Raw genomic sequence first — 70,608 nt, forward strand, 5'->3', positions numbered from 1 at the left:
GCAGGTTTTACACATAAAAAATAATAGAAAATGAATTTGTTCGCTTTTGTTACGCTTCGAGACTGCACTGCACTGGGAAGAAAATTTTCAACCATCTTAGTGTTCCTTCTTTTTCGGTTTCTTGGGATTACGGGATCGGCTCTTGGCTTTGCACAGCGGACAAATCGGAGCGTTGCGATGAATCTGCTGATGGCACGAAAGACACGACTTCATCGGCGGTGGTTGTTGTCTGCAAATGGTTTTTTTTATAATTTTTTATTCTTAACCGATAGAAAAAGGATTGAGGCGAGGATACTCAACAGAAGGGTGTAAATTGTTAAACGTAAAGCTGTTGGTGTTAATTTAGACAGTAAAAGAAACGAAAACAAAAAAATCACCTCAGATTGACATTGAAATCAGACCTGAACGTCGGATGACCGATTCCGATCGTGGATGGGGCCGGCTGGAGCCGATTGGTGGGCATCTCCGGTGGTTTATTAATGCGCATGGCAACGGGTGGCGGTGCTAGAAAACCCGGCGGAGCCGAAGGCGGTAGTGCCGTGACGGGACCATCCGGAGGCAGAGGATGATGGGCTGAAAGTGGCGGCCTAGAGAATGTAGCTGCTGGGTTCGTGAGCGATTTGTTGGTCGTGTAATAATTCTGGAAGCGACTGAAAATACATAAAATTAAGTAAAATAGAACCTAAGCAAAAAGAAATAGTTTACTACTCTGGAGAGATTATTGATCCCTCTTCTTCGTGCAGTTCAGGCAGACGTTCCAATCCAAGATATTCACGGCGCATCGTGTCAACATCCGTTTTTAGCGGAACATATTCCTCGTGGAACCGGTTTGCCATATTGATCGATCGAATTCTGTTCTCCTCAGCTTGCTTAATTACTGTTTCCATCTGAATGAAATACATTAGATGTTACCATTGGTTCTGTTCAAATTACCACTACTTTACCGAATTTATATCGGCATGGATTTGCCGTAGTTCTTCTACATGACTCATCTTTTCCTGCATAAGAAGTTCCAGCTCCCTGCGATATTCGGCGAGACACTTCTCCTCTGCATCGCCATTCTCTACCTCTCGAATTATTTTCAGCTTGACCTTTTCCAACTGAAGCGTTTTGGAGCTAAACAATCAGAATGAATTAGAAAAAAAAAATTCTAAAAGTTACCCCTAAACAATTTGGTGTTACCGGATATCTTTCATCGCTTCCAGTTTTGCATAAATCGTTCTCTCATCTACGGCAGTCATTTTTTCCAGACAGTCTTCTTGTATTTGGCGGCTCGATATTAGTTTATTTTTTAATTTTGCTGCTTCTCCGAACTGACACAATTTTATGCTATGTTCGAACGACTGAATGCTCGAAATTGTCGAGTTGCACAATTTTCACTAGGCCGAAGAAAAATTTCAGCTCCCTTCTGATGCTGCAATGTTGATGGAAAATGGCCGATTAATCTTTCATCTCTGCCTCTGCTTTTTTGTCTTTTTTCTTGCTCTTGCGCTTGATGAGTGTTTCTTCCTCCTTTTTCACCTTACACCCACCGATCACTTGAATCAATGAAAAAACAGTCACGCACACAAGTGAAGGTATGTTTACAAACAAACGAATTTCCAAAGCAGGAAAAAGGAAAAGAGAAAATCAGCAGTAAATCGAACGTGAGCCAAAAAAAGGGAACTGTCACAAGCGTTTTGGGCGTTGATTCAGGATTACCCGTTAAAAATGAAGTTGAAAATCGACATATTTTGCTCGTTGAACTTCGTCCAACAGATCCCTCTAAGAACGGTTGGTTTCAAAATCGTCCAATGAAGGACGTTTGTTGGACCAATTTGGACAACGTCCAAATAACCGTTCAACAAACGTCCATCGTTGGACCCGTGTTGAACGATTTTGAAACAATTTTTTGGACGTCTCAGTGGGATGGTTCAACAGACGTTCACGCAAAAAAAAGATTTTGTCGGTTCAATAAAAATATGGATTAAATTCAATAAATAAAATTTTTGGTCGGGAGACAATAAATTTATTCATTGTGCCAATAAAAAAAGTTATTGTTCCATTTTTTTCAAATATTTTATTGAAATCAAAACAAAATTACTGACATTAAAAATTATTGTAGCAGAAACGGGCTTCCGCTCATTATCGGCAATGATGCGAATGCTCATCACATCATTTGGGGCAACTCAGACATCAATCTGAGAGGCTCTGAACTGATGGAGTACATAAGTAGTACAAATCTCCATATTCTTAATGTGGGAAACCGTTCAACTTTTGCGAGGTCTGGGAGGGAGGAGGTGTTAGATATAACACTTTGCTCTGATAGAATTTTGCATGAGCTAGGAAATTGGCAGGTTCCAAATGAAACTGAGCCGTCTCTATCTGATCATAAACAACTAGCCCTACATTCAACAAAACGTCGAATAAAGTGAATCAGCGTAGGCTTCTTGCTCTTCTTAATTTTATCTACCAGGCCCTGTCGTAATTCCAGAGACAACAAGCATCCATCGTTGCCAGATTCCATTTGCAAGTTTTTCACAATTGCTGAAAACAATTGTACCTCAAATATCAACCCTCTGTCAAAAATTCAGAATACTAGCTGCATTTAAAAATTGAATTTTATGTTTATTCATGTCTCTCTTAACAATACACGTAGTTATATCGTCATTCAGGGTATTTATTCAATTTGCATGAAATGTTCTTGTGTATGAAATAAATTCAGCAGCACTGTTTTTTATCCCGTTTGAAAATATTATGAACGCTCTTGACTGGCAAAACGACCAATCAGAAGCTGGTTCAATATTGAGGTTAGGACTGGATCAAATTGGCTACGCGATGGTCTTCTCTTTTCTTAACGTTTGTTGAACAAAATTTTCTGCGAGGGAGAGTAAAGTTGATGAAAAAATGGAAATTGTTGCGACGAAATAATTTCAACCTCTTACGCTGGCGATGGCGGTTTAAGGGATGATCATGTGTGCGAGTGTCTATACGGTAGGTGACAGTAAGATCAGATGATAATAATAAGAATAAGAGGAAGAAGCAACAAACTGGAAGTGAAAGAGGTGAACTTAGCATACAATTTATTAACTATATCTCAACTTTTATATTCTATATCTGAACCTAAAGATCCGGCAAAGCCGAAGACATTTTTTGGAGTTCGGGGAGCAGGCAATAGGACTTATCATAACCAAGGACAGATAAATTGTAAGTCATGAAACTATTTTGGAATTAATACAACCTAAAATACAATGATGAATAAATTTATATTTGTAGCTTTAGCTGATTGATAAGAAACAATTCACCTTGTTTAAATAACTGCTGAAAGAACTTCTGTTAAATTCGTCCGATTGCAACCTACTCTCCCGAACAGAAATTAAATGCATTTTTTATTATGTGATGCAAATTTATTTTACATTCCTACACTCAAAAAAAAGTAAACGTTATGCCTATTGATTTTACACATAGATTTTTGCAATTAACGGAGGCATATAGACACTATTTGCTGGCACATAAACCTAATGTGTGTATTTAAAAGAAATATTAATCTTACATTCACATTTCATAACTATTAGGCACATAAAACCCCATTCTATAACAATATGCACATATAACTTATGTGTGTGCATACATAGTTTATACAGTTGACACATGGAAGGTATGTGTGCGCGTGATAACAATAGTATTTCTTCTTCATATGAATTTTAAGCGGTTTGAAGCAAATAGAATTAACGTTTGGATTTTTTTCAGTGTAGAGTGATCTGCCCCTACACTCAAAAAAAAGTAAACGTTATGCCTATTGATTTTACACATAGATTTTTGCAATTAACGGAGGCATATAGACACTATTTGCTGGCACATAAACCTAATGTGTGTATTTACAAGAAATATTAATCTTACATTCACATTTCAACAACAATGTGCACATATAACTTATGTGTGTTCATACATAGTTTATACAGTTGACACATAGAAGATATGTGTGCGCGAGATAACAATAGCATTTCTTCTTCATATGAATTTTAAGCGGTTTGAAGCAAATAGAATTAACGTTTGGATTTTTTTCAGTGTAGGTCTAGGCGCAGTTTTCCTTCAGTTCTTGGAAGATTAGGTTGGTTATGCACGCTAGCAAGTCTCACTGATACTGAGCGGAGATACGTCCAGACTGAGAAGAAAGCATTAGCCCTGGTATGGACAGTCGAGAGATTTCAAATTTATTTGTTGGGTATTCAATTTGAATTGGAGACTGATCATAAGCCATTGGAAGCTAGTTTTGCTCCTAACTCTTCCCCATGCCTTTGAATCGAGCGCTGGGTCCTGCGACTCAAATCGTTTAGCTATGAAGTCATCTATCGGAGAGGAAAATCCAATGTAGCAGATCCGCTATCTCGTCTATCACGACCAACCGATACGAACGCGTTTGATCCTGATTCAGATGTGTACATTAGAAGTGTAGTCGAGTTGACAGCGTTAGATGTGGATGAGTTAGAAAAGGAATCTGCGTGCGTTGAAGAACTAACTAAATTGCGGGAATGTTTGGATCGTGGCACATGGAATTACACTTCTGAATTAATTAAACCATACCATACATTCAGGAATGAGCTTGGAAAAATCGGGGACTTGATAGTAAGAGATTCTAGATTGATTATTTAAAAAAATAAGACAGAGTATGATGAATTTTGTGTTTGAAGGACATCCGGGAAGAACTAAGATGCAACAGCTTCTACAATTTTTTTGTTGTTGGTCTGGAATGGACGAATCCACTGCGCGCATCGTGAATAATTGCGAAGACTGTCGTCTGGTGAGTCAGTCAGAAAGACCAGAACCAATGGAAAGAAGAAAATTACCGGATGCTCCTTGGGTTGACGTCGCCATCGACTTTCTTGGTCCATTACCGTCGGGTGACTATTTGCTTGTGATAATCGACTACTTTAGTCGATACAAAGAAGTTAAAATCATGCATAAAATAACGGCTCTCGAACCCGGTCAGCGTGGCAAGCAGAAAGTTAGCAAAAGTTGAGCAAAGCGAAATTAATGCTGGCAGAGTTTCTGCGAGCATTTTGCGCGATTTGCGCGCGAATTCTGGCAACGAATTCGCTCAAATGCAACAACCGTTTCTGACAGAAGCGGTTGAACCAACCGATGCTGCTCACTTTTATCCAGAATCGAGCCAGAAATGTACGGTCAAGATCTCTGCACGCTTTCTGCCACATCTTTGTCAGATGTTTTGCTCAGTTCGTGCTAAATTCCACCAGGTAGGAATTGCCAGGATCTTTGCACAGTTTATGTCCGAGTTATGCCAGGGTTTTGGCAGAAAACGCGAACGAAACCGAGTTCGCCCTAGCTCAACTAACCCGACAGGATACGCGCAGAAATCTGACAGGGCTGCCAAACCAAGACTTACAGAAATTTAGCAGAGTGGTCTCTGCCAGAAAATTTGCTCACAGGGAAACAGCAAACCGATTGGACAAGATTTTTGTTCGACTTGGGTACTCACGGACTATTACCCTGGACAACGGTCGACAGTTCGTGAGCACGGAGTTCGAAAGTTTCTGCAAAACAAGAGGCATCATATTAAATAAAACAACACCTTACTGACCCCAAGAAAACGGGCGTAAAACGTTGGTGTGAACGTCAAAATCGATCCTTGGTTAAAAGATTAGCGCTGTACATCGAAAATATTTGTAGATGCTGCAACATGTTTTGATGATTTTTTTTGTGAAAATTTGTTGTCCAGTCTCTTATCATTACTTAAAATTTATATCCTTCTACTGTTTTATGGTTCGTTGGTACACTGGTCATGTAGCATGACATCTGGGAGAACTCCATCAGCATCAGCTGGCGTATCCGTCTCGATTGGTATTGGAGAACTGGGTAGATCCAATCCTCAGGTTGTAGTTGCATTAGCCGTCGATCAATCGCTACGAAGACGTTCCGTTGCCAACGGAACCGTTGGTATACCCGAATGGTTTTGTTTTCGCTACATTGAAGAAGGTGATGCTCGATGATATCCGTTTGATTAGGACAAATACCGCAGTCGGCGTCGGCTCGTCTATTCATTTTGTAGAGTAGCTCGTTGGTAATTGGCTTGCGATAAACAACTGAATACCACGCAGATCGTTGAACCGATTTTGGCAGCTCGAAGTGGATTTTTTAAATACTTTCTTCCAGTCGCGTAGTGGATTGTCCCTCACTATTTTTGGTTCCTTCAGTTTAGGAAGCTGCAGTATATTATGCTGGAGCTAAGCATTCTTGCGATTTCATCAGTTAGAAAAGCAGATTCTTTCACTACGGTTCGTATTTCCGGGGCATGGTCAATAGATTTGGGGGATAGGCGTTGTGTTCCAGAAACTCCAAAGAAAAGGGAGATCTGAAGCGATTTGTATCATTCGATTTGTCAGCAAAGCCTTGGCTTTGATCGGTAGTGAATGTAAATTTAAACATTTCGAAAGCTATCCTGGTCCATCTTTTCCCATACCCTAGAAACGATCCAATTCTCGAGATAAACTTTCCATTATGCTTGTTGGGAAGTGGAATTACAGATGCTGTGTACTATAGCTTCGATATTATGTAGGTTTTAATCAAAATGACTTTTTGTACGAGATTCAGATTTCGGACGTTGTTCATACACATACACGTTTGGAACACTCGTAAAACCGCAGCCCAATTGCGGTCAACTGTGTCGGAGAAGTCTTCAGCAAAATGTATTCCGAGGATTTTCACTGTGTTTTGTATCTGCAACCACTCATTTTGTGGTGTCAAGTTTATCAAACCGATTCTTATGGCTTTAGTTTTCTGGGTGTGTATTCTTGCCACAGATACAACTCCGAATGCTTCAAAGGTGTTTAGAACAGCTCGCACGTGATAGTCACTGTCGAGAAACATAGAAATGTCATCAGCGTAGGCGTTCAAAACAGCATGTGGAAATTCTCTGTGCAGTTTATCAAGCAGTGGTTGCAAATAGATTACAAACAAAAGCATTGATAGTGGATCCCCTTGTCGTACCGATCTCTCTTTTTATTTCATTTCCCAGTTTGCCATTGATAAGCGCCCTTGAAAAGCTGTTGTTTGTACAGTACATTAGAAGGTTAACCAGCTCAGGATTAAAATTCATTTTTGCCATGGTGCTTGCCAGGAAGTTGTACTCTACCCTATCAAAAGCATGGTCGAAATCAAAAGGAAACGGCAGTGCATTCCCACGTCTCGCTTTCAGATCACAACAGCGGTCAAGTATTCGAGCAGTGACTTCAAATGATCGAATTCGTGCTATTATAGATGTTTTACGGCGTAAACTGTTTGTCATCCATCAAAATGACGAAAACATCACTTTTCTTCCATGTGATGTCCAATGTTTTAGCTCGATGTCAAACATCTATAAAGATCCAATCATGCCGTATCGTTTCTATCTAGTGTGGATCGAGCTTGCAGAATAACGACCAGAACTGTCATTGGGGCCCATAATTTGTGTGCCCGCAGAGATGTTGGCTCATGTCAGTTCAATACAACCGGGATAGGGGTGCCATATACGTGATCTGTTCGAACGAATGTTGGATACGTCCGTAAACAAGAATGAAGGTGATAGCCTCCGATCGGTTGCACTTTTTAAATAAGGACTTTCGAAGAAAGGTCAAGTTCTAAGCGCTTTATCTGAGTTTCACAATTCATTCACATTGAGGATACTTATGTACACTAGATAATTACCCGACGCTAACCTCATCCTCTCTGACGGGTATAGCCCTGAAATCACTCTGAACCTCTAGTAAAGCCGTATCATCTACTGATTTTTTGCTGGGACTTTCCTTATCCTTCTCCCCGTCAGCATCTTTCTCCAGTATCGTCCCCCGCTGATCCTTGTGGAACCGGGCCTCGTGTGTTCTTCTCGTCTTGGGCATCGAGAATGTCAACGGACAAAACTGGCACGGTAATCGTACGCCAGTGTGCAGTCGCATATGACGATCGAATTGTTTCTTTTCCTTGATGCAGGCAAAGCACGTGGGACATTCAAACATGTGCGGATTCTCGTGAATCCGAACGTGGCTCTTCATTTTCTTCTCCGTGGGAAAAAGCTTATCACATATTGGACAGGTTGCTTCCGATTCGTGCATACGCTTCACGTGAAGCCGGTAGTGCCGATCGGTAGCAAAATAACGCTGACATGGAATGCAGCAGAATTCCGTCTCACCGGTGTGGGATTTGAGGTGTAGCTCGAGTTTATTTGGGTCGCGGAAGGCGCGGTTACAGATATGGCATCGTTGTTCGTTTGCTTCGCGGGAATGACGAATCATATGCTCACGCAGCCGGTACGGCTGGGAGAAACCTTTTCCGCAAAGTTCGCACATCACCTACAAAGAAATAGGGTTCTTTCATTATTTATTAAAGGTTATTAAAATTTTCAATGATGCCAAGAATGATTTGACAATTTACCAATTGATCCTCGGAGTGGCTTCGCATATGCAACTTCAATCCCTCCGCTGACACTAGCGTTTTCTCGCAAACCTCGCACTGGAACTTTCTGTCGTGATCATGGAAATTGTAGACATGCCTCTTCAGCGTAATTCGGAAATTAAATTCCTTCCCGCAGATATCGCACATGTAGTTACCGGGCATGTTGGAATTTGTTTTCCTCTGAGGATTTCGATGCCTGCCCAGATGAGAAACCAGCTGCTTCCGGGTCGGGTATCCACTACCGCACATATAGCACACGTGATTTTTACAGTCCGCGTGTACTTCCTTCATGTGTGTTTCCAGCAGCAGCTGTGAGTTGTACGTTTCCGAACAGTTTGGACAGTTATAAAGGATAACGCGCTGATGTTCGCGCTGGTGGGCTCGTAGTGCCACCGTCGAGGCAAATGTAGCCTTGCAAATATCACACTCCAATGGAACTTCCATCGGATGTTCCTCGGCTCGATGTGCTAGCAATGCATCGTGATCAGCGCAGCGTTTATGACATGTTCGACAACTGATACCTGCTTCTTTTCCTGTTATTTTGTGATCCTCTCGGCGATGCTGCATCAGGTCGCTTTGAGATTCGAACGTGCGAGAGCACAACCGGCAGCACACTCTTCCATGAGCGGAACGGTGGGTAGCAAGAGCCGATTTCGTTATAAACTCTTGGTTGCAATCTTCCTCCTGACATTTGAACTTGACAACTGGCTTATCAACCAGATGAATCTTTCTGTGGTTTATCAAATTGTGATTTCGTTTAAATTTCATACCACACACCTTGCACTCCCATCTCCGTTCGTCGGTGTGAGAAATACGGTGTTCCCGCAGAGCAGCATTTGTATCGTAGGTATTACCGCAATCCACGCAAATAAAATTGTTGGCGGCCTTCTCGTGAACGCGTCGTTTGTGTTTGGCCAACACCGAATGAGAAGAAAACTTTTCCGCGCAGATGGCGCAACTGAACCCTTCATCCGTGTGACCCTTCATGTGACGCTTCCAGGAACTCTTGGTGGACAGTTTAATGCCACAGTCCTTGCAGGGGAACTTGACACCCGCGTGGACCATTCGTATGTGCTCCTGTAGGTTCCCGTTGGTCATGTAGGTTTTCGCACAGTGCGAGCATCTGTACGGCCGATCGCGATCGTCATGTTTCTGAACCATATGACGATCGAGAAGATCTTGCAGTAGAAATCCTTCGTCACATATATTGCAAGCTAGAATAATGGAACCGTCGTTGGCACCGGGAATCGCGCGACACGAAGCTTTAATGTGTCGCAATTTACGGGCTTTTCGATTGGGTTTGTATTTTCTAGTCTTTTCGACATACGGCACGTCAGATTCCGATCCCGCGCTCGAGTCGGAAGATGCACTGGAACTGAAAGAAATCGTAATTCAGTTAGAGAATAAATTAATTACATGAAAACTTACCTATTTGAAACGGAAGACTCTTCACCATCCCTCCTGTCTTCCTCTAACGGATTTTGTTCTTCGTCCGGTTCGACCTTGATGTGAACCTCAGGTAATGGCATCTCATCTAGCTGCAATTCCACAGGATCTTTCGCGTAAAATGCATCATCGGAATCCGAATCTGAGCTCTTTTTTATTTTGACACCGCTTGACGTAGATGGTTCAGCACCTATTTTAAAGAAATTGAAAATCCGTCAACATCCACTAAAACGTAGTCAGATTTTACCCATCCACGCTACATCCATCAGTTCGAGGTGTCGCTTCATATGCTTCTCCAACTTCCCAGCCTCGCTGAATCGTTTTCCGCAATCGTCACACCTGAACGCCGGCGTCTTCCAGTGCTCCTTGCCGACGTGCATCTTAAACTTCTCCTTGTTCCACCGGGTGGGTGCTCCGAATTCGGCTTCACACACCGAACACGTCAAACAACCATTCTTGATGATGTAGTTCACTGGAGCATCGCTAACACAATGCTTTTCATCATCCATATCATCACTGTCGATTACCCGACCGTACTCTTTGTTCAGTGCCTCCAGCAGATGCTTCCGGAGGTTATCCACTCGGTCGAACGTTTGATTGCAATGGTTGCATCGTATTTCCGAGTGCCGTCCCGACGTACGACCACCGTTGACGTGTTTCACCATGTGCCGCCGGAGTTCGGGCATATCGGGGAAGCTTCGGCGCTTCTCCTGCGGGCAGGCCGCACACTGGTAACCATCGTGGACGATCAGATAGTCGATCGTTTCGAACATGGACTGCAAACCGTGGACTGGCAACATCGGCGGTGGCGAGGGCTGTAAAGAAACGGGACAGGGCGTCTCTTTGTTAGTCTGGTCTCTTTAGTTTTTATGTAATCGTCACTACAGACGCTGAATCCCGCTGGATAAAGACTCGCCATCTCTATCGTTTGTTTGTCATTTATCTGTCAGTGTCATTCCAATCAAGTACTGCGCATGCAATTGAACACAACATACCCAAAGTCAAAAACGTCGAGTCGAGTAAGTAGGACCACCCATTACAAGAATGGACTAAGCCAGAGAAAAGCTACAGATCCAGCACTAACCCGTTGCCTCTCAACAAAAAAAATATAATTGCATATGTCCCTAACTCTTTGGAAACCCCGCTTAATCAGAGATCACCTACTGATTGATAACAATAAAAATCCACCATTATTCTGCTCAGTCCAAACAATACGTATTTCTCTGGCATATTATCCTCAAATATCGATAATCAAACTGAATGAAGCCAAAATAAACTTTGTGTACTAGCTTATCAGTTTAGCACTACTCATGGGCAACTTGGGCTCATACCCATTGCTCTATCACCGACGTAATGTGATAACCGAAGCGTAATATTGTTGGATGTTATCTAAAGGGCACACAATCCGTTTTCGTAGCGCGATTAAAAATTTCCTACGGAAGGATTATATCGTTTTGAATTGCACGAAATGCTACATTTTAATCACTACTTACGTTTACTACCTTTACTACCTATAAATTTCCTTGTCCTCTGTCCTATTACTCTTCTTATTCTCTCCTAAAACAAGCATTGTAACATTATATATTTATTTATTCGTATTAGTTTTAGGAATCGTTACCTTGAAACACTGTCACATTTTCAAATCGAAAATCACAGTCTTCTAGTATAGACTTTAAGGTTAGGTAAGTAGCGAATAATTAGCTTTGAGTAAGTTTTATATTTCATAGTAGTTCTTTAATTTCTTACCCCGTAACGAGATGTAAGTAAGTTTTAGGTACCAATTAGTAAAAGAGTTTTGCATGTGACAATTTAAGCATCAAATAACTCCCCCAGGTACGAATGATCCCTGTCTTACTGTTCATCGGGTCGAACGTCTAGAACTGCGAGCCTTGTCGTCGGTCGCTCGTAGATCCCGGCCTGTGTCTGTACAGCAGCTGACCTTACCTGTCCGTTTTTCCCGATGAAATGATCCGTCCCTTGGGCCAACAGTTCCGTGGAAGCCCCGGATCGACGACGACTACGATATAGTTCGCCTCAATCGGCTTGACCTCGTTGAACTACTTCGAGCGCTTGGTCAACTTCGGCAGATAGTCTCGCACCCATCGTCGCCAGAAGATGTTCGCTTCGTCTTGCAACGTACATCATGCTCGCCGCAGAACTATCGTATCATTGTTGAGGACACTGTAGGGTTCCGTCCGCTTTAGAAACCCAGGAGAAAGTGGTTCAATGTCAGGACTGGAGCTTCCGGGTCTTCTACTGGAACGTACGTTAGCGGACGTGAGTTGGCGGTACGTCTAGAATGTCTCAAACGCACAATGGATCGAGATCCGGGACTAAAAGAGAACCTCCGTCGACAGATGTGCTAGTACGAAGCAAAGGATTACGCGCACAGGTCTACAAAAGCGGAGATCGATGCAGCAGATCCAAGAAGGGTATGGTACCTCTCGGTGGGAGCAGTAATATATGGGAGAAGTCCCATCTGACGGAAACCGACAACCCGAGAAGCAGCGAAAAAGGGAAACTTCGATCGAAGGAAACTTGAACACGCGCGAAATAGATTTCAACGAGTAAACTTTATTACGTCTAATACGAAAGAGTATAAGATCAGTTGTGTGGAAAAATGCTTTCGTGTTATTCTGATTCCTAAAGGTTGTTATACATAAGGTATAACGACTACCAATAATATATATAAAGGTGCTCATTGTTCTACTCTTCCACACTCCTCCTCAATGAACACTAATGCTTAACGAGTTAGACTAACACGCTCCAGCTGTTGTGTAAATTTAATCGCTCCTAGTGGCTTCGTCAAAACGTCCGCCGCCATGAGTTCCGTTGGACAATAAACAAGCTTTACTTCATTCTTTTCACTCAGGTTTCTGATGAAATGTTTTGTTACGATATGTTTCGACCATTTACTGACACGTTCTGCTCGGACGAAACTGAGACAACTTTGGTTATCCTCATACACTTGGGTAGCTCCTTGAGGGAGTTCCCCAAGGTCAGCCATCAGTTGCCGAATTCAGATAAGCTCCTGACATGTATCACTCAAAGCGACATACTCCACCTCCATTGATGACAGTGTAACGCATGACTGTCGGCGGCTTACCCAACTAATCGGTCCCATCCTCGCGATGAATTTCTTGTCCGAGAAAATGTTTTACCACACCGAGATTCGTAATGTCAAAACTTTTCTGCAACGCATCGAATACCTCCGTAAGCTTCGATTCACTCTTACATTCGACTAACAAGTCATCGACATATACGAGGATTATCATCAAATTTTCACCGTCACGTCGGATATACAGACAAGCATCTGACTGGCACTGTTGGAATCCCATTTTGACCAAAACAGTATGTAGAGCTCGATTCCAACAACGTGCGGACTGTTTTAGCCCGTAAATGGATTTGCGTAGTTTACATACATAGTCTTTCTTTCCTTCTGTCTCGTATCCTGGTGGTTGACGCATATACACTTCTTCTTCAACTGTTCCGTGTAAGTAAGCCGTTTTAACATCGAAATGATGTAACAACATTCCTGTCTTACCCGCCACTGCAAGCACTGTACGAAAGGTTGTCTGCCTTGTCACTGGTGCAAACACGTCAAAATAATCTATGCCGTAACGCTGGTTAAAGCCTTGCGCTACCAGGCGCGCCTTATGCTTCACCACTTCACCTTTTTCATTTCGCTTCAGTTTATAGACCCACTTGGAGCCTACAATCTTTTTGCCTTTTGGTAACGGTACAAGGTCCCACGTGCCATTCACTTTATGCGATGTCATTTCTTCTTCCATTGCTTTCTTCCAAACAACACTTTTCAAAGCACTTTGATAGTTATTCGGTTCTTCGGCAGAACGCTGTGCGATCCCTACCACATAATCACTGTAACGACCCGGCAATGTACCTCGGGTTTGCCGATCTTGTCGTTGCAACACTTGTTCTTCGTCCTTAAGCTCCTCCTCACTGTTAGCCCCATTTTGATCCACGCCTTCAAACAATTCTTCTTCTGCACTATCGAATCCTTCGAACTCCTGAGAATCGTCGTCATTTACATCCTCCTGAGCGACACCTCCATCGCCGCTCGGCGATCCAATAGGTATTGTAACATCATCTTCTGCTATTGGAGCGGCAGCCTGCTGACAATCTTCCTCCGAGTCATCATTAAGTTCAATGAACTTAGCATCTCTGCTGATCGTTACCCGCTTAGTTGAACGATCCAGGAATCGATACCCCTTTTGATCTTCAGAGTACCCGACGAATGTTAGTTTGATAGACTTGTTATCCAACTTTGCTCGCTTCGCGTCCGGAACATGAACATATGCGAAGCAGCCAAAAACTCTCAGATGCGCCAAATCAGGCTTGCGCGCTTCCCATAGCTCGTAAGGGGTTTTGCTAACAACTCGAGATGGCAGCCGGTTCTGAAGATACGCTGCTGTCATAATTGCCTCACCCCAATACAATTTCTCCATTTCTGCATCGGCTAACATACATAGCGCCATTTCCTGTAGAGAGCGATTTTTGCGTTCGGCCACTCCAATCTGCTGTGGGGAGTAAGGTGTTGTATATTGTGCCTTCATTCCCTCCGCTTCGTAGAACTCCCGCAGATCTCGGTTGACGTATTCTCCCCCACCATCCGACCTTATGATGCGAGGTTTTCGTCCGAATTGATTATGCGCCCACCGGACATAGTGCTTTATTCGCCCCGCAGCATCGCTTTTGTTTTTCAACAAGTAGACAATGGTATACCGAGAAAAGTCATCAATCATTGTGATGATATATCGATTTCCTGACGGAGTGACATTCTCCATCGGCCCACATAAATCTGTATGTATTAAATGGAGGGGTCGTGTTGCTTTCCGCTCCGCGACCGCTGGGAATGGTTTGCGGGCGAGTTTTCCCTTCAAGCAGCTCTCACATGTTATACGAACACCACAGTCAACATAATCGAAGCCACTTACCAGATCATCCTTCTTCATCAAGGGCAACACATTCGGGTCACGGTGTCCCACACGACGATGCCAAGTGTGTTGACAATGCAGCTTGTGAGCGCTCTGAGCCTTCAACGATCTTCCTTGCACACGTAGCTGATACAGATTAGCAACTCTGTCACCAACCACTACAACCTCACCTGCCACATTCCGTATCTTGCAACCTGCCTCATTAAACTTGACCGCGAATCCCTTCGAAACCAACTGACTAACCGAAATCAGTCCACCATCAAGATCCGGCACAAAAAGCAAATTCTTCAGTGTGATTTTCACTCTTTCGCCAGTTTGGTTCTCGCCAAAAATGATTCCTTCACCAATGCCACTTGTTTTTGTCTTCTTCCCATCAGCAAGGGTGACGCTCGAACGGAGAGTTTCGTCTAACGACGAGAAAAATGAACGGTCGCTTGTCATATGGCAAGTCGCTCCACTATCAATGACCCAACATGCCGGGGTCGTCGAACCAGCCAGAAAACACACTGCATTGCTCGATCCCTGAGCCTGCTTTGCTTCCGGATCATTATATTTCTTCTTGTCATCCTTTTTATTCAACCCACTAGATTTCTTTTGTGCCAACCATTTTCTGCAGCTGCTTCGGAAGTGCCCGGGCTGCCTACAAAAGTAACATATTTTTTCATTTTTATCACTTCCAGCATCCAACTTCATCGCCTTCAACTCCTGCGATGGCACATCATTTCGATCGCGACGTTGGGAATATTCTTCAAATAAACGGGCCTTCACTAACGCTACTGTCCAATCTGCGTCTGCGCGACACTGCAAACTTTGCACAAGCGAACGGTACGACGACGGTACGCTTCGAAAAATCATCGCTATTTTTAATGATTCATCAAGGTTTTGTCCGGCAGCAGCAAGTTTATCGAAGGTATCTTCCATACCATTTAGGTGGTCTTCCATATTGCCACCCTCCGACATGTTCACAGCGCACAATTGACTCAAATAGTGAACCACGGTCGACATTGTCGCTTTCTCGTGATGTTGCTTTAAAGCATTCCACATATCACTAGCACTTTGAGCATCTTTCACTAGCTTGAACTGGTTTTCCTCGATAAACAAACCAATATTCGCACGAGCTTTGCGATCACGCTTTTTCCAATCATCCGTTTCAGAATCTGGTTTTATATCACTAATCACTTCCCATAAATCTTCTTTTTCCAGCAGCCACATCATCCGCTGCTTTCATGAACCCCAATTGCTTGGATTCAGTTTCGGGAAAGATATTTTTGCACTATCCGCCATTTTGTTTTCCGCACTATTACGGCGTCAAAAAAAAACGTCTTCCTACTCGCACCTTCGGAATTTGTCCGGAAAAAGTTTCTTCGCTATACCACACTTTTCACCTGCTCTGTACTGGGCCCATAACTTATGGGAGAAGTCCCATCTGAAGGAAACCGACAACCCGAGAAGCAGCGAAAAAGGGAAACTCCGATCGAAGGAAACTTGAACACGCGCGAAATAGATTTCAACGAGTTAACTTTATTACGTCTAATACGAAAGAGTATAAGATCAGTTGTGTGGAAAATGCTTTCGTGTTATTTTGACAGCGGCGCAAGGTTGTTATACATAAGGTATAACGACTACCAATAGTATATATAAAGGTGCTCATTGTTCTACTCTTCCACATAATAAGCCCTAAGAAACCAGGAAAGGTCCTTGTCATTTGTAATGCAGCCGCCAAGATCGATGGAATTTCACTCAACAGCGCTCTTCTCAAAGGTCCGGATCAACTCTCGTCACTTCCAGCCGTGCTATTCCACTTTCAACAGTATGGGGTGGCGGTTAGCTCGGATATTCAGGAAATGTTCTCCGTATCCGTATCCGAGAGGAAGATAAGAATTCCCAGCGCTTCTTGTGGCGTGCTTTTCAATCGGAGATACCTACGATCCACTTGATAGATGCTTCGGCACTATTTGTCAAAAACCGGAACGCAGTACAGCACGCTGAGCTATTTTCTGAGGCATGGATACGCGATTGTCCACGATCATTACGTTAACGATTACCTGTCGAGTTTCGGATCCGCAGGGGAGGCGACAAAGGTAGCAAGCGACTTGCGATACATTCACGGCCAAAGAGGCTTCAAATTGCATAACTGGCGGTTAAATAGAACCACGCTCTTCGAGCAATTGGTGAAGTACCAAAGGGAACTGACAAGCAGCTGAACCTGATCGACGGGGCGAAAACCGAGGGAGTGCTCGGTATGCTTTGGAGCCCATCATCCGATGAACTGAGTTTCTCTACCCAAATGAGCGACGAGGTACAAACGTTGATTCGCATGGCAACCCGACCGACGAAGATGTAGCTTCTACGTTACGTCATGACTCTGTTTGGTCCACCGGGGTTACTCTTGCCGTTTATCGTCCACGGAAAGGTCTTGATCCAGGACCTGTGGTGCACCGATTGGGATGAACAAGGTAAGCGATTTTGTCTATGCGAAAGGGCAGTGGTGGATCGAGATGATCAACCATATCGCGGAGATCCGAATATCCAGATGTTACTTCCCCAACGCCACGAGAAGGACCTACCTCGGGGCTGAAATGCATGTGTTTGTCGACGCAAGCGAAGTAGCCTATTCGTGCGGTATCTACTTACGCACCTTCAACGAATACGGTAAACCACAGTGCAGCTTAGTAGCGGCAAAATCAAAGGTCGCTCCCCTGAAACTGTGGTCTATTCCCAGACTGGAATGCAGGCGTGTGTACTGGGCGTACAGTGACAAGAAGACATCGCGTCGCGGAACTTCTGGTGCATCGATTTTACCGCAATTTACGACATGGCAATGCCAAAACGGTCGTCAACGAAGTAACCTCCTGCAAAATATTGGGAAACTAAACCGATGATCCCTCCAATGGCACAACTGCAACCTGCTCGCTTAGCCCGTCACGAGCGAGCTTTCATCTACACAGGGCTGGATTATTTCGGACCATTGCTGGTGTTGTTGGGGCGATCCAATGTAAGGCGATGGGCCGCACTGTTTACATACCTAACTATTCGTGCCGTGCCCCTAGAAATCGCATACACACTATCAACAGAGTCCTGCATTTCGTGCGTCCGGTGATTCGTCGGCCGGCGCGGGCCACCTGCCGAGTTTTTCAGCGACAACGGAACGAATTTCTATCATTCGAGTGCCAGTGTAGGACTCTAAGCTCAACTGTGCACTATGGTCCTCCGGAAAGTTAGGGGGTTGGTGTCAGGCCCTGCGAGCCAGACGTAAACAACCAATTGCAGCGAAAAGTCAACAAGATAAGAATGCGAACTGATACCAATGGCGACGACCACTGCGACGAAAAGGGACTAGCGATTGGAAGCTCGGAACGTGGAACTGCAGACCTCTCAACTCCATCGGGAGCACCCGCGTACTCACCGATGTTCTCAAGGACCGCGGGTTCGGAATCGTAGCGCTGCAGGAGGTGTGTTGGACAGGATCCATGGTGCGAAAGTTTAGACGTAATCATACCATTTACCAGAGCTGCGGCAACACACATGAGCTAGGGACAGCTTTTATTGTGATGGCGCGTGATCGGTTGGTGGCCGATCGACGAAAGAATGTGCAGGTTGAGGTTCAAGGGCCGTTTCTTCAACATCAGCATAATAAACGTGCACAGTCCTCACTCCGGGAGCACCGATGATGACAAAAACGGTTTCTACGCGCAGCTCAAACGAGAATACGACCGCTGCCCAAGCCACGACGTCAAGATCATCATTGGGGACTTAAACGCTCAGGTAGGCCAGGGGGAGGAATTCAGACCGACGATTGGAAAGTTCAGCGCTCACCAGCTGACGAATGAGAACGGCCTTCGACTCATTGATTTCGCCGCCTCCAAGAACATGGCCATTCGTAGCACCTTCTTCCAGTACAGCCTCCCTTATCGTTACACCTGGAGATCACCGCTACAGACGGAATCGCAAATCGACCACGTCCTGATCAATGGACGGAACTTCTCCGACATTATCGACGTCAGGACCTATCGTGACGCTAACATCGACTCTGACCACTACCTGATGATGGTTAAATTGCGCCAAAAACTATCCGTCATTAATCATGTACAGTACCGACGGCCGCCTCGGTACGATCTGGAGCGACTGAAACAACCAGATGTCGCCACTGCATACGCGCAGTACCTCGAGACAGCGTTGCCGGACGAGGGAGAGCTCAACGTGGCCCCTCTAGAGGACTGCTGGAGAACAGTAAAAGCAGCCATCAACAACGTAGCTGAGGACATTGACGGGTACGAGGAACGGAGACGACGGAACGATTGGTTCAACGAGGACTGCAGAGCGGTTTTGGAGGAGAAGAATGTGGAACGATACAAACAGAAGCGGAGGCAGCAGACACGCCTCTTCCGAGAGAAAAAACGTCGCCGCGTGCTGTGTCGTTCTCAAGATACACGGAAGTTCTACCGGAAGCTCAACGCATCCCGCAAAGGCTTCGTGCCGCAAGCCAAAATATGTAGGGATAAGGACAGGAGCCTACTGACGGACAACCGTGAGGTGATCGAAAGGTGGAAGCAGCACTTCGACGAGCACCTGAACGGCGAGGAGAATGTAGGTACAGATGACCAAGGCAACGGAGGATTTGACTACGTCAGTGCAGTTGAAGACGGGAATGAACCAACTCCCACGTTGAGGGAAGTTAAGGATACCATCCAACAGCTCAAGAACAACAAAGCAGCTGGCAAAGATGGTATCGCAGCAGAACTCATCAAGTTGGGCCCGGAAAAGTTGGCCACTTGTCTGCACTGGTTAGTAGTCAGGACCTGGAAAACCGAACAGCTACCGGAGGAGTGGAAAGAAGGGGTGATCTGTCCCATTTACTAGATAGACGACCATTTGGAGTGTGAGCACTTTCGAGCGATCACCATTGTGAATGCCGCCTACAAAGTGCTATCCCAGATCATCTTCCGTCGTCTATCACCTAAAGTAAATGAGTTCCTGGGAAGTTATCAAGCCGGCTTCACCGATGGCCGGTCGACAATGGACCAGATCTTCACTATACGCAAATCCTCCAAAAATGCCGTGAATACCAGGTCCCAACGCATCACCTGTCCATTGACTTCAAGGCGGCATACGACAGTATCGACCGCGTAGAGCTATGGAAAATCATGGATGAAAACAGCTTTCCCGGGAAGCTGACTCCACTGATCAAAGCAACGATGGACGGTGTACAAAACAGCGTAAGGATTTCGGGTGAACTTTCCAGTCCACTCGAATCTCGACGGGGACTGAGACAAGGTGATGGACTCTCGTGTCTCGGGCTCAACAGCCGCGGCACGATGTTCACGAAATCCGGCCAATTTGTATGCTTCGCGGACGACTTGGACATTATCGCCCGAACATTTGGAACGGTGGCAGACCTGTACATCCGCCTGAAACGCGAAGCAGCGAAGGTTGGACTGGTGGTAAATGCGTCCAAAACAAAGTAACAAAACAAAGTGCTGGTAGGCGGAACTGGAAACGACAGGATCCTGTTAGGAAACAGCGTTACGATCGACGGGGATACCTTTGAGGTAGTGGAGGATTTTGTCTACCTAGGATCCTTATTAACGGCTGACAATCACGTGAGCCGAAGACGCATCATCAGTGGAAGTCGGGCTTACTACGGGCTCCAGAGGAAACTGCGGTCAAGAAAGATTCACCCCCGCACCAAATGCACCATGTACAAAACGCTTATAGGACCGGTGGTTCTCTACGGGCACGAGACTTGGACCATGCTCCAGGAGGACCTGCAAGCGCTACGAGTTTTCGAGCGACGAGTGATAAGGACGATCTTCGGCGGTGTGCAGGAGAGCGGTGTGTGGCGGCGAAGGATGAACCACGAGCTCGCTGCACTCTATGGCGAACCCAGTATCCAAAAGGTGACCAAAGCTGGAAGGATACGGTGGGCAGGGCATGTTGCAAGAATGCCGGACAACAATCCTACAAATATGGTGTTCGCTAATGATCCGGTTGGTACAAGAAGGCGAGGAGCGCAGAGAGCACGATGGGCGAACCAGGTGGAACGTGATTTGGCGAGTGTTGGGCGTAACCGACGTTGGAGAGCTGTAGCAACAAATCGAGTATTGTGGAGGCAAATTGTTGATTCAGTGTTATTATGAAATTGATGTTCAACTAAATAAATGAATGAAATGAATGAATGAACGAATTTCCAAGGAGCCGATCGAGCAATGCAGCACTAGATAAGCCAGGGACTGTCCACAACGTTCACCAGTGCCAACACGAAATGGAACTTCATACCACCAGTAGCGCCATACATGGGTGGAGTGTGGGAACTTTTTTGGCATGCAGATTTAAAGAACTGCTCATGTTTGAAAGAAGGAGTCAACCCCTTAGTTTTCGTAAATCAGGCAAACGAGTGGATCACCAGTTATACATATATTTGTCAGAAACATAAAGGTTGATTCCTTTTTTCAGACATGAGCAATTCTTTGAATTTGTATACCAAATCGCTTGCCCGGTTTACTCATGTTTTTGGGTTGATTCTTTCTTTCAAACATGAGTAGTTCTTTGAATCTATATACTAAATAGCCTTTGGCTTTGTCGCCTAACCGAGACCAATTATCCAAGGTGGTGCAAAGTCGCAGACGAAGAGGCTGCCGACCCGCCGTCGGAAGCGGCGACCCTTACAAGCAAACCTATGATCCACTCGTTTGCCCGGGTTACTCAAATATAGGGGCTACAAACTAGTCTAAGTTCAGTACCATACTTAAAGCGATGTGGCGTAACCACTTTAAGCGTCAACACCTAATATAAGAGCTTTCAAATTATGCCAAACGACCATTAAGCCAAATGACCATTATGCCAAACGAAAGCATGTGTCACCTGCTGATATGCCAAATGAACTTATGCCAAACTACGTGCCATATAGGATGCCATGGGGAACCTCCACATTTTGGCAACATATGTGATGTAAACCCTCTACAAGTGCTATATATTGTATCCATCACAAAAAACGAGTATCAAGACAAAATGAAATCTAGACATTTAAGGGTTAAATTATTATTTAGATAAACTAAGGGCAATGTGTAACAAAACTGATTTAGCTTCTTGAACATTAATTTAAAACTATAAAATTGCTATATCCTAAATTCACATATGAGGCTCCTTCCAAAAACATCCAACGAATGGATGGATAGGTGACAATTTTCACAATATAACTTTATTTCGAACTCCACTCACCTGATCGTCCAAATCCACTGTCTCAATGGTAGTCTCATCTGGAACCGATGATTTTTCATATCTGGCACCGTCTTCGGCGTCATTTTCCATCGTTTTTCGTACTCCAAAAACCACCTAACACAATTTTGTGATAATTTTCCTTGATAATTTTTGTTTACAAACGTGGGTGAAGTGCAATGTAAAAATCTGAGTGCATATAAGGAGAGTGACGACGCTGTCAAAATTGGAACAATTATTATTTGTCAGTGTCATTCCAAACGAGTCAAATTCATATATTTTGATAGGTCGTTTGTTCGTTTGGAATATCACTGACGGATAATCATGACAGTTGTCTTCACTCTCCTTACATACACTCTGGTAAAAATAATGTCAATCACATGACAGCTGGCGAAGAAGAAGCCCTTCAGGAACAATTTTGTTTATTTTTTTCAGCATTCCCTTTTATATTCATTCATATATTTAGTATTCCGTGTCTTTATCAATAATGTCTTTTCTGAAGTATTCCATGCACTTTATCACTGAATGTAAATAAACAGGATTTAAATTGAAACATCAGTGATAAGAAACAATGACCAGTTATATCTCGAATCTCGATACGTGCAAAATGATTGCACACGACAATATTGGAGTAATCGAGGAAGTTCAACCCTTTCGGTCGGGGTTGGACGGCAATGAGGTGATTGTTTTCAATTTTTTAGCAGTAAGCCTGTGTACAACGACGTTTTCACTCTTGACAATATTCACAAGCATCTATTGCTGTAAAGTGAGCAGATGTTTTCGGGAAGAATGTGGAAGGCGTACAAGAAACCTATTAGACATACGTTCCCCAGATACTTGCGCAACTTAAGTGAGACTGAGAAACGTTTCGCAAAGATACTTATACTTAAAGCTTATACTAGTAATCGACATAGTAACCGTGAAAATCAGATTAAATTTACTCAATTTACACGCACCGCACACTTTTCACAAAGATTCATAAGCTTATACTAGTAGTCGATGTAGTAAACGTTAAAATTCGAATAAATTGGCTTAATTTGCACATTCCCCACGTTCGGAGATTAGGTGGCACGACTCAAAATCTTATGAGTGTTTTGTGCAATCGAATTGTACAATATGCGTATTTTGGATTAAAATCAGCATATTACAGAATATAGGACACATTCCGGGACGTACAGCCATGCGGGACGTCTGTTCACTTTATATTATAGTTACAACTTATATTGTTCACTGATTAATATTTAATGTAATAATTCTAGCAATCCAGCCCGGTGGAGGTTTTTATCAACGAGCTGTTCGAAAAAACTACCGACCAGGTAATTGAAGTTATCTACCATGGGATTGAATCATGCAAAAACTTTTCCATTTTCTCCTACTAGGTCAAGCCAGCTGAAGAAAACTTCGTCTGTGAAGCATGTTTCAAGCGTTTCGATGATCCAAAGAAGCTAATGCGACACAAGAAAACTCACTGCCAGCAACAGAAGCTAAAGTGTTTACACTGTGGAGTGTACCTGAAGTCTCGATCGAGCTACAGTTCACATCTGCAACGGCACAAAAACGGTCGTCGGTTTGAATGTGAAATGTGCGGGAAGTGTTTCGCTGACAAGCGGGACTTGCGAGCTCATCAAATGGTACATGATCCACAAGCGGAACGCTTTCGGTGTGATACTTGTGGGAAGGATTTCAGCCGAATATACTCCCTACTCGACCATCAGAAACTACACAGTGGACAAGCAGATTTCAGCTGTGTTAAATGTGGTAAAGTGTTTCCAAAAAGACGATCGCTACTACTACACGAGCGGTCACATTTGCTAGAAGAGGGTACGTTCAAATAAAATGATAGGCATTCGAAAAATCATAGATAAATCAATTAAAATTAGTTTTGCATTTCGGATAGACTCCACGGGGACCAACCTGCTTACGAACACAAGTAATGGTTCCTGTCACAAAGCTAGTGTCGGATTCTGATCACACGAAGTCGAAACGCAAATTCCATGACCAATCCTCTATTCAATGCTTAAAGTTTTTATGGTCTTTTATCATAGTAGTAAATCTTCCAAATATTCGTCGAATTCCTCTTCTCTAGTCTTTTCTTCGATATCTGGCCCTGTTGATAACGATTAAGATTTATACCTAAATATGAAAAAATAGGCAGATGTACAAACCGTTAGCCCAACAACTATTCCCTGCCAACGTAGATGTGCTGGGCACTTCATATTCGTTAGAGAGATTAGAGGGTTCCTCCGGATGTGATAAATCATATTCTCCGTCGTCTTTGGATGATACACCGCGAGCATCCTCAAGCCGCTCAAGCAACACTCCATCGTCTGAACTTCTCTGGGCTAGCTTTTGATTGCGCTGACGTTTCTTCAATCGTTTGATCTCGCGCTTTTTGGAGCGATAATTCAACTTATCCGAACATTTAGGACACAACCCTTGAAGTAAATCCGGTCAACGTGTATCGGTTGATATTAAATATTATTCAGTTACTCACGCAACTTGACTAGGGCATTTTTCTTAGCTCCATGTTCCGTGTAAGCGAAATTGACCTCCCAACTACGCAACGCTTCCCGTTCCTCGCACACCCGACTCCCGCAGGCAAACTGACCTTTACCGTCAACTACTTCTTTCTCGATTCTCCATCGCATTGCGACCTGTAATTTAGTTTTTATCGAATTGATCACATCGGCGAGTTTCAAGTACCCACCTTGTTCTCCTTGTACCGGCTCAGATCAGCTATACAGTACTCCTTGAACAGTTTATCGTAATACTTTTTGGCTAGTTGCTTTTCCCATGAATCCACTTCCTCACCTTCCCACAGGAACCGATGGTTCTCTCGAATCACATCGTGATCGGTTTTGTCCCGGGAAGTGTCGCGTTGCAGATGCTTTGTTATTCCCGGCTTTGTTAGGATGTATTCGTTGATCAGATGCTTGTGCAGCTCGTAAGGGTTCAGATTGGCCAACCGGCGGGCCATTGCGGCGTTCTTTATTCAATATTACGTTAGAAATAGCCAATAATAATATTTTAATATAATGCGATGTATGTAAACGATGTAATAAACCAAAGGTAAACAAACTTTGGTTCGACGAGGGACTGCCCTCTGTTTGAGATATCATTCAGCCCTTAAGAATCGTGGCAAAGACAACACACACGCCACCGAAAAACTACCTACAATTAATGGCGATTTCGCTTGAACCCGAAACTGAGTCAGGTTCTAACCCAGCCCCATGAAAACTGTTTGTTCCCTGAAGCTGCCACCAAATGCCAGTAGCGCTAGCTTTGTTTCAAAGGCTTAAGGTCTATTCACATGAACTGTTCAACACTGATTGAAAGTGGGAATCATAATAAGTAAATAATGACAATATATGAAAAAGCACGATTTTTCTTGCATTGCTTATTCTCCATAAAATGCGAACACTTTTATCACCTGAATTTCAGTTAAGCACTTAAAAATGAAGTTTGTTTGCGTTCGACAAGTGTCAGGTCGTATTAACAATATTGGCTCGTAGCAATGTGAACGTTGCTTAAAGCGCGTTCGCTGTCATTTTTGGCAACTATCCGAGCCAGAAAGCCAGCTTATGTTGGCTTCACTCATTTTTCAACTTTTAGCGGACCCTACACGAGACAGAAATATTGTCAATAATTATATTGACAAGACTGCTTCAATCCATCAATCCCATTTAAATTCTACAGAATCAATATTTTCAAAACGACTTTACACCATCAATATATTGATCAATATATGATTTATTGTCAATATTTCTGCTCGTGTAGGGTCCGCAAAAGAAACGTCAAAACATTCACACAGAAAACTTGCATTACCTAGCAGTAGGTAAATTTAAATCTGTGCATCCCACTTCCTCCAACGAAAAACGAAAGAGAGGGAGTCCAAATTTACCCAAAAATAATGAGATATTCCCCAAAGCCGACTAAACTTCATCCCATTAATTTTGAGTAAAAAAATCATTCCCTCTCCCTCGTTTTCCGGCAGTGAAATAAGGACAGCAAATTAAAATTACCTACTGGTAGGTAATGGATTTTAAGTGTGCACCCTCTTGTTCTAACCCCAACCGCTGTCATTGACATTTTGACAGCAGTTGGGGTTAGAAACTGACTCAGTTTCGCTTAAAACAAAAACCACATAAGTACTTTTGACTCAATCTCGTGGTATCGTGTAGGAAGGTAAAATTAGGTAGACCGCAGTTTCCAATTAACTACGTCAAAAATCATAACTCAACCTTGAGTTTATTTTACTTAAATTTAAGTTGAATTTACCTAATTTTGAGTATATCCCAAACAACTCAAAAGTACCTTACTGTACGGAAGACCTCGACTGAGTTGAATCATTTACTTTTGTTTTTGACAACACTAATAAATGCAAAAGCGACGCACACCTCAAAAGTACCTAAATTTACGTTAAAAGAACTTATTCTGTAGGTTGTTTTATTTTTGCGTGCACACACACCTCCAATACTACACATTAATAAAATAAAGTACCCATTAATGCGCAGAAAACTTCCCATTTTCAATGACAGTGAATATACTGGAAGAAGATTGTTTTATGACCGATAAACGGCCCTTAAGCGAACCCTACACGAGACAAGAATATTGTCAATCGAAATATTGACAAGACTGCTTCAATCCGTCAATCCCATTTGAATTCTACAGAATCAATATTTTCATAATGTGCTTACACGATCAATATATTGATCAATAATTGGTTTATTGTCAACATTTCTACTCGTGTAGGGTCCGCTTTACACGTTCAAGATTTTTGTCAATACGAGTGTTGACGATATTGCTTCAATACGTCAATCCCATTTCAAATGTACATCGTCAATGCAATTTCCATTACACGTACAGTACTTTAGTCAATACAGTCTAAATATTGAACGTGACGTTACAACGCGTCATAAATTAGAACTTTCAACTTATTTCAATAAAAGTCAAATCATTAAATTCAAGTAAACTGAATAGTTTATGTTGATTGAATCTGTCGTGAAATTTTGTCTACTTTCCGAATCTGTAATAAGTTTTGATGTAGGCGCTCATTTGATAAAGTTATATAACATATTTGTCGAATCGATTCGTCAAATCGTTGTAAATATCACGAAAGAATGTGTCATAAGCAATAATCAGTTGATCTGACACGTCTCATGGATTGCCTACACTGAAAAAAAAAATCCAAACGTTAATTCTATTTGCTTCAAACTAGGGGCAGATCACTCTAAGAATGTATAACAAATTTGCATCAAATTAGAAAAAATGCATTTAATTTCCATTTTTGCATCAGCTTTGCACTCCCTCGCAGAAAAGTTTGTTTAACAAACATCCTACGCTGATCCACTTTGTTCGACATTTTGTTAAATGTACACGGAAACGAAAAACTACCTAAAATTGAGTTCCTTTGACTCAATCTCGTGGTATCGTGGGGGAACTTAAAATTAGGTAAACCGTGTTGAAGGTAGTTTCCATTTAACCACGGCAAAAATTACAACTCATTGATAGGTTTTTTATACTCAAATTTAAGTTGAATTTACCTAATTTTGAGTTCACCCCCAATAACTCAAAAATACCTTCCTCCACGGAAGACCTCGACTGAGTCGAATATCTCTTTTTGTTTTTGACAACACTAATAAGTGCGAAAGCGACGCACAACTCAAAAGTAAGTTAAAAGAACTTATTCTGCAGGTTGTTTTATTTAACCGTGTAGGGCTAGTTTTCCTGTATAGGGTTTTGACGTTTTACACGCAACGCAAACAACATTGCACGCAACGCAAAAACATTGCACGCAACGCAAAATACATTATGAATTTCTATTTTGATGTAAATAAATGCATTTAATTTCGCTGATTTTTAAAAATGCATCACAAGTGATCTGCCCCTAGGTGCCAGCAAATAGTGTATATCTGCTTCCGCTAATAGGGATCTTTAGGAGTGTGCGGGTTAAGGTATATTCTGATGCAGATTAGTACCGTGAGTTAATATCTCAGTCCTTTTTCAATTTTTTGGCCCGAAACTATTGAAAAAACATTTTTTAGTTTGTTTCCTTTTAGGACAATAACGCATCCAAACCCATGCGACTTGCACGACTCTATGTAGGTTGTCTTATCAGATCTACCATAGTTTGCAGATGAAATTTGGGATGACAGGCTGCTAGCGGATTGAAAAAGTACCAGATCATAGACTTTTCTACGGCTCATGTACGTACACGGCACATGACACAAACATTACATCACTAGCTGGTGGAAAATAATAAACAAAGACGGCAAAATCAAATGGGATTGTTTTCAACCAGGAAGCTGCAGAAGTGTTCGTGAGACCAGGCGACAAGAACTCAATGCTGTGTGGGGTGCTGTCCCGGTTAACAATGAGGCGAACGAGATATTTGCAGATACTTCATTTAGTTGGACAACTGTCAGTTTGCTGGTTGAATTTAATTTGGTTTTTTTAAATTTAAAAATCATAAAAGAATAATTAAGGTTTAAGAATGATATGAGTGTACTCGTAAGGACACCCGCTATCAATACGTATGAAAAACTGGCACAATTTTTCCAAATTAAGGATCCCTATTGCAAAAATCTATGTGTAAATCAATGGGCATAACGTTTAAATTTTTATGAAACTGGAACAGTCAAAAGATGACGTTTGGGTGTAATTCTTTTTTGTCCATGTCATACATTCTTTACTGTCGGAATTTTGAATCCAATCCAAACTATTTTAGTGCCAATCTTGATTTATCAAAATACGAAATAAGAAATTTATTCCTTCAGCAAATCATGTTTCACTTGCTTTTCTTTTCAAATTCTAAACGACTTTTAATGAAAAAGAGTCACTCACTTTTGAGTTATTTCAAATGATCGTGCAGATGACAGCAGCACAGCGCAGTACATTTTGGTTTTGTTTATTGTTATTTTTTTTGTTTTCGCTGTCTTTGGCTTTAGACCTGGAGTGGTTCATCTCGCCAATTTTTATTGTTATTTTACTTGCTTTGCCTCTAACCGCGATCACCAAAAAAACTTGTAAAGAAAAAGTTGTCTTGAAAGATTTTCTTTTAAAGTGTTTGGCCAAAAATGGCCATTTGTCGGTTGTGTACTAAAAGTTGCCCCAGCAATGATCGGTTAACCGAAAGGGCGTTCCGCGAAAAGGTTCTCAACGTAATTTGCTTGTGGGTGAGTATGTTTGAATGGTTGGGAGAAAATTTCATTTAATGTGTTTCTTGAGAACGATTCCAATACATGGACTACAGGATGAAGCCGGGAATATTCCCGTTAACAGAATCGAAACGCTAACTCCGGATGGACTTGCATCAGTATCTTGTATAAGTAGATAGGGTAGCTCTCTTTGCGGTGCTGCTTTCGCCTTTTCTCTCCTTTCCAAACGAAAGTCCGTCCTTTTTTACGTTTATCGCATTTCGTTCGTTCATTGCTTTGCACGAATGAAAAACGGAAATTTTCAATTCTTACTAAAATTCAATTTATTGGTCCTGAAATCGTGGATTTGGCGAGCAGTTGGATGTCTTTCGACATGATGGCAACTCGCTTGGCGTGGATGGCGTACAGATTCGTATTCTCGAGCAAATTGACCAGGTAGGTCTTGCTGGCTTCTTGGAGGGCCATTACGGTTGAGCGGTGGAAGCGTAAATCGGTCTTGAAATCAAGCGCAATGTCATGGACTAGACGCTGAAAGGCGGCTTGTGGATTAATAGTGGTATTTGTAACGAGGAGACTGTGGATCACCGAATGGTTGTACTTCTTCGAACTTCGTGTTCCGGAGATACGAAGACTGATCTACTATGATTCATTCTGTATTTGCCGCGTGCTACCAGTCCATTTCAAGCCAAAAGGCTTTCTAGAGCCTTCGACGCCAAGTTCATCGTTTGCAGTTCCGCAAACAACCAAAAGTGCGTATAATGGAGCGGCATAAGCTTCTTATACATCATGCAACGGATTTTAAAGGCATTCTTCGCTGCGAATCATGTTGCTTTGCAATGGTCCTCGAATGGTTTAGTGGTATTGGCGTTCGAATCAGAAGTTCAAGAATCCATCCTTCTTGATACTTCGGCTTCGCTGATCGTGATCTGACCTGTCTACCACTGTGCTAGTATCCCCCGAGTTTTGAATTCGGGGAACTTTGTAGGTTACCTATTCTAGGGATTAAAAGTGCGGACGGACGTTCAATTAGTTTTGGTATTGGAGAGATACACTGGAAATGAATTCATTGACTTTTAAGACACGGATCGACCAAATCCAAATTCTTCATCATGACTGCATGATCGCATTGGAATGCTCGCACAGCATTGTGAACGTCGAGAGAATGTCTGCAATATTTGACGAACAAAGCAATGCGCATTTACCTGCCTCCAAAGCCTTTCCCGTCAGATACTTCCGCAGTCGCAGTCACAGGTGTTCCGTTTCAGCTCCTCATACCTTCGAAGCGTAGTCTTTGTTGATCTCTATAACTATCGGTGTCCAGCTTCGACGGTGGGTTAGCTACCGTAGTCTTTTCGAACCCTATACATTTGATCAATAAACCACTTCTTCACTTCGAACTCTCCCTCTGACCTTTGAAGTTCGAGTTACTTCTACCGCCCGCATATTTACTACATTTTGCCGTGTTGAGCAGGTAGCATCACTACTGCAAGCTACATATCTACACATTCCTTTTCAGATGGAAACTAGTGACGAATCGTTACCGAATGATGTCTGCGTATCCTGTGACAACCTAGTTGATCAATTTCACGCCTTCAAACGCTCTTGTCGTTCAGTTCAATTAGATTTCAAGAATGGATCCATTACGATACCCAGAAAACCACCAGAGCTGGTACCCGAAGAAAAAAAATTGACCGTTACGGCAGAAGAGATTGAACGACGGAAAAAACGAGGGCGGCCTAGAAAGAACCGTGGTGACATCCAAAATTCTACCATCGTTAAGCAATCAACGCCCGACACGCAAGAAATTCCTGCAGAATCTGTAAAAGAAGACTCCCCCTCCCGGAAGCCATGGTTCTCGCTGGACGAGCCGATGCTTCCGCCCGAACCCAAACCAAAATGTCCGAAAAAAGTATACAAACTAAAACCGAAGCCCGCTATTGAGGGATCGCGGGAGGTAGTACCTCGTCCCTGGCGTCGTAAATTCAAGGAAGCGGCGGAGCTGCCACCAGAGGAATATCGTCAGTATGTGGCACAAAATTCCGTTCGGAAAAAGGCAAGTGCGGTGTGCGAGCTGTGTGGTAAAACCATGGACATCGTCCGAATGGATGGGCACAAAAACAGACACCTCGGGCTGCAACCATATGAATGTGAAACCTGCGGAGATAAGTTCAACTGTAAGCTCAACCTGCGGATCCATTGGCGAAGGAACCACGTTCAGGGAGAGGAAACTGCTTGTACCATATGCGGGAAGATTTTCCCGAGTAAGATAGCGGCACATTCGCACATGAAGTGTGTCCACGCCGAACGAAAGCTTCAGTGTACCCTTTGCCCGCTGAAATTCTTTACAAAGTATGGATTTTAAAACCAATTAAATATATTCTTAAATATATTTTTCTTTTAGATACGCTTTAAGCTACCACATGAAGATTCACAACCAGACGCGAGATTTCCAGTGTCCGCTGTGCTCTAAAGCCTTCTACTGCAAATCGGTCTGGAACATCCACATGCGAACGCACAGCGGCGAGACTCCATATCAATGCAATGTGTGCAGTGCGGCTTACGTGCACAGGAACATGTACGTAGCACATATGCAGAAAAATCATCCAGGGCATCCGCTGATGTACCTTAGCGGGAAGAAGTCATTCAAAGATTCACTCATGAGTAAAAAAATATTAAGTTTGAGCGGTACTAGAATTATTTGTTATGATATTTTCGGACATACAAACTGTCATTTGGTAAATTCTAAACATTTACTGATTTTCGACGTAATCCGGAAACTCTTTTACGGCAAATCAATACCTTCTCTCGACAAGTTGTCTTTAATCCAGTCAATAAAAACTGACACGTTGACGTACACTCCCGGAACACCGTCCTCTCCGCACCCCAATCCCCAGGCAACTATTCCGGCCTGTACGAATTCTCCGTTCGCCTTAGCGCACGCTAGCGGGGATCCTCCGTCACCTTTGCACACATCAACGCCTGGTTCGCCACCGGCACAGAGGAAACTCGAGTGTAGCGGGAAGAACGGTCCAAGTCGGGTATTTTTCAGCATTTCATTGCACTGCCGGTGACCGACAATGGGTAGTTCTACCTTCTTCATCACTTCGGCATACTTTCCAAGCTCGTTGAATTCTTTCTTACCCCAACCGGAAGTTACGCAGTTGACGTCGTCAAATGACTCATTCGGCTCCGGCAGGCAGATCGGCCGAATGTGCACGTTCAGCTTAGCTCGCTCTTCCAGTATTAGTAGAGCCAAGTCGTTGTGGAACTTCTTCTTGTGATATGACTCATGGGTGATGATTTTTTGAACATTCAAACTCTAAAATTATTAATATCTGATTACAAGAAATTCCCCTAAATAAACACTGTTCAAACTCACCTCATGTTTCAGAGGCTCATTTTCTGTGATCGTATCCCACTCGCCTAAACGTACTATCAACTCGCCCGGTTCGTTGAAGTTCTGCAAACAGTGCGCTGCCGTTAGGACCACCAGAGGATGGATCAGTGATCCACCACAGAAATAGACCTGTTTCTTTTCGCCCAGAAGTTCCGAATTGTGCAAAAGGGCCGCCATCCAGGGGAATTCAGCAAACTGAGCAACGGTGGAATCCTCTACGTGGTAAACATAACCCCGTGGATTACCTAGACCACATGTAGGCTGTGGTATTTCCAATCCGACCGTATCTTCTGCAGTTGGCACCACTCTTGGCCCGTCCTTGCGTGGTGATAGGGAACAGCATTTCATGAGAAATTCCTCACAGCCGTCGTCCTCTGCGTCTTGCTGATGGCTGCGAATAAGGTAATTAACCGGGTAAGAAATGTACAAGGTAAAACACATTTTAGGACTTACTCGACTGAAATGAGTTCGTCCGGATCTTCTCCCGCTAGCATTCTGCGAACAGAGCAAGAGTGTTCAGTTAGCTACACATGTGACTATAATTGAACCAAATTACCTCGTTTCAATGATATTTTCACCTTCTCTTACAATTGTGTTGTTGACACATAGATATATTTCAACACAGTATCCACCGGGGCATGCCTACGGGAGAATTCAATAAATTTGCGGGAAGGATTAGGCAACATGTATTGATGATGATTATTGAGGTTATAAACTAAAGTATCCAGTGTTATAGGTAATATCTGCAACAAAGAGCGGTAATTGTCTAGTTTAGAGACTTTATGTTTAGAGGTCCATTTTTAATGCGGTTTTTTGCTAAAATGGTGTATTTTAACCCCAATAAACCGAATCCGAGAGCGGAAATGTAAAATTTATTACCAAAGTTTGATAAATTGAAAAAATAAGTTGTGCTTAATAACGCTCATGACAATGACATACTACCATAGCAAGTAAGCTTATGGAGCGGAGCTGGTGTGATGCGGCTTTGCCGCATAGTCGAGGCCAAGACGAGACGTACGAGACGATGACTAACTCCGGCGGAATAGTAAGCAAACCCCCTGATCCCTTCGTTTGCCCGGTTTACTCAAACATAGGGGCTATAGCTAGTCTAAAGCCGACTGAGCGGTAGCGAAGTCGGACAGCGCGCCAAAAAGCGATGTGGCGTAGCCACATTCGTCAACCATTTTGTTATTTTGTATAAATGTGAGGTTATGTTTAATCATATTTGGTTTAAATCGCGAAAAATGTCGGACGATCCAAGTGCGTGTAGCGCGTGCCAAGTTACTGCAGATAAACTATTTGTAATGGGCAAAGACGAGATAATGAAATTTTTGTACGAACATGGTACATTTCTCGGTTGGGTATTCAAAAGGTCGTAAGCGACAAAAGTAAACAAACTGAGTTATCTCCATCATGCCACTCTTTTCTAACATAACTATCGTAGCACATGAACCGTATTCTCTAAAAACGGGTTTTAGATTGATTATAAAATAAATTAAAAAACGTCGTACACATTTTCTTTATCACATTTTTCCAAATAATGGTTACGTCCTTTTTGTTTCACAAGGTCGTATGTACATCTAAATTGGATTCGCAGAATTGCGGAGATACGCGCATAGCAAAAGGACGCAAGTAACATTTATTTAGCAATGCTTGCATCTGCACTTACGTTTGCAGTAAAAGGACCTAAGTAAAACATTTTTTCAGTAATTCTGTAAATTCACATTCGACTTTGAAAATGAGAATCCGATAATTTTTAACCCAAATGAAGTTTCGGTACGGTTCGGCCAGAACATTAATATGTACAATGTTATTAAGTCTTGATGCGATTGTATCGAGGAAGACGTACAAACTCCTATATCTCCCATTATCCGAAATCATCTGACGCTCAAACCCATGTTCGACAAGATACCTAACAGCATATACCGTTAACGGCCAACACTATCTACGAAGCGCTCAAGTGTTTTGCGTTTGATGTGCTCCCGTAGGGAACGGTTCACTTTATAATGAGCCCCAGTGGATGTATTCTCAAGCTGATGGAAGGTCAATAAGGAAAGATGGAGCGCCACAGGTATTCCTGTGCTTCACTTACATCTTCACGTTATCAGCGGACGCCAACGGTGTTGACCTCCAAAAACAAAACGTTTTTGCAACTACTAATCAATTATATAACTGCTAATACGAAATAATAAAAAATACTTGCCTGTTTTATTTCACTTGGACATCTACTATGCTAATCGAAATCCCTTGTCACCAGATTGAGCAGTTTCAGTTGTTCTTCGGTGCATTGGCACAAAGTTCATCCATCAATTTGTAACTGTCGACGGTAATGAGTACTTTATTATTACACCATTGTACACTGTAATAGTGTTAAAACTTACCATACTATCCAATGAGAAAAGCCTTCTGCAATGTAAAATCGCTGCAGTCAAAAACTCGCATAATCGAAAAAAAACTTCTATGTCGTATCGGCAAAATTAAATAAATACAAAAAAACGTACTTCCGACGTTTTGCTAATGTTTACATCGCGCGTATGAGTAAAAAGAGAGGGGAAAAAGAATATTGACATTTCACATTCACATTCTTCTTAATAAAGTCGATGAAACATCTCAAGCGCTCTTTCGGGGAGTAGTTGAACTGTGAACTAGTGTTGGCAGAATTAATTCGACTTCAAACGTTATTTCATTTTAATTACACATTAAATTAAATTTTTCAATAGACCTATGGGATCTATTGAACAGAAATCAGTCCTAAGCGCTACGACGTATGTGAAATATTCACAAGAAAAAGGACGTATCGTAAGTTAAAAAGATGTCGTATTGACAGCAAAAGGTCGTATTGTCAAATTTTGCTTAAAACTCGTAGTAAACGCTATAATTTCCTTTCAACCGCATTATACAACTAAAGTACATGAATAAATAAAACATTAAAAAGGTTTATCATCATATAAAACAGTTTTGTTTCTAAATAGGATCTAAAAGTTTGCTCGCAAAATTAAAAACTCATATTTCTCCGTTTGAGAAAAATGTCAATACGGCTTTTTGAAAACCCAACCTAGAAATGTACCATGTTCGTACAAAAATTTCATTATCTCGTCTTTGCCCATTACAAATAGTTTATCTGCAGTAACTTGGCACGCGCTACACGCACTTGGATCGTCCGACATTTTTCGCGATTTAAACCAAATATGATTAAACATAACCTCACATTTATACAAAATAACAAAATGGTTGACGAATGTGGCTACGCCACATCGCTTTTTGGCGCACTGTCCGACTTCGCTACCGCTCAGTCGGCTTTAAACTAGATATAGCCCCTATGTTTGAGTAAACCGGGCAAACGAAGGGATCAGGGGGTTTGCTTACTATTCCGCCGGGGTTAGTCATCGTCTTGTCCGGCGGATCCTCAGCGGCTTTGCGCCGCTTCGGATCCTTGGCCTCGACTATGCGGCAAAGCCGCATCACACCAGCTCCGCTCCATAAGCTTAGCTATGGCAGTATGTCATTGTTATGAGCGTTATTAAGCACAACTTATTTTTTCAATTTATCAAACTTTGGTAATAAATTTTACATTTCCGCTCTCGGATTCGGTTTATTGAGGTTAAAATACACCATTTTAGCAAGAAACCGCATTAAAAATGGACCTCTAAACATAAAGTCTCTAAACTAGACAATTACCCAAAGAGCTAACAGACCTTAGTTCAAAACAGTAGCCATCGATTTCTAATGTTGCCGAGTCCGCAGTTCAATGCAGGAGCTGGAACCAATATTGAAGATGGAAATGGAGCTTAAACTTACAGAAGTGACTTTCACTTAGTTCCATCATATGCATAACAACGTCATTGAGTGTAAAAACTTTAGAGTCAAGACGATCTGTCATCACATATTTACGATGAGTTGCTAAATCTTTTCACAGAGGTATTCCCAACGTACTTGGATCGTAAGAATACGAGATAGTCCTTCTCATCTGACACTACAATATTGAATATGATGAGTTATTAATTCCCCCGAATCAAGGATATCAGTCTACCTTCTCATCTCGGCTAGACAAGAAGCTAAAATCCACTCCGCTTACACAATGCAAACGAACAGACCCTACCTATTCTATAAACTATAGAAACAACGAAGAACTTTCCTGCTTCCAGATCGTATCAATCACTCCTAGTGATCGGTTGAGTTTACACTGAAGTCTTTTTTATGCGGTTTTTTATGCGACTTTTCTATGCGGATTTTCAAAGTTATGCGGTTTTTTATGCGGATTTTCAAAGTTATGCGATTCTTTTTATGCAGCTTCCTTTTAATTTCTAGGGCATCACCTGAAGCGACTTTTATCGAAAGATAGATCCTCGTGAATGCACATGCTTAAACAAAAGACATAAAATTTTCATATTTTTATTTTAGGTTATAAATTACTAGTATTTGGGTTAAGGATATGAGAAGCATTCTTGATGCAGTGAAAATAAAAACAGAAAATGACTTTTTACCTTTCTTATAATAAAACTTATGCAATCGGTCGGAATTTCGACTTTTTAACCCGCCGAGCCGAATCTCTTATACCATTCGACTCAGTTCGGCGAGATCGGAAAAGTCTCTGAGCGTGTATTTTTTTTACTTGGTTATAAAATTTTTACGCCGACTCGGCACACGTTCAGTAGTTAGACACCATACCACCGATTCAGTGGCGTAGTAGCGGGAGGTTTTGGGGACGAAACCCCCCCCTCCGAAATATTTTGGAGAATTTTGAAAAAAATGTTAAACAAAAATATGCCTAAAATTTTAAATGAAATGAAAGTTTCATTTGCAAAAGTTATCTTGTGAAAATATTTCCTTGTAGTGAAAATTGGCTGCAGACTCGACACCTACCTGACGGCACGTTGTGAAGGCTAGCTCAACCGCCGAGGACTATAACAAGTAGATCGCGGCGAAGCGAGGAGCTGGGAGCTTATTGGTCCACGAAACGGATATCGGTACCGAGAGAAATTTCGCCAAATTCTGTAGTCCTTGACTGACGGCGAACATGGAATTGAGAGTGTGAGAGAAGTATCCCCAGAGAGACCACCAGGCGATTCTGCAGCACGAAGAAGGACGGGCCGCAAGCTACTAAAGTGGAAGACGAAAGCCTTTAACGAAAACCTCTTTATTGAGTTACTTCGGCGAACAACGGAATCAAGTACGTTGATGCGGCAAGAAGGATTGTGACGGCTTGTGACGTTACAATGTCACGAAAACTAGGGCAATGCAGTAGACGGCGTGCAGATTACGGGTTAAATGAGTAACTCAGTATGCTATACGCTGCTTGTCTTGGATCCAGAAGGCGGGCTCAGAGCGCAAGATCGGAGAGTGAGAGAGGAGCGCAAGCGACGTATCTAGAAGGTAGGGACTCTTTAAAACAGGAGATCAAGCTTAGCAAGCCAATTGCCATAAGTAGCTGTGCTGAGAAATAAACGCCAGTCCCTGGGGGACGCGTACTGAGTCGTCATGACGAAGACGAGGGTCTGCGACATCAGCTGAAATATACCCGGGAAAATTAAAGATATTCGTTGAGGGTCTCTTCCCGAATCACGATTCAACTACCTGGTCACCGACACCGTACGACGAAGAAGAAGGAGGTGACACAGCCGAGTGGTAAGTGACTAACGACGAGCTCAAAGAAGCGTCGATGTGACTAAAATCAAAGAAAGCCCCCGGTCCGGATGGAATACCAACCGTGGCGCTGAAAGCTGCGATGGTAATCCCCGAAATGAGGAAGGAGCAGAAACTGATGTTGCTGCCTAAGTCAGGGAAGTCACCGGGCCATCCAACCTCGAATAGACCAATGCCGCAGCGTGGCATAAAAGAATGAGCCAGATCCTGAAGCTACTTCTAGAGTAGAGCACTGCTGTACCAGACGAACAAACGGGCAATAGGCAATGCGAGACACAGCGGGCGTTCCTCGGGGCTCCATTCTCTGTCCAACACTTTGGAATTAGATGTACGATGGGGTCTTAACACTGCGGCTTCCCAGGAAAGTGAAAATCGTTGGTTTCGTGGACGATGTGTTACTAACGGTGAGACACTTGAAGAAATGAAGGTGTCGGTGACGGAGACAATGAAACCGCGAAAAGCTGAACAGGACGCTTCGACTGCTGGTCGTACGAGTTGTGATTGTGTACCGGAGGCAGTATGCGTTGTCGCCGAGATGATCCCCATCTACATTACCCTGACGGAGGATATCAAGTGTTACAAACAATAAAACGCCAGAAACGTGAGGAAGATGATGAGAATCGATTCGATGGTGACGTGGCAGCAGGAATGTGACAATACGGAGAAAGGAAAGTGGACCTACCGGCTCATGCAAACCTGTCGACGTGGACCAATAGAAAGCACGGAGAGATAACCTTCCACCTGAAACAGCTCCTACCGAACCTCGGCTGCTTACGGAGTATCTTCATCGGTGTGGGTACGCAACGTCAACATTGTCCTTGGAGTGTGAGGTCGTCGAGGAGACACCGGAGCGTCTTTAAATGTCCGAGGTTTGAAGTCTTTGAATGTCCGAGGAGAGTCTTTGAATGTCCGAGGAGAGTCTTCGATATTGGGAGAACTTTGTTCGCCAGGGAACTCTCCGTTAGCATAAGCTAGATTCACCGCTGGGGACTAGGCTGAGTAGACAGCGACGAGACACCACTAGTCGCGGGTCATCGGCGCACCACTGCACCGGACACCCTGCTTCAACAGAATCGCCGAACTGACCTCGGCACCTAGCTGATTAGCTCGATCTCGGGAGAACTTTTCTCGCCGGGGAATTCTCTGCCGGAGTAGGTCAGGTCCATCGTCGGAGACTAGACCGAGTTGTTCGCGAACAAGTCGAGGAGCTGAATGGATCATCAAGGAAGTAGTGCTAAATGGCCCAAGAAGAGGACTAAAGGGCTTAAAGGAGTTGCGGTGCTAAATGGCACCGGTAACGAAGCCTGGGACCTCTCCGTCAGCGTACAGTCAGATTCACCGCCGGGAACGAGACCGCGTAGATCGCGACGATACACCACCAGCCGCGCCGGGGCTCCAGCAAACCGGATGCCCTACTCTACCGGAATCGTCGAACTGACCGCAGCACCTGGCTGGTTGGCTCGCTTTCGAACTTCTCTCGCCGGGGAACTTTTCGTCGGAGTAGGTTAGATCTATCGTCGGGGACTAGACCGAGTAGTTCGCGAACCAGTCGGAAGCTCAACGAAGAAGTGGTACTGAATTGCACAAGGGAACTGAAGGGCTAAGTAAATTAGACAGTCTGAAGATTGCCGCCCAGATTGTCCTCGTAGGGGAAGAGCATTAATTCTATACAAACAGCTAGCTTTGCTACCTTGACTACCCAAACCCGTTCCCTGAGTTGTTGGTTTTGAACATTTTTTTCCTGCTCAGAATGTTTTTGAACATTTTTTCATATATATTCAAAAAAATTTCATATCCCTTCCCCCGAAAAATTTTCTTACTACGCCACTGCACCGATTTCGTCCATCGTGTGCCAGAATGAGGGACTCTGAACAGAGAAGATGACTCTGAACCCTATTCCTCTAAACTCCACCAAGAAGTCCGACATTTGCCTGATCCCCCGGATTTCATTTGAAATGACTACTTTGGGGGGAGGCGTGCTAATGCACTTCACTTGATTCCAGGTCTAGCTGGTCGTGCTAGATTTCGCTTGTCTCGTAACCGCCATATCAGTCCTGCACGGCATGATATTCTACATGCCTTCCTCTCTACGGTGACCAGTTGGATGTCGTGGTCGATCTGGCGATTCCGGTTGGAGGGTGGTTTCCGGTTCACTGGTTCCCCAACGACCAGGGTCTGTCGCGTTCGGTGCTACTCGGCGCAGTTCCCGACGGTGGAGCAAGACTACCTCGGCGGAGAGTTCCCCGACGAAAGAATGTCTCCTGCAACCGTTGACGGACACGTTATTCTTCCTTAGATTCAGTCCGGCAGAATGCCAAGGTCAGTCCAGCGATTCCCGGTGGAGGATTGCGTCCGGTTCACTGGCGCCCCGATGATTCAAGCCGGCGATTCGCTACGGACTACTCGGAATAGTTCCCGACGGTGGATCTTTCCTACTTCGACGAAGAGTTCCCCGGCAGCGGAAGATCTTCCGAAACCGATACTACCCGGGCAGATGCCAAGGTCGGTCCTGTGATTCTGGGTGGAGGGTGACTTCCAGTTGACAGGCGCCCCGACGAGCATCTGCCGGAGTTACTTCCCGATCTATTCGAACTAGTCCCTGGCGGTGGGCCTAGTCTACTCCGACGGAGAAATTTCCCGACGTTGAAATTTCTCTCGAAATCGTTATCTCGATGCTGGTCGGTTAGGTGCCGAGGTCAGACTTGCGATTCCGGGGAGTCACGGTTCCGACAGCATAAGTCATTAAGTGACGCTTACGCTTGTCTGGACATGCCGCAGACTCAGGTGATTCGCGTTTAATGCCAAAAGATCCTGACTCCTTCGTTGCAGAAGTAAAAGAGTTAAGTAGCCGGGAAACTCTAAGCTTGCTCGTATGACCCTACTTCACGCTTTTCTCTAAACTTTCTTACTTCAAATCCTTGCTCTTCCTTGAGTACTATGGCTCTTAGTATTGAAAAATATTTCACACATTATGTGTTTTTTTATGCGGATCTTCAAAATTATGCAGTTTTTTTATGCGGATTTTCAAAGTTATGCGGTTTTTTATGCGGTTTTTTAAAGTTATGCGGTTTTTTTATGCGGATTTTTTTTATGCGGTACATATCCCCCGCATAAAAAAAACTTCAGTGTGCATCGAAATTTGTTAATTGAAACTCTCAACACTTCACCGAACTAGCATCAGCCGAAAGTCTCCAGCCAGCAAATAATCCGGCAAAATAATGCCAATCATCGTCGAAAAAAATTCGGTGTGTAGAGCGAACGTAATGCACCATATTGGAGATTTCGCCGACCCAGCTCTTACCAGGCTCCGGATCGCAAGGACTATGAATTAGGGTTTCCCTGTTTGGTGGGTTTTTACCATCGGAACAGGTGGTCCGTAGAGTAACTCTTAGCCGGTTGAAACAACCACTACCGACACTACACGGCTTATCTAGGCTGCTCGGAGAAAGAAGCTGACATTGAAGGACAGCTTCCATAGATGGCCGAGCAACCACAGCAGAAGTCCTATTAAAAGGTTCGCGCAAAGATTGTTCTACCAATCGCCGTATACAGAGACGCTAATGGACAACCAGAAACGCGCGCGACCGACGACAGATTCTCAGTATCGAATCTACTTGAGAGGAATAATAAAGCCGCCGACAATGATCAACTGCCATGTGAGTAGTGTAAAACGAAGAAAAGGTATTGGGATTTGAGAGGAGGAGATTATCCGGAGGATTGGATGAAGGTTGTCCAATCTGCAAAAAAAGCTGATAAGGTGAATTACTGCAACTACAGATTGCTACGTGTACGACAAACTTTTAAATCTAAAGTAACAAGTAACTTTTGAATTTTTTACAGAATCTAAGCAACCGACTGCCCAGAGCAGCTAATATATGATAAAACAATTGGCAGTCTTACTAGCAAACTTTCCCATTCCGTGAAATATGTGGAAATGCCGAGGAATCGCTAACAGCAACATGGAATGCACTAACGTTCCTTCCTGCCCCGTAGCAAATCTGTATTCGAACGTGGCTGGTGTCAATATTGATAACCATGCTGGAATCCATACACATTGCATAATGTGAAATATCAATCATGTTACACCCAGTTGTATTGTCTAAAAAGATCTGAATTAGTCTTTTTTAGTTATGGATTAGTAACCGCGGCTGATCTTATTTATCTATTGAATTCCTTGGCGTAATGGCAGGGCAATCTGTTGATCCACCACATAAATCGCTGTGCATGGTTTAGGTTTCTCCAAGAACATGGCCATAAGGAGCACCTTCTTCCAGCACCGCCTTCTGCACCGATACACCTGGAGATCACCGCAACAAACAGATATACAAATTGATCATGTTCTGATTGATGGACGGCCCTTCTCGGACATTATCGACGTAAGGACCTATCGGGATGCTAACATCGACTCGGACCACTATATGGTGATGGTTAAACTGCGTCCAAAACTATCCGTAGTGAACAGTGTAAGATACCGGCGCCCGCCGCGGTGTAACTTGGACCGACTGAGAGAAACCAACGTCGCGACAACGTACGCGTAGCATCTTGAAGAATGACGAGAAGAATGCAGCACGCGCAGCGATGTTGCTTCAAGCCACTCGTCAGAACGTGGAGTCATATCGACGGAAGCAAAAACAGCAGACTCGTCTTTTCCAGGACAAAACGCGTCGCCTGGAAGAGTCTGAGAGAGAGAGGAGATGGAGCTGCTGTATCGCTCTCAAGAAACGCGGGCGTTCTTCAAGAAGCTGAATGACTCACAACGGTTTTGTGCCGCGGGCCGAAATATGTAGAGACAAGGAAGGTGGCATCTTTACGGACGAACGTGAGGTGGTCGAAAGGTGGGGGCAGTACTACAATGAACATCTGAATGGTGCGCAGGCGGACAATCGGGCGTTCGAGGAGGACGATTATGTCAGTGTCGCAGCCGACGGGAATGTACCGGCGCCCACTATGAATGAGGTTAACGAAGCTATTCAACAGCTCAAGAGCAACAAGGCAGCTGGTAAGGATGGTCTAGGAGCGGAACTCTTCAAGTTGGGTCCGGAGAAACTGACGGAAAGCATGCACCGAATAATCGAAAGAATCTGGGACAGAGAACAGCTACCGGAGGAGTGGAAGGAAGGGGTCATCACCCCGATATACAAGAAAGGCGACAAATTGGACTGTGAAAACTACAGAGCGATCACAATGACAAATGCCGCTTACAAAGTGCTATTCCAGATTCAGTTCCGGCACCTATCACCGCTGGTAAATGGATTTGTCGGGAGTTATCAGGCCGGTTTCATCAACGGCAGACCAACGAACGACCAAATCTTTTCTATACGGTAAATCCTCCAAAAATGCCTTGAATACCAGGTCCCGACACATCACCTGTTCATCGACTTTAAAGCCGCATATGACACGGTGGACCGTGTAGAGCTATGGAAAATGATGGACGAGAACGGCTTCCCTGGGAAGCTGACAAGACTGATTAAGGCTACGATGGATGCTATAAGGTGTTGTGTCAAAATTTCGGGCGGCCTCTCGGGTCCGTTTGAAACACGCAGGGGACTAAGACAAGGCGATGAGTTGTCCTGGCTGTTGTTCAATATAGCGCTGGAAGGTGTAATGCGAGGAGCGGGGCACGATTTTCACGAGGTCCGGACAGTTCGTGTGCTTCGCTGACGACGTGGACATAATCGGTAGAAACAAGGATACGCTAGCAGATCTGTATACCCGACTGAAGCGCGAAGCAGCACGAGTAGGACTAAAGATAAATGTGTCTAAGACGAAGTACATGCTGGCTGGCGGAACCGATCGCAATAGGGAACGCTTGGGCAGTAGTATTACGATCGACGGCGATGAGTTCGAGGTGGTTAACGAGTTTATCTATCTACGCTCATTGGTGACTGCGGACAATAACACCAGCCGAGAGATCAGAAGGCTTGTTATCTCTGGAAGTCGTGCTTACTATGGACTCCACAAAACTTTGAGATCCGGAAAGCTTCACCACCGCACGAAATGCGCACTGATTAGACCAGTGGTTCTCTACGGGCACGAAACGTGGACAATGCTCGAGGAGGATCTGCAAGCACTCGAAGACTTCGAAAGGATGCTGAGAACGATCTTCGGTGGTGTGCAGGAGGATGGCGTGTGGAGGAGAAGGATGAACCACGAACTTGCGCGACTCTATGGTGAGCCAAGTATCCGGAAAGTAGCTCAAGCTGGAAGGGTACGGTACGGCATGTTGTGAGGATGCTGGACAACAACCCCACCAAGTTGAGAGGAGCGCAGCGTTCCCGGTGGCTGGACCAAGTGGAGCAGAACCTTGCGAGTATCGGGCACCTGAGAGGTTGGAGACAAGCAACAACTGACCGACTGACGTGGCGGAATATTGTGGAACAGATTAAATCATGTTAATATGATGAATAATCAGGAAATAATAATAATAATGGTTTGGGTTTAACCCTAAAGCGCTGTGCATACTGACGAAAACCTACGCACACAGATTACAGAGATAGTCCGTTTGACAGGCAGATTATGAACTGATTGATATATCACAAACTCGATTCATAAAGCTCGGAACCGTTCATCTGTGGTACCTATTTCAAACATTTTTACAATCGAATAAATTAAACTGCCATGGTGGGTGAAACACTTTTTTGAAATAGTTTACTATCAACACGATATCCAAATGGATAGTTACACATCAGTAGATCCAATACATTATATTTTATATTTTTGAATAGTCAGACTGGACAGCAGTACGCACAATTTTGAAAAATCCCACGCGATTTTTGTGCATGCTCGTGTACGCTAAAGAACTACGTTAAAACGAATATCATTTTGTCGAACAATTATTAGAATTATTGCATTGTACACAGGTCACCTAGGTTCGATGCCCGAAACCAGGGTTAGAAAAATTTCGAACTCGAAACAAAGGTGTGTAACTCCCAGGTTAAAACCTGCATAACCAACGGTACATACCACAATATCCTCCGGCAAGTCTTCGCTCGAAACCTCTTCGGCGAACGATCCCCAGATAGACAACGCCAGCAGGAGAATGCCACTAACCGTTCGCTTCATTCTGGAAGTTAAAATCTACCTACACACGTTTGTTGTAATCTAGCCACAACTGTTCTTCTCAGTAGTCACCGTTCAACTGAACAATGCGCAAACGATTTCATCTCTCTTGACCTACCGGCAATCTTGGGGGAAACCCACCTCCTGATAACGCACTAAAAGATCAACTTTCTGAAGTGCGATCTTCACTCATTCATCCAATCAGTCAGTACTCGTTCATATTTGTGTTTGCTTTTTTTTATTGAATCCAGATTGGCTATGGAAACTATATTAAGTTTGATTAGCTCTCGCTCGCTCTCTCTCTCTACTTACCTGCCTTACTCAGGTAATGAAAACATGTTTTAGTTCCACTATCACAAAAATAATTAAAACGTTCCTTATATGCCGAGCACATAGTAATAGCAATAATAATAAGTAGTTTAAATGTAATATAAATCATGCTACATAAAATAGTTTTCACTTCTTCTCAACTTAACATCAGTGTGTAAAGTAACGACGATAAATTGCAACCAGAACCGATCCCTAGACCCGTTCGGCCCCGCAATACTGGCAACTTTTGACTTGTTCTAATTTTTATTGCAAAAGTTTTTCTTGTGAATCTTCAGATGGTTCGCCTGTGCGAAGCACTTGCCACAGGTTTGGCAGCGAAATGGCAACTCGACCGTGTGCGAGGAATAATGCTCGGTCAACTCGTTGAGATCCGTGTAACTTTTCCCTGTTGGTTTGACGATATGAAAAATAAGTGAAAAAATTAACGATTTCTAATTACGCAACCGCTCTTACCACAAATGCTACAGTCCAACGGATTGTCCTTCTTGTGAACCTTCATGTGGTTCTTGATATGGCTCTGCTGGATGAATGACTTGTTGCAGATGTTGCAGCGATACGGCCGCTCGTTGCTGTGGATTCGAATATGATAGATCAGATTAATCTTCTGGATGAAACTGATACCGCAGATCAAACACTCGTGCGGTCGCTCTCCGGTGTGGATCTTTGTGTGATTGGACAGGGCCGAACTCTGTACAAATGCTTTCCCGCAGGTTGCACACTTAAATGCACGTTCTCCTGAAAAAATCAGTAATAACATGAAGAATTTCCAATTGCCTCTGCTTAAAACAGACAGCAAATCACCCCACCTGAATGAATGCGCTTATGGTTGGTCAGTGTGGACTGATGGGCAAACACCTTGCTGCAAACATCGCACCTGAAAGTAAACCTTCAAACCTTTAGTACCATTCAGCTCACAATCATGGCAACGAGAAACGTTCCAAAATCCAATACCTGTGCGATAGTTCCGGGCTATGGATCCGGACGTGATAGTTGAGCTTGTACTTGTCCTTGAAGTACTTGCCACACATATCGCATCGATACTCGCTGATCACGTTGTAATCATGGTACTTGCGTTCCTTTTTTCCCGGTGGTTTAATCGTCCTTATGAATTGGTCCTGACAAAAATTGATGTAAATAATTGATGCATTCAAACTAAACATTGCAAGGTCAAACCTCCGGGATTTTCGTAACAGTCCGCACGTAATTCTCGTTGTATTCTTCCTTTATCTTAACGATGAATCCTTCCGGTAGCGGTGGCAGGACAATCGTTTTCGCAGCTTTTGCCTTCTTTTTCTTTTTACCCGTATTGGATGCCGGTTCCTGCTGCTGTTGCTGTAGAGGTGCACCCGCCGAGGACAGCAGTGGAGGAACATTGAGCTGTTGGGTAATGTGCTGAACGACGACATTGGCCCCTAGTGGGGGAGTATTTTTCTCGTAGGGATCGAACTCTTTCTTAAGATTAACTATCAAACCCTGAGAGTGGAAGGGACTTTGAACAAGCTGCTGTTGTTGCTGATGCTGGAGCTGCGGCGGCTGTTGTTGAAGCTGTGAATGAGTTTGCTGAAATCCGGGGGGAAGTAACTGCGATGTAAGATGTTGCTGGAGGTAGATTCCCTCCCGCTTCACCTGGTCGTGCGGTATGAAGCTGCGAAGGAACGAAGGTTGAATAGTGTTTAACGGTGCTTTAGCGAATGTTACTTACAAGTTCATAGCTTGTTTACATCAAGAATGTCGGAATGCAACCAATTTCACTTCATTTGCGGCAATTTTTCACTTTTTTTTCTTTTACGAGATTTTAGCAAAACAACGCCAGACTCGGAGGAGGTGAAGGTGAAAGAATTAATGATGAAAGAACAATCAAAAGGAAACGAAAACTAATGTCAGATTCACGCCCTTCAGGATTTGTGTTAACATACACTACAACCACAGATAACAGATATTTAAGGCCACGCGGATAAAAAAACTAGCTTTTATTATATGCATTTTTAGTATTCTTCGTTTTTGATCTTTGAAATGCATAAATATTTATACATTTTTCACGATTAGAATGCGAATTAGAATTTAATATTCGCGATGCATATACCCGCATATTTGATGATTATTCCTGAACGATTACCGCAATGGTATTTGGCTCTTTAAAAACTTTTCCCTGAAGTTTCCTCTTATCATTTATGAAACGATTAGAGCATGTTCAGGAGTGTTTCAGTTCTAGATTCATAATTTTGACAGTTCCATTATATAAAACTGAAATTTTTTTAAACTAGAACTTGCTGTCCCCAGCAGCAGTTTTAGCGGATGTTCTATTCAGTTTAAAATTCATGTCTCAATATTCCTTCAGTGTTACTGCATTCAAATTTATTTTTCTCCAGTCTATCGGGTCTAAGTGTCTGTGCTGAAAACTTTGCATGTATTTAAAACACAGTTCTAAACGTGTTTTAAAATCAGCAACAAATAGAACGGGGTCGTATAACAGTTTTAAATTTTGAAACAAAACTGTTCGAAATTATAAAACAAAACGCTATGCTGGGGATGTGAATGTTTCAGTTCCAGTTCTACTTTGAAACTCCTATGCAAAATAAAACGCTCCTGAACATGCCCTTAACCAACGCTACCGGCAATCATATTGACTATTACACTTATGCCACTTGGACCATTTACCGAATAGGTAAATACTAACGTTACCATTCAAAAATGCCGATTTCTTCGAACAAATTTTAGGGCATATTATAACATCACTGTTGATGTGCAGTGTATTGAATTCTTGGTTGTTTTTCATAAGTATGTCAACAAATTATCACATTCAATTTACATGAAGCACGAAGGAATCAACAGAAAATCACTTCAATTGTTGTTGGCTTGCACATCACAACTGATGTGCAGTTCATTGAACTTTGAATGATTTCCATATGTAACTTTCCGAATTATCACCTTCAATGCAAAGGGATTATCTTGGGATTTCATTTTGGTTTAATAAAGTAGCTTAAAATGTTCATTTATATTTATATTTTACATGTTAATTTAATATCTGTACAGCCGATATTCACACATTTCACTCATTGGGTTTTCGTGCGATGTGCCAAATGCCAGCTATCGATTGTCTCGGTCAACTCCATAGTTGTCGCCGTTGCGGAAGGAAACCCTTTTACGATTGATGAAGAGTATTGACCTGAAAACAAATAATATAGGAAGGAAATGTCGGATCACAGCTTGGATTGCGACTATCTTCTTCCGATTGCAGACTCTGTTTGTTGTCAGTTTGGCATCTTTTTTGTTTTGAGCCCATGCGTTTTTTGACATTGTTAACCAAGGAAAAAGCAATTATAATTCAATAGATGTGAACAGTGGTGCTAATTCAACAGATTTAATTTTTATTTTAAAGATAATTTCTATTGAATAATTATCAAAGAGAGATCACTTTGATGTAAATTGTAAATCACTATAAAATCAAAGCTAAATCACTTCAATTGTTAGTGCGCTATAACGATCTGACTGAAGTGCAAAAACTTTTAACCCTTAAATGTGCAATGTTGTTTTAAAACAACATTACGAAAACCATCTCAAAATTATCATAGTAACGTATGAAAGCTGTGAGACAATTTTCAGAAAATTTGAAAAAAATTGGTTTGCGCATTTAAGGGTTAAATTAGACGTGACCATTTTTTACCGTGTATGGTCGGCATTAATGGCGTTTTTGCTTGACCCCGATACAGAGTCAGGTTCTAACCCCAACCGCTGTGAGTTCCTACATTTTGACAGCAGTTGGGGTTAGAAACTGACTCAGTTTCGCTTCAAGCAAAAACGACATAAGTCAGACCGGACTAAGTGCCAAAATATTTATTTCTAGAAAAACGGGTTTAAAGCTCGAATCGCAGCATCCTTTACGTGATAATTGGAAATTATTTTTTACCATTATTCTTGTTTATGTGTACATATTTCAAATCTGGCAAAAGTCGAATATAGCTGAATATTCTTTACCCAGTGTTATCACTATCTCTTTTTTGATGTTTTGCGACTTAGTGCGGTCTGACTTAACATCGACCATATAACAAGGTACAATAAACATTCTACCATAAACATTTATTTACCATGCTGTACGATTAATATAATTTCACACTATATACAATCGATTTAATGTTTTGTCTTGCAATCTGACAAATCGTGACGCAAAATAAACATATCATACCCCACAAATTGCTTCGATCGTTTGGTGTATTGTGACCACAGATAACCATTTCTCGAATAGTACAGTCACAGAGAACAGACGTCCATCTTCAGCATTCAACTTGTGTAAAAAACTAACGGTTTCGAAGGTAGTTGGGATATCCAAACCAGGTGCGCTACTGTCGTCATGTTTTTTGTGGCTGAGTTCGACTGAATTGACAGCGGCTATTCCTCTACCCAGTCAAACTAGTCCGGAACCGGTTCGGACTTCCAGTATGAATTCCAGCTTAAATGCATGAACCGATAGAGTCTGAATCGGATGTGTTCTTTGAGCAAGATTCCATATTGAATCCATTCAGGATTTCGAACCGGTTCCGGAATGGATTTGACAGATAGTTGGGATAAGTTGGTTTTGCGGCGCTAGTGTTTTTCGTATCTTAATTCAAATGTTTACACACGTTTTTTAAATATTTTTGTTCGATCATGGATGTCTGTTCTCTGTGGTACAGTTATGGTTTTCGAGTGACACTATGCTATGGGCAAAATATGATGAGTGTGTATAATAAGCTACAGCGCAAATTCGTTAGTTGGGTGTTCGCTAGTTGGGGCATGCCCCAACTAAAAGACACTCTTATCACTGAGAACTGACATACAAGTAAAGTTTTCAACTTGTGTAAGAAATTAAACGATCGCTTTGAAATGACAATAGCAAGCAGCAACTTGCCACTGGTCGGCGCTTCGATCCGCCAGCAATCGCTATGCGGGACTTGTATGCAAACTTGGATACAATGGTGACTCACGTATGCAAACCTGAATGCGATGGTGATTTTCAACGTATTTTCATTCAACGATGTTTACACAGGTTTTTCGGGAAAGTTTGTTTTAGTTTATATGTCTGTTCTCTGTGCTCTTATGTCAAAACTGAAAGTCAAAAACTGATTGACGTTTGAAAGTAATCGATTTTAAGGGGCTTTTTGGTTGATTTCTGTGGCGAACTAGAAAAAGCATACTTTGAAATTCAATGGAACTTAATTCTCGGCAAACATATGATTACGGCCTAAAAGCCAACTGTCAAAATCCACTTTGAATGGAAATTCTAGACAACCTGAATGCGATGGTGATTTTCAACGTATTTTCATTCAACGATGTTTACACAGGTTTTTCGGGAAAGTTTGTTTTAGTTTATATGTCTGTTCTCTGTGCTCTTATGTCAAAACTGAAAGTCAAAAACTGATTGACGTTTGAAAGTAATCGATTTTAAGGGGCTTTTTGGTTGATTTCTGTGGCGAACTAGAAAAAGCATACTTTGAAATTCAATGGAACTTAATTCTCGGCAAACATATGATTACGGCCTAAAAGCCAACTGTCAAAATCCACTTTGAATGGAAATTCTAGACAAACCGTCACTAGTCGAACACAGTTCACAACAGTTTATGGAAGAGAAAACTTTTTTCTTTCGTTTACTACCAACATCTGTGATTGGCGTGTAATGGTTTATCCGGAATTTCCATTCAAAGTGGATTTTGACAGTTGGCTTTTAGGCCGTAATTATATGTTTGTCGATAATTTTTTGAATTCATATTCCGGAATGTTTTTAGTGAAATAGATGTTGCGCTTCTTCCAATCAGCATCAATTAGTTTGAATTGCAGAGAGGTTAGGGGCCGTTCATAAACCACGTATACTCATAGGGGGGACGGGGGGGTCTGGTAAAAGTCTACGTTTGTCTACGAGGGGGGAGGGGGGGTTTTTGAAAAAGTCTACGTAGATTTTTATTTTTTTGTTATTCTCGTATTACTAATTATGAATGGGATTTAAAGAGAGTTGTATTCAAAATATCGGTCTATTCTGTATTTATGCAGAAACTTCAAAGCTAGCACACTATTGAGGTAACTACTCGTTAAGTGACCACTCAACCCAGAACCCGATTTTTAACAATAAGTAGATTAATTTTTTTATTTTTTATATATTAATTTCGGTGGTTAAAGCAGCAGTGTAGTTAAATTTCTACAACAAAGTGTTTACTCGAGTTAATCAGTTTCTCCTGCAATCATTTACACTGATTTCAAAATATTTAAACACCCGTTAAATTTTACGTCTTGACCCTATGCAACTCCGTGCAAATCGGTTCTACTAAATATATTTATCTTCGAAAATATTCGGAGTTAAACTTTGATACTTTTCGACAATACTCAAAGGTGATACGGCTATTAATTACATAAGAAATATAAATATTTTTGGGAAGATTTAAATAGCTTCGTTCAGTTAATCAAATAAGGCAATTTATATTATCTTATTATCTTAGAAATATTGAAATTTGTTCACGAAAAGTTAAATTTGTGTGCATGTTTGGTTTATTATTTTAGTCTAGATGATAGTACACATCGACAGTATTAATTTGTAATTGTTTCTTATAATTTAACAATTTTGAATGCACCAGTAAGGCTCAAAAAGTGTTTAGCAATTCTGCATTGTTGGTGTAGGTCGCACTTCGGCCAAAATTTAAGCTAGTTATAGCAATATATATTTGAGTGACTAACCTTGAAAAGAAGTATTCCGCTACACAAACGTTGGAAAGCACCTTGAATCGGTATTAATTGATTTGATCAATCATAGACAAAAAACCATGTGAAAAACCATTCTTTAATATTTAAAAAACTTGAAATAAATCTGTACGCCAATTTTTAATTGAACATTATAATGTGCTTCTTGCTAAATTCACATTTCCTGCGAATAAGAAATTAAATTAAAAATTAAAAGTCTACGTAGACTTTTGGCCGGGGGAGGGGGGGGGGTTGTTTAAAGTCTACTCAGGTCTACTAGGGGGGAGGGGGGGTTGGAAATTCTCAAATTTCGGTCTACGTGGTTTATGAACGGTCCCTTAGTTAACTAACTTTTGAAGGTCATCTCTGATGTATTCAATTACATTATCCTATGAAATTTTAGATAGTGGCAACGTAGTATGCTTGCGTTTTATCGTCCGACGGTGTATCCATTTCCTGTTTTATGTAAAGGAATTTATCAAAAAAATAATTAATGGCTAAAAGAACACTAATGACATACTTTGTCACAAAAATAAACTTTAAGGTTCAAGTTACCTTTTTTGAGCATGTGTTAGTTTTGAACGCTGGGTAGTATGGGTAGGAAAAATTGTGTTCAGCTTTGCCACCGAATTATACATTTAAACCTTTTCAAAACTCTAAAAGAAGAATATCAGCGGATTTATCAGATCACAACGATTCAAATCATACAAAATAGCTGCTGGAAAAACTATCGGTTTCGCTAAATGGTGCTTTTGAAAAAGTGGCTGTGATTTTTTGTCACACTACCACACCGTGCTGGGGTACGCAACACAACAGCGCAATGAAAAAACCACAGCCACATTTTCAAAAGCACCATTCAGCTAAGCCGATGGCTTTTCCGGCAGGTATTTTGCATGAATTGAATCGTGATGATCTAATAAATCGACTGATATTCTTCTTTTAGAGTTTTGAAAAGGTTTAAATGGATAATCTGGTGGCAAAGCTGAGCACAATTTTTCTTATGCACACTACCAAGCCTTGAGGTAACTTGAGCCTTAAACTGGTAGGAAACTTTCGTAACATATTTCTGTTTGTTTTTTATTAAAAAAAAAAAAAAACAATCTGCGTTTCCCTCGGGTAATTTTTGCCAGTTCTCAGTTGTCCCAGTTAACGGATAAGATTCGCTGGTTTGGGCGCAGTCGTGACCCAACTAACGAATTTGCGCTGTACTTTATCGACACTGTCAAATGCGGCATATTTAAAAAGAACTTTATGAATGTTTGTTTTTTTCTGATTCACCCAAGAGCCTCTTACCTCTTCCCCCTCATCAGGTCGAATAACGTTTTTTTTATTTTATCGATGTATGGTAATCTGTGATTTGGATGCATGCATCCTTCTATGTTAGGTTGTGGACATCTTATGGTGGTGGTACCACCGACGAACCGACGTGCCACATAGAACAAAAAATGCGTCAGATGTTGTCCTAATTGTTTTAATTAAAATACGTTATTACACTAGCGGCATCTGCATAGTGGTTCGCGTGTAAGTCTTCGTCGATAAAACAACAGCACGCAAAATCCAAAGTGTATCGACGTTGTACCAGGTATGCTAGAACGAACAAACTTTCTTTTATTCATGTTAAAGATCACTTTTACAGCTGTTTATTATCTTATGTATGCACTATTTCACAAAACTGTCCGTCAAAAGCAATAAAAGTATCATAATACATGCATTTTCAGTTCATTCTGAATACTATTTTGATGCATATTACCACTACATACGCAGCAGATGGAATTGCACACCTTCTGTAATATCAAAGTACTTATCTAGAAGCCTGTGCTGGTTCAACCATGGCGGAGCAATCTGTCGTAGTTTGACAGTTGCGATCGCTTCATTTCAAAACAATCGTTATTTTCCATGGGACACTTTTCAAATGCATCTGTCATGTCATTTGTTACCTTTCAGTTGATTTTTTTTTAAATTGTTGCTATAGATGAAATGTGAATTGATGTAATCGACCTTTGCTGAGTATATTTTGATATTTATTTATTTATTTATTTATATTTCAACATACTTGTAGGGGAACACCCTTATAAAATTTCTACAATCGGATTCCACGTTGCTCACCACAATCTTTTTCATGTGAAATAAAAAAAAATGATATGCTAAAACTAAACACAAATATGAAAACTCTATTCTTAACTTTATCGCTCAGTCCACTCAAGTTAGATCCCTTCATTTAGCCAGGCCATACATTCATGACGGAATCTTGTTGCTGAATTGACAGATTTGATTCTAATTGGAAGAAGATTCCACTGGATGATTGCACGAATAAAAAAAGTACTGTTATAATGTGAGGAGTTATGAGGTATTATAGCAAAGTGACGGACTCTTGTGCTTCTAAAAAGCTGCAACTTGTCGAGGAGATAGTTAGGACCTTTGTGTATAATATTATACAGGGTGACATAGCATCGGAATTGAAAAAATCTGTCAAAAGCACATCCCAACAGTTGCCGCTGTAGGTGTGTTACGCTAGCGAACCTAGACAAATTGAAAACCCATCGAACACAATGGTTTAATGCTACTCTTAATCGATTATAAGAAACAGCTGAAGCATTTAAAATTAATTCCAAACCATAAGAAAAATAAGGTAATAAAAGTGTTTTAAACAGTTTAACTTTGGTAGCAACATGAAGCATTCCCGCAGTAAGTCTTAAGTGTCGTAGCCCTGCATAGATTTTTCCACACTGAGCATTAATTTGAGAATCCCATTCAAGGTTTGATTGGAATATCACGCCTAGATTGCGAGCTTTGACAACATACTCTATTTTTTCATTGTCGATAATTATATCCGGCAGCGTGGTGCGAATCTGCCTCCTACAAATAAACATTGCTTTGGTTTTTGATGAATTAATAGGGAGCAGATTACTCAAGGACCAATCCAGAATGTTCTTTAAATCCGAATTGATAAGTGTACCTATATCCACTAAGTTGGAATCAGTTGAACAGATGTACAATTGTACATCATCTGCAAACATGTGAATTAAGCAGTATTTAAGAACTGAAGGCAAATCGTTTATGAACAATGAGAACAGCAGCGGTCCTAGAACAGATCCTTGGGGGACGCCTGACAAAATGGTGATTGGACTTGATAAACTTCCATTTATTTCTACTGCTTGAGTACGTAAATTCAAATATGATTTTATAAGAGAAACAGCATCACGACTAAAACCAAACTGATGTGATAGTTTCCAAAGTAATTTGACGTGAGATACTCTATCAAATGCTTTAGAGAAATCTATTAAAAGCAAAAAAGCAACACCTCTTTTATCGATATACTGGTGTATATCATCGTGTACTTTAAGTAGCGCCGAAGTGGTACTGTGTCCAGATCTGAACCCAGACTGAAAAGGGCTGAGTAGATTAAACCGTTGTATATAATCTTGCACCTGAGTTTTCAAAATTGTCTCAAAAGCTTTGGACAGTGAACTTAAAATACTGATAGGACGGAGATTATTCAAACTAGATCCAGCTGGTGTTTTACGTATCGGAATTATTTTAGCGGTCTTCCATGCTCGAGGAAATTTTGCAGTTAAAATGAATAAGTTGAAAAGGTACGTTATTGGGGTGAGAATTAACGGTAAAATAATCTTGATGAACCTTAAAGGAATACCATCCATACCAATGGCATTTGAAGAAATCGAAAAGATAGCATTACAGACTTCCAGTTCATTGCACGGGTTTTTGATCGAGGATATTAGAGCAATCAACTTCTGGAGGAGAATAAACTACGCCTAGGAGAAATTTATCGTTGTTCACTCGAACTTCAATAAATAAATATTCAGTTCGGTCACCATTACCATGTCCCGGGTGAAAATCGGAACCAGCAATAACTTTGCAATCAAGATCAAATTTGTGATAAACACAGATTCCTCCTCCACGACCGGTTGGGCGGTCGTTTCTAAGAATGCAGTAACCATCAACGGCAATTGTTGCATCGCTTATGTTATCATTTAACCATGATTCCGTTATGCATATTATGTCCACTTTACTGTTTGTAAAACAATTTTTGAATTCATCAAGCTTAGTTAAACGCCGAGCACACAGACTTTGTGCATTAATGTGACACAAATTTAGGAAATCTTCACGTAGAGCAACATTCATAACCACGCGCGGAATATTAACAATACTTCTTTGAACTCGTGCAATATCATTAAATTGGTTAACCGACATCATCGAAAGAAAAGAACACGATCAATCGTAAAAGTATAGGCCGGCCAGGCTGAAGGGAGAACAGGAGAGAAGAGAACGCTAAATCTAAGAATAGGACAACATGCATCTCAATAACATTTATCATCATCTTTACTCTAATTTTATCTACCTCGACTGTGGTTTTTGATCGCAAATTCAATCGAAAATTATAACTACAGTATAACGATATCGGTGATAGCAGCAACAATAGCAACAACAGCGGCAACAGCAACAACAGCAACATCCGTAGTGTGTCAAATGCGTAGCATCGTTTTGACTTTCAGGAAGGAAGATAACATGGAATGTTGCAGGAAAGAAATCACGGAGATAATGTTGGAAGGAATATAAAGAAATGTCAAGGAAGGGTTTATTTCCGTCTACTAAAATCAGCCAACTGGTCCGAATCGAAGATTGGCTGGGCTGGAATGTCGTCGAGCGGTTTCACATAAATTGTTCCGTCCTTGGAGTACACGTTCTGAAGTTGACCGTTACGTTTCAATTTCAATGCAGCTCCCTTGATGTTTCGTGCAGCTTCAGTGAGATTTTCATTAAAATATATACGCTTGTCAACATCGAAGTCAAGATGAAGCAAACTCAATTTCTTCGCCGAAAAATAACGATGGAAAAAATCATCTTTAGCCGCTCTGAACGCAATGGCTATATATATAGGCTAATGATCCTATTTGTCACGGTGAGGTCGTTAGTTTGTGTATATACCTTATTAAAAACGTATGTCTGGCGCAAATGTTCATTTAATGGCATTCTGACGTGAATATATATATATATATATATATATATATATATATATATATATATATATATATATATATATATATATATATATATATATATATATATATATATATATATATATATATATATATATATATATATATATATATATATATATATATATATATATATATATATATATATATATATATATATATATACATATATATTTTAGCTACGCAAATAAGTAAATAATAAGAATTATTTTACATCTCCATTATTGTAACTCTTCGAAAGACAAACTCGCAATACTAGGGGCTGATCACTCTAGAAATGTATAACAAATTTGCATCAAATTAGAAAAAATGCATTTCCATTTTTGCATCAACTTTGCACTCCCTCACAGAAAAGTTTGTTTAACAAACGTCCTACGCTTATTCACTTTGTTCGACGTTTTGTTGAATGTAGGGCTAATTTTTTGTAGGGTTTTGACGTCTTACACGCAACGCAAAATACATTGCACGCAACGCAAAATACATTACGAATTTCTGTTTTGATGGAAAGAAATGCATTTAATTTAGCTGATTCTTAAAAATGCATCACAAGTGATCTGCCCCTAGTCGCAATATCATATTACCGTACAAAAGTGACCTTATATACGAGAAATAGAGAGTGCGGCTTCTAATCCGACGCAGCATCTCTCCCGAAATTACGCTATGTTCGTTTTTTGAATTTTCTCGGAGATGTCATCGTAATTCGTAGCTGATGTCCTGATGTGGATAAGCATCGTAATTTCTGTTTTATTCGTCTATAGACGACAAACATTTCAAAATCATTAGAACATATTTCTGACCTTAGTTGAATTAATCGATATTGATTTGCTACTCTTTCCTTGCTTTGCAAATGTGTAATGTATCTCGTGGGATTTAACACGGTAGTGTAGGGCAAGACGGGGCTAGTGGGATGAGTTTTCTATTTCGATTTTTTATTTCTTGATTTAAAAAAAAATAGGAAAACTTTGCTCAAATTGGCAGACTGTTGGCTACATCTCAAAAATATTTTTTTTTTCTATTTTCGAAAGTGCGGAATAAATGTCCCGTGCATTGACGAGACACAAGAGAAAGAAATTCTCTTAGTTTGGCGTGAATTCCAGAAATGATTATTTTTGCACTGCCGCTAAATTTTTGACATGTGTAACCGCCGACATATCCCAACCATACATATTATTAAAATGTAATAACAAACAACTTTTGTTTGTTATTAGGTGTAGGTAATATCTATACGAATACGGAAAGCTCTTTTCATGCACTGTTGATTACGCCACATCGACCAACGAGCCCCATTTGCCCCGTTCATTGAGTGACACCGATAGTGTACTGAGGGTGCACCAGCCGAGGGATCGTCAGCGATGGTGAAGGTGACCTACCTAGCTTATATCGATCGAGCGCAAGTGACAGAGAGGAAAAAGAGAACAGATTGATAACGTGCGCAGTGATAGCTAGGCGTGCCATCGTATATTCTGTTAAGTAATTGAAATCTAAGGTTTCCTATTGAATATATTGAAACTTAAATCTAATTAAAATATCTAGGTGAGAAAATACTTGAAGAATCTTAAACTTAACTTAAATTTATTGTAATACTAATTAAAACTAAATCTTAACCTAAATTGAAATAATAGCTAAGTACTGAAGAACAATAGTACGGACAGGTGGCTGGTTGCTGCATATAGGCAGCTCGTGCATAATTTAGGGTAAGAACTCAGAAAATTTACTAGTATTTATATTCTAAACGAAATATTTTACTTGTTCAGAATCAATATAGCTTGAAACTCCGTATTGCGCTGTGTAAGAACACTTGCGAGAGCAACTATTAGGTGAGTTATTATAACTGTAGCCATAGCCATCTCACCTAAGCATATTTACTACTAGATTCCGCGAACTTTAACAGTTGCAACGCGTGATTATATGTAAAGGTTATACGGAGCGTTGTACGACAAAAAGAAATACTAAGCGTAAGCACAATTCGTTTACAATCTTAAATCTACAACTTACATCTACTTACTTATTTCCTAGGAATTTTATAATCTAAATAAACATTTATTGAGGATTGATAAAATTGGATTATTTCTTGTCGCTGCAGCGTGCGTAACATGCACTATCGAAAACACAATATCGCCCACAACTTCTACAAAACAAAATGTATTACAACACAAACACATTGGAGAACGTTCTTCATACTACTTGAAGTATTCAACGAGAGACAGTGCCGTACGACTACTAGAAATAAAGAAAAAGAGACTCCCCCAACTTACCCTGACCGCCAATTAGCTCCGAGCTCCCCTACTTAGCCAACAAATCGCGATACCATCTACAATTTACCCTATGTGTCCTACTGACATTGATCCAGAGAGCGAGTAACTAATCCACCGTCCGGTCAGATATGTGACTTGTGTCGGTGAATCTGCATTGTTTTGGTGTTCGGACAACTAAGTTCTAAGAAGTCTCGCGTGTTTTTTGTAAACGGCCAATAAGCATACTGTCAAATTTCACTTTGAGAGAATATTCTGGACAAACCGTAGCTCGCCAAGAGTGGACGTTGGCATTTTATAAAAGAGAAAAGTTTTCTCTTTCGTTTACTGCTGTCACTAATAATCGGCGATTGATGGTTTGGCCAGAATTTCCTCTCAAAGCAAATTTTGACAGTATGCTTATTGGCCCTTTTCAAAAAACACGCGTGAAGTCTTCTGCTTGAAGCCACCTCGAAGTAGCGCTATTGGGTGTTCAATTTGATTGTCATGAAGCAATGTGGAATCGGGTTCAGTATCGACGACCCACCTACGTGACGGTCAAAAGGCACAACGGTAATAAGAGCCAGTGCACCTCGCGGTGGCGGATCCTGCCTGGATGTTGATCCGTTTTGCCAATCCCGCCCCGGTATATCGGTAATATCGTACATTGTGGCGAAGGGTCATGCTCCTGTGCATATATGTATGCATGTTTGTTCAATTGCACAGTACTTACGATGGCACATACCCAGTTAAACTCATTCCGGAACCGGTTCGGATTTCTGAATGGAGTCATTATGGATTCCAAATCAAATGCAACAACCGATTCCGACTCAGAATCGGTTGTTGCATTTGATTTGGAATCCATAATGACTCCATTCAGGATTCCGAATCAAATTCCGAATGGTTTGACCGGGTATCTGCTATTCAGCTGCGGTTGGATGTGTTGAGCGTTTGGTGATGGATTTATGCGTTTGGAAACGTGCCCAGTCGAAGTGTGGTGGTGGTGGTGGTAGCGCGAGAATTATAATTGTGCCCTGGGAGCTATCGCGATTAACCCATTATATCCTAGCGTATGAAATTTCATACGCAGAACTATCCATCGTTTAACGCGTATTTACTGCAGAATTTTGGCATCTAACTGCTTTATTATTGCACTAATGGGATTATTGCACCTCATATTTCATTGTGAAACAAGACAACTGCCATTTTTTATAATTTTGTTTACATTTTTGAACCGTGTATAGTTGGGGCAAATGGCGGCTGAAAAGTAAGCAATACATTTAATTGAATTTTATTGTTGGAATTCGTGCTAATAATTCCATTATGTGACAAAACGTTCCTACAGGTGTAAAAGAAGTATTGTCTATCAGAAAATCCGAAGAAATATGTCAAACAACTTAAAATTTGTTGTTTTTATTTAAGCGTGCGAATTTTTTTGCACGAGATATTTTCATTCTCAAAACCATTTTAAGCGATGATTTTATTTTTCCCATAATCTTTGATACATTTTTTGGTGGAATTGAAGATATCACTGCATTTGGCTCACTTTTTGAAACCCCTGGGTTATAATGGGTTAAGGGAATTGATGCTTCAGATATGTGAACGATATCAATCGGTTTACCACAATTAAGCAGCGATAGGTGATTTACGTGAGACTGGTTAAACGATTCCGACAAGTAGAAACATGTGAAGAAAATTTTTCTTAATACTCCCCAAGCACTCGGACAATAAATATCAAACGTATCATAAAACATATCGAAACAAAACAAATTTTCAATAATTTTTGTATTAATCAATGATTTCATAAAAATGACTCCACACGCTATCTGCAGTTGACCGGAACGTAGGCCATAGCTGTCGAAAAGAAAGATGTTGGCCTATTCGGCACGACTGGGATCTTCAAACGCTCCATCGCCTTCAGCGACCGCTTCGCGTAATGTACCGATGCCAGATCCGTCTTCAGGTGGTGTTTTTTTAATGAAGGCCGTAACTTCTGGTAAGCATGGGTTCAAATACCATACGACCCCGTAAAAGTACCATGAATATGGTCCGCGCCAAATTTTGCAACCATCGAAACATCATGAAATGGTCTTATAAACTCATAAATATACCAGAATATGGGTTTTAACTGGGATCTTCTGGAGCATCGTGATGGTGTTTTCATGGATTGAAACCATTCCAATCACTATCAAAACACCATGCAGTGGGGTGAATTTGGACCATGAGCATGGGGCCATAATGGCTTTCGTTTGCTCGGACTGCAAGTTGGGAAGAAAAAAAGACCGTTCCTTCTCACTGATTGTCGTCCTTCTTTGGAAACTTATGGGAAATATACTTTACGTCGCTGCTCGCTGGTACACTTGAAGATATTTTCGAGACAAGTTGCATAACATAAAACCAATTACTCTACAAAACAGCTCCCCAAGAGATCCATACTTAAGAAGGTTCTCAAGAGTCTTTTCCAAGGCTCTCTTAAAACTTAGGTTTTATGGATGCATTCATAGTATTCAAGACCTGTTTAACCGTTATGTGTCTAACAAAAAAAACACCTTTAACAGGTCAACGTGAGTACCCGGGTATCCACAAATTAAAATGCTCATAACTATGGCTTCCTTTAACCGATTTAGACACTTTCAGATGTTTTGGATTCAGGAACTCTGGATATGTTTCTTGGCAATCCGGATTTTCCGGAGTAATGTTCCAGTACTAGGGTATGATTTGTAAGTTTTAATAATGCCCTAGCTGTAAGAGTATCAAAACTCTTCAAATTGTCTCGGAAGTCTGTTATTTATAGTTACGGGATCCTATGGTAATTTGAAAAATGGAATTGGAATGGAATGGCCACTCACTACCCTACGGGAACCTGCTCCGGAATGTCCGTTCCGGAGTCAAAAAAACCAAATGCGTTCAAAACCATGAGATACAGCCTACTGATGCAATTCCAAAAATTTTGATATCCATATTGCTAGTATTCCATTGAAATTCACAAATAGTGTCCCAGTACTGGAACATGCTTCCGGAAATCCGGATTCCCGGGAACCGAATGAAGTAACCTAATTCATTTTCACTAATTCTAAAAGTAGATGAATTCCTGAATCCAAAACACCCAAAAGTATCAAAATCGGTTGGAAATTACCTTAGATCATCCATAAATGACATAGCATTTTTGAGTGATTTTTAACACCTCCTCCCCCCATCGTAGCATTTCGTCACAAACCTCTAAATACCCCCCTTGGTAATGACGTAGCTTGACGGTAACTCTCCCCCTTGCAAACGCAAATTTAAAAAAAAAATGAAAGACAATGTTAGTTATTCCCCTTTAAAAAGCTACGTAGCATGACATGACCCGCCATAATGATACGTCATTTATGAATGGTCCCATAATGGCATTTCAGTTTTGTGGGTACTCGGGTACCCACGTCGGCCTGTTACGTAGTAAAAAAAATCAGGAGCCCCTCTTTACTCCCCCTTACTATATCAACAATATTCTAAGTTCTAAGATGTCACAAAGTGTCAATTTCCAACTATGGATAAAACAAAGGAATTTTATTAATTCAATATCAATTCTTCAAAAGGGCTAATGTGATTTTTGTAAACAAATTTATTTCGCTCATTATTCCGCTGTCGAGTTGAATTTCATGAAAGATACACTTGGTAGAATCAATTTCAAAAGTCTTTTGTGTTGAAATTATAACAAATTAAGAGAAATCAGCAAAACAAAAGTTTGTTTACTAATCTTATTAGCCCTATTCAAAAGTTGATATGGAATTGAAACCTGAAAAGGTACCCGAATACCGCGTTGGATACATAAGTATGATAAATCTACCGTAAGTGTTGATAGCTTCCCTTCCAGTGCGCTATAAAACGGTTTTGTTAGACAGAAGGACTTGTTTGTAGTTTAGTTTCTTTTATGCCATGACCAGTTTTCCGATATTATGCAATATAAAAGATCGAAAGACTTAAGGACATGCTGAATAGAGTCACAAGGTGGCAGCTAAAATGGCTGCCGTCGTTTGTGCTTCTTCTTTTTATTTCATCGTCAAAATCAAAACATTGCATTGGCGCGCAAGACAAAATCGTTTGTAACTTAAATGTCTTAGCTCATATTGCTTAGAAATTGTATCACTGTATGTAAGCATGTTAGCACATGCATATGAATAGATTCTCTTTACGGAATTTTGATTCGTTTGGGAAATTTGTACCTTTTTATTTTTCAAAACAAATGAAACACGTGGAACAAAAATCAGTCAGCTGATTGCTGGACGATACGCTTGTGTGCGTACCATCTCCTATTGGTATAGTACGTTCTAGTCGCACACAGATGCTAAACGTAAGCCGAACATACCCGAACATAACCGAAGCTTTGTTATGATTTTGACATCGCTTCACCTTAATGCACCATGGAACAAACCTGTCGCGCGTTGCTGCGACTTTCAACGAAATAAGCGATGCCACGTATTTTTGTGTCATATCTGCAGTGGTAGTTTAAAAAGTCTGTAAATATTTTCAAATGTCTGCAAAAATGTGAATGGAGAAAATCTTACCATAATAAAGTTTATTCCAATATACGGTATCACTTCAATAGATTTATATTTTGTGAAGAACAGCTTTTTTTTAAATTTATGTTGTATCAAGTGCAATATACTACAAAGAGGATGGCATCCTTGATGAAGTTTAGGACAATTTCCTTCCTTCGTTGGACAGTGCGTCACGAATTGAAGGTGGCGTGCCTTATCCGGAGGTTCTGGAGCTCCAAGCAGTTGGAGCAGTTATCTGTGGTAAAACTACCCGTTCATACCAAAGGCGTTGTTTATGTTATAAAGGCTCGCTCAGAGTGAAGCCAAATCTACCTAGCGAACAGTCAGATGGCTACCTATCGTGCAAAGTAAATAAACATTCTGCTTTTGGATAACATGCAAGAAAAGTATTAGTGTTGAGAAAACTAATATCATGGCAAAATATTTTAATCGTCCAAACAAGACACTGAATTCAGTTTATTATACTTTTTTGTAAGGGATCATCTATAAATGACGTAGCATTATATGGGGGAGGGGTGTGATGTGTGACGACAGGGGGGTAGGGGGTCATGTCATGCTACGCAGCTTTTTTAAAGGGGAATAACTAACATCGCTTTTTATTTTTTTTTATTTTACGGAGACAAGGGTGGGGGGAGAATTACCGTCAAGCTACGTAATTACCAGGGGGTATTTAGAGGTTTGTGACGAAATGCTACGATGGGGGAGGGGGGTGTTAAAAATCACGTTATTTATGGATCGTCCCTAACAATGTAAAATAAATTACATGGAATAGTATTAAGAATGAAGTGCTATAAGCCACACAACAGCAGGTTTTCAATTCACTCCACATTAATTCATTGTGTAACTCGGTTGAAGTCACGCAAAGTTACAACAAAAATTGTGGGTGCCTGGAACAAAGAAGGGGGCATCATTTTGGGCAGTGTTGCGCACGAGGGGCAAGCACTAGCAGGTTTGAGTGCGTCGTATTGAAAATATCAACGTATTTTGAATATAACTAAAGTAAATAATGAAAGTATTTAAAAGTACTTCTGTTGTACTTAATAAGGTACTTAATGTAATTAATGTCGATGTGTACGTACTTAAAGTATTTAAAGTACATCTTGGCGGTAATTAAAATACTTTGCGTATTTAAAGTACGAAGGCGCTGTACTAAAAATCGTTTCAGTAATTAAAGTACAATGAATTTGATGCGTACTTTTTCAAATCTTTGCGGTGCTTAATGTAATTTATGGTACTTAACCCATTCATGCCCATGTTGTTTGTGGACAACTACATTTTTAAACAGCTATAACTTTTGATTGAGACGAGATTTACTCACACAAACAAGTAAGGATCATTAATGTGATTATTGCCTTTAATTTGAGAATTAACAGTTACAAAGATCAGCTCTAGAACTGAAGTTATTGCAATTAGTCTGATGGGATTCCGATGGAGCAGTGCTGCCAGGGACAGTTTACGTTGACGACGTAAAATGATTTTTTCATATATCTTCATTATGGTGCAATATTATTGAAAACTGATAAAACTTATCAATTTAGACTGTCGTTGGCTACGTTTTCCACGTAATTGGACTATTGTAATTATTCTAGGAGAATTGTATTGAGCATTAGATGGTAAAAATTGACCAGCTTCTACCACAGCCATGGAAGCACCTATCTTTATGAAAATAGGCTTTTCGTGTTTCTTGACCCCATCGTTTTCAAGGAAATATAATTTTGAAACCCTACATGCACTAGAAAAAAGTTGGGCATGAAAGGGTTAATGGTACTTAAAGTAACTAATTATGTAAGACTTTTGGCACTGCGTCGTATTGAAGATTTAGTGCTTGCCCCTCGGTTGCGCATTCCTCTGTACGGGACTCTGTAATACCACAGACTCTAGTTCAGACTTTGATTTTTCGGGACTCTGATCATCAACGGCCTACCGGGGTATACAAAAGATCATTGTCTCCCTGTGATCAAGTTCATCTATGACAAACCAATAGAACACTAGAAATTCGGTTTGATGAGCTCTTTGCAGAAATAGCAAAAGCTTCCATAGAATCTGATAAGCAAAAATTCCATTTTTTTTATTTTTAAAGAGACTTTTAACAAATAAACACAATAAAAGTATTTATGTGTATTTCTGCTATTACTATAGCGTACTAACAGCGTAATTGAAGTATCGCAAAGATCCCAACCTTTTGTATTGAATCGCAAATAAACACAACCATATTAACAGCGTGTCGATTTTATCCTAACGAAAGGGTGTCTTTTTTACCCACAACTGCGAACATTTTTTTAAAAAGCAGTAAACAATATTGAACACCTCAAACTCCCCAAGTAGCAATTCTGGTTTTATAGCACACTACAAGTGCATTCTAAGTTTTAAGAAGGGTTTCAAGAGTGCCATAAAACCTCAATTGTGACTAGGGTCGTCTTCAATGCACCCATTTGATCATAGGAAAGGCCAATGATAATAAATACTGAAAAAAGTGGTGATTTGAAAAGCGTTTGTTCGGTTAAAACCTTAAAATCTACTAACAAAATCTAACATCCAGCTGCGCACGAACGCTGTTGTCGCATGTTTTGTTTATTTTTATAACATTTGACAAACTAACGTAAATCCATTCATGAAATGAATAAAAATTTGATTTCTAGGGAAAGTTGTGGGGTGTCGGTTTTACCCATTATTCCCCTAAGGATTGTTTTCGTGGTTAGGTGTACAACAAATTTGTATCAAATTAGAAAATATGCAAAAATACGTCGAACAAAGTTGATGTAAAAATGGAAATTACATCAACTTTGTTCGACGTTTTTTGTAGGGTTTTGACGTCTTACACGCAACGTAAAATACATTATGAATTTCTATTTTGATCGAAAGAAATGCAATAAATTTCGTTGATTTTTAAAAATACATCACAGGTGATCTGGCTCTAGGGTACAAACGTGAGTCATGAGTCCCACATAGTGCCAATATACTACGGGCCAGGCTTGTGAATAAATAAATAAATAAACAAAACACACACTATTAAAAGCTTGTTCGGAGTTACGTTTCCAATTGTAAATTCAATGTACAAACTAGATTTTGATTTACTGCCATGTCCCGATTACACTGTGCTACAGTGGTTTTGTACTTTTCAAGAGACCTAGTATAGTTTGTAGATCTCATCAAATGCAACACAAAACCATGTATGACAAATGTTGTATACCCTCAAAATCTTGATTTATAGCAAAAAAAAAGGTTTTTCGAAAATTTCGGCGCTAATTTTTTTTGCTTGATCATTTTTCAACCAATTTTAAATTTTTTGAGTGTTTTGGAAAGAAGAAGACTTTTTTCTTCCAACAGTATACTATGTTCTGTTCTTCTGTCAAAAGTACTATGCGGTTTTAGGACAACAATATGAAAGTTACCATTAGTTTGCTATTTTTTCATTAAAAATATAAAAATTGCTCAACATTTTTATTTGGAAATGTCTTTATTTAAAAAAAAAATAAGAAGAGTATTTAATTCCGCATCCAATGACTTATTTTTGATCAAAATCGGTTGAAAAATAGCTGAGTTATTAATTTTGTCTCCAAATTAGAAACCCACTCGCATGAACTCTTAAGGGGTTAGTGAGGTAATGTCTCGCACTATAAGATGCCAGAATTATATCTTCCGTTATTTTATCCGATTTCATGTTCAAAGTTCACACACATACTTTTGAATGTATACGGAATCGAGCAAAAAAAATCGTCTTTTTGAAAATTTTATATGAGACCGTCGCCTTAAAAGTTCATGCCAGCAAGTTTTTAATTTGGAAAAAATTAATAACTCTGCCATTTTTCAACCGATTTTGATTATAAATAGGTCGTTGGAGACGGAATTAAATGTTTTCCTTAAATTTTTATTAAAACAAAATGTGGATCAATTTTCACATTTTAAATGAAAAAATAGTAAAATAATGGTAATTTTCATATGTTTGTCCCAAATCCGCATAGTACTTTTAACAAAAAAACATAACATAGCGTATTGTTGAAAAGGTCATTTCTTCTTCTTTTCAAAGCACTCAAAATTTTTTAAATCGGTTGAAATATGACAGCGTAAAACATTTTTTTAGGGACGAAAGTTCCGAAAAATCGTTTTTTGCTATAAATCAAGATTTTGAGGGTATATTAAATTGATTAAAGGCGGTTTTGTGGTGCAGACCTACAACCTTTACTATATCACTTTTAGAGTACATTTAATTATTTTTATTTTGTAGCACCGTGTTATGTATTGAACTGATGATAACGGTTGATTAATAATAGACGAATTTCGCGCCAACTTGAACAAATGTTGGCAGCACCTTCTCAGATTTTGATGAAACTTTCTATACATGTTTGTCACAAAAAGTTTGCACACTTTGTTTTTCCAAAAATGATCTAGCCTATGTAACCGCCGGTTACGATGAGTAATTGATGGCTCCGCCACAGTAAATAACAATCCTTGAGCGGTTCAATATTTTGCCCTCCCAGTATCCAAATCCAACTCTGCCTTTTCCTGCTACGAGCTCCACTGCCAACCAAATGGTACCCACATATCATTACACAGTACTTGTTTACAGCGGTACCTGTCTCATTTAGCCGCCGCTACACTCGATGGGTAAAGCAACCAGAAAAAGAGTTAGCAGGCGGATATAGCCGAGCTATCAAACTTCGTAGATGTTCGGTTCATCTCCGGTGCCGACAGGATACCGTTCTAGGCTCAGCTCCAGACACTGATCCTTCTTTTCGTATCTGACCTCTAACGAAATTAGAAGTGCGCGGGGAGTGTTTAAGTTTATTAAATTACAGTAAATAGAGAGTCAAGAGTAAAAATTAAATAAATGAAAATATCGTGTTAGCGAAGTTAATGATAAAAATTAAAAAAAAAGTAGTACGAAAGTGAAATCGGAAGCATTTGAAGACGGTTCACAAACCAATTAAAATACCGGAAAAAAGGTCCCCAGAGGGCCTTTTATTCTTGGCTCTAGATTGCTATCTGGAGATTAATCCTTCGTAGGACGATAGAACGGGTCGAGGTCCGGAGCACCGTGCCATTTCGACTTCGTCTTCAACACCACGTGTCGAAAATCAACCACAGAACCATCTAGAACGAACGCCACACGTCAACCTCCCGTCGTCTTGTAACATTGCGAATCGGCAATCAAGCAACCGGTCGAATGGACTCCCGGGAATAGGAATGACCATCACTACACCTAACATCGGGCCCTGAAGTACTCGGTTCCCTTTTCCAATTCCAGCGTCATATATGGACGCCTCGAATTCACGGCGTGTGTCCTGCTCCAACAGCATCGGTTCCGCATAAGACCGCCGTATATCGCCGCCACTAAACAGCAACCGCTACCGTCAAGATCCACCGGGCATGCATGCAACGTTGACAGATGATCCTGTCAGTTTCCGTCTACAACCGATAAAAACCGCAAGTAGCAAGTGACGTCACTTAGGGTAATTTAGTTAATAAATAGTGTTAAGTTCTTTTCAAACCGGTGAGAATTGTACTGTATAAGCACTGAGCCTTGAATTAGCAAATTTGCACCACGTTTACTTCTTGCTCGGGTTTCGGACTCGAAAGGAGTCGCCAGCCCTCGTCTTTGGTTATCGGTCGAAAAGATTTATCAGGTCGTAGCTTTTGAGCATCCCCCACGTAAGTACACCCGTTTGCTGGTCTTCGTCTGGTTGCATTGTCTGTGCCATTGCCGGATGCAAATGGGTCACCCTCTAAATGAGTGTACCTGATGGTGTGTGGCACCCATATTCACCACAAGTACACGCAGAAAAATGTATTGTAGATACAGCAATATTCTGGTTCAATTTCAACAATAATTATTATTATCTCAGAGCTAATAATATTCCATATTTGATTCAAGCCGCAGTATTGCTGTTTCTACAATATATTCTGGTTTTGACAATTCTAGATTTCAATCGTGTTATCAGTTGAATTCAATATTAATTCGTCAAAAGGGCGAAACTGTTTTTTGTAAACAAACTTGTTTCGCTCATTAGTTTGCTGCAGAGTGGAATTTCATGAAAAATATGCGTTAATGCAAATTTTTACCCTTCGTAGAAGTAATTTCAGTTGTTTTCTGCTTTGAAATTATAGTAAATTAAGAGAAATCATCAAAATAAAAGTTTGTTTACAAATCTTATTCGCCCTTTTGCAAATTTAATATGGAATTAACAATATTATTGTTGAAACGATTGACCGTGTTATTGATCCAATGATACCAAGAAGATTACTTCAACAATATACTTTTGTTGAAACAACTAATAACACAGTCACTATTGATATATTTGTATATTTTATTAATTGTAAAATAAAAAATCTTTTTTAGTTTTCACTTTGAGTTGCCATCGATGTACTTTCAGCATGCTATATTTTGAATTGCCAATGATGTACTTTCATCATGTTGCGTTTGTTCTGAAAGTTTCAAAGATAATGTTCAATATTGTTAATTATTTTAACATTGACACTTACCAGAGAGTATAAC

At 41.1% G+C, this 70,608-nt stretch overlaps 7 protein-coding genes across 10 annotated transcripts in view; 2 read left to right on the forward strand and 5 right to left on the reverse strand.

Annotated features, from left to right (window-relative positions):
* LOC131691836 (zinc finger C4H2 domain-containing protein) overlaps window positions 1–1,534 on the reverse strand; it is a 1,763-nt gene extending 229 nt beyond the window's left edge. The window contains exons 1-5 of one of the 3 annotated variants that reach the window (XM_058978506.1): window positions 1,183–1,534; window positions 945–1,116; window positions 709–887; window positions 378–650; window positions 1–229 (exon numbers count right to left, since the gene is read on the reverse strand). The exon at window positions 1–229 is cut by the window's left edge and continues 229 nt beyond it. In XM_058978506.1, the coding sequence (XP_058834489.1) occupies window positions 97–229; window positions 378–650; window positions 709–887; window positions 945–1,116; window positions 1,183–1,241 (816 nt within the window). In that variant the 5' untranslated portion in view covers window positions 1,242–1,534 and the 3' untranslated portion in view covers window positions 1–96. Of the gene's footprint in view, window positions 230–377; window positions 651–705; window positions 888–944; window positions 1,117–1,182 lie in introns of all 3 variants that reach the window. The other 2 variants (XM_058978507.1, XM_058978505.1) reach the window with 2 other exon arrangements.
* Window positions 1,535–7,606: 6,072 nt separating this feature from the next.
* LOC131690378 (zinc finger protein 665-like) lies at window positions 7,607–22,349 on the reverse strand. Its single transcript, XM_058976094.1, has 5 exons — window positions 22,044–22,349; window positions 10,118–10,685; window positions 9,853–10,060; window positions 8,404–9,799; window positions 7,607–8,321 (listed from the first exon to the last, which is right to left on the reverse strand). Exons 1-5 carry the CDS (start codon window positions 22,131–22,133, stop codon window positions 7,677–7,679), a joined length of 2,907 nt encoding a protein of 968 aa, XP_058832077.1. The 5' UTR covers window positions 22,134–22,349; the 3' UTR covers window positions 7,607–7,676.
* A 159-nt stretch (window positions 22,350–22,508) lies between these two features.
* On the forward strand, window positions 22,509–23,891 carry LOC131692021 (gastrula zinc finger protein XlCGF49.1-like). The gene is made up of 3 exons (XM_058978847.1): window positions 22,509–22,719; window positions 23,300–23,356; window positions 23,420–23,891. Exons 1-3 carry the CDS (start codon window positions 22,612–22,614, stop codon window positions 23,873–23,875), a joined length of 621 nt encoding a protein of 206 aa, XP_058834830.1. The 5' UTR covers window positions 22,509–22,611; the 3' UTR covers window positions 23,876–23,891.
* Window positions 23,892–23,910: 19 nt separating this feature from the next.
* On the reverse strand, window positions 23,911–25,119 carry LOC131692020 (protein FRA10AC1). Its single transcript, XM_058978845.1, has 4 exons — window positions 24,748–25,119; window positions 24,535–24,694; window positions 24,206–24,475; window positions 23,911–24,147 (listed from the first exon to the last, which is right to left on the reverse strand). The coding sequence occupies exons 1-4, from the start codon at window positions 25,015–25,017 to the stop codon at window positions 24,080–24,082; spliced, it is 768 nt and encodes a 255-aa protein (XP_058834828.1). The 5' UTR covers window positions 25,018–25,119; the 3' UTR covers window positions 23,911–24,079.
* Window positions 25,120–29,116: 3,997 nt separating this feature from the next.
* LOC131686959 (zinc finger protein 2-like) lies at window positions 29,117–31,559 on the forward strand. The gene is made up of 2 exons (XM_058970991.1): window positions 29,117–29,215; window positions 30,714–31,559. Exons 1-2 carry the CDS (start codon window positions 29,117–29,119, stop codon window positions 31,557–31,559), a joined length of 945 nt encoding a protein of 314 aa, XP_058826974.1.
* A 47-nt stretch (window positions 31,560–31,606) lies between these two features.
* LOC131689147 (inactive CLIP domain-containing serine protease A28-like) lies at window positions 31,607–45,450 on the reverse strand. Its single transcript, XM_058974023.1, has 6 exons — window positions 45,201–45,450; window positions 33,151–33,236; window positions 33,048–33,089; window positions 32,577–32,985; window positions 31,997–32,516; window positions 31,607–31,821 (listed from the first exon to the last, which is right to left on the reverse strand). The coding sequence occupies exons 1-6, from the start codon at window positions 45,297–45,299 to the stop codon at window positions 31,664–31,666; spliced, it is 1,314 nt and encodes a 437-aa protein (XP_058830006.1). The 5' UTR covers window positions 45,300–45,450; the 3' UTR covers window positions 31,607–31,663.
* Window positions 45,451–45,517: 67 nt separating this feature from the next.
* Window positions 45,518–47,468, reverse strand: LOC131689148 (zinc finger protein 677-like). 2 transcript variants are annotated; one of them, XM_058974025.1, is made up of 6 exons: window positions 47,329–47,468; window positions 46,800–47,271; window positions 46,578–46,741; window positions 46,433–46,500; window positions 46,080–46,361; window positions 45,518–46,011 (listed from the first exon to the last, which is right to left on the reverse strand). In XM_058974025.1, exons 1-6 carry the CDS (start codon window positions 47,334–47,336, stop codon window positions 45,863–45,865), a joined length of 1,143 nt encoding a protein of 380 aa, XP_058830008.1. In that variant the 5' UTR covers window positions 47,337–47,468; the 3' UTR covers window positions 45,518–45,862. The 2 variants fall into 2 exon arrangements, with proteins under 2 accessions (XP_058830008.1, XP_058830007.1); XM_058974024.1 differs by having other exon boundaries at window positions 46,433–46,512.
* Between the last annotated feature and the right edge of the window lie 23,140 nt (window positions 47,469–70,608).

The sequence above is a fragment of the Topomyia yanbarensis genome, chromosome 3 (genome assembly GCF_030247195.1).
Source record: "Topomyia yanbarensis strain Yona2022 chromosome 3, ASM3024719v1, whole genome shotgun sequence".
NCBI classification, from domain to species: Eukaryota; Metazoa; Arthropoda; class Insecta; order Diptera; family Culicidae; genus Topomyia; species Topomyia yanbarensis.

Coding starts and splice junctions, on each gene's coding strand:
- LOC131686959 (XM_058970991.1), top strand. CDS start 29,117: ATGGCCATTTGTCGGTTGTGTACTAAAAGTTGCCCCAGCAATGATCGG. Junction 29,216..30,713: donor TCAACGTAATTTGCTTGTGG/GTGAGTATGTTT, acceptor ATTCCTTTTCAG/ATGGAAACTAGTGACGAATC.
- LOC131692021 (XM_058978847.1), top strand. CDS start 22,612: ATGACCAGTTATATCTCGAATCTCGATACGTGCAAAATGATTGCACAC. Junction 22,720..23,299: donor CGGGGTTGGACGGCAATGAG/GTGATTGTTTTC, acceptor TAATAATTCTAG/CAATCCAGCCCGGTGGAGGT. Junction 23,357..23,419: donor TCGAAAAAACTACCGACCAG/GTAATTGAAGTT, acceptor TTCTCCTACTAG/GTCAAGCCAGCTGAAGAAAA.
- LOC131690378 (XM_058976094.1), bottom strand. CDS start 22,133: ATGGAAAATGACGCCGAAGACGGTGCCAGATATGAAAAATCATCGGTT. Junction 10,686..22,043: donor CAGTGGATTTGGACGATCAG/GTGAGTGGAGTT, acceptor GTTTCTTTACAG/CCCTCGCCACCGCCGATGTT. Junction 9,800..9,852: donor GAGTCTTCCGTTTCAAATAG/GTAAGTTTTCAT, acceptor GATTTCTTTCAG/TTCCAGTGCATCTTCCGACT.
- LOC131689148 (XM_058974024.1), bottom strand. Junction 46,742..46,799: donor CTGTTACGAAAATCCCGGAG/GTTTGACCTTGC, acceptor AATTTTTGTCAG/GACCAATTCATAAGGACGAT. Junction 46,513..46,577: donor AGCCCGGAACTATCGCACAG/GTATTGGATTTT, acceptor AAAGGTTTGAAG/GTTTACTTTCAGGTGCGATG.
- LOC131692020 (XM_058978845.1), bottom strand. CDS start 25,017: ATGGCCCGCCGGTTGGCCAATCTGAACCCTTACGAGCTGCACAAGCAT. Junction 24,695..24,747: donor GCCGGTACAAGGAGAACAAG/GTGGGTACTTGA, acceptor ACTAAATTACAG/GTCGCAATGCGATGGAGAAT. Junction 24,476..24,534: donor AAATGCCCTAGTCAAGTTGC/GTGAGTAACTGA, acceptor ATTTACTTCAAG/GGTTGTGTCCTAAATGTTCG.
- LOC131689147 (XM_058974023.1), bottom strand. CDS start 45,299: ATGAAGCGAACGGTTAGTGGCATTCTCCTGCTGGCGTTGTCTATCTGG. Junction 33,237..45,200: donor ACTTGCCGGAGGATATTGTG/GTATGTACCGTT, acceptor ATTCTCCCGTAG/GCATGCCCCGGTGGATACTG. Junction 31,822..31,996: donor AGACAACTTGTCGAGAGAAG/GTATTGATTTGC, acceptor CTTCCCGCTAAG/GTACATCAGCGGATGCCCTG.